Source organism: Galendromus occidentalis, unplaced genomic scaffold, assembly GCF_000255335.2.
Source record: "Galendromus occidentalis unplaced genomic scaffold, Mocc_1.1 scf7180000077524, whole genome shotgun sequence".
NCBI lineage: Eukaryota > Metazoa > Arthropoda > Arachnida > Mesostigmata > Phytoseiidae > Galendromus > Galendromus occidentalis.
This window is the reverse complement of record NW_003805512.1, coordinates 1,070,036-1,139,086: the sequence shown is the minus strand read 5'-3', so window position 1 is coordinate 1,139,086 and position 69,051 is coordinate 1,070,036. Positions and strand designations below refer to the sequence as shown.

At 51.5% G+C, this 69,051-nt stretch overlaps 6 protein-coding genes across 6 annotated transcripts in view; 5 read left to right on the top strand and 1 right to left on the bottom strand.

Moving 5' to 3' along the window:
• Positions 1-4,227, top strand: part of LOC100899580 (uncharacterized) — a 4,608-nt gene extending 381 nt beyond the window's left edge. The window contains exons 2-11 of the mRNA XM_003747552.2: positions 870-1,106; positions 1,233-1,402; positions 1,504-1,717; positions 1,823-1,991; positions 2,118-2,193; positions 2,303-2,470; positions 2,557-2,734; positions 2,843-3,004; positions 3,437-3,584; positions 3,708-4,227. Coding sequence (XP_003747600.1) covers positions 878-1,106; positions 1,233-1,402; positions 1,504-1,717; positions 1,823-1,991; positions 2,118-2,193; positions 2,303-2,470; positions 2,557-2,734; positions 2,843-3,004; positions 3,437-3,584; positions 3,708-4,137 — 1,944 coding nt within the window. The 5' untranslated portion in view covers positions 870-877 and the 3' untranslated portion in view covers positions 4,138-4,227. The remainder of the gene's footprint in view (positions 1-869; positions 1,107-1,232; positions 1,403-1,503; positions 1,718-1,822; positions 1,992-2,117; positions 2,194-2,302; positions 2,471-2,556; positions 2,735-2,842; positions 3,005-3,436; positions 3,585-3,707) is intronic.
• A 9,549-nt stretch (positions 4,228-13,776) lies between these two features.
• Positions 13,777-16,367, top strand: LOC100899093 (gastrula zinc finger protein XlCGF52.1-like). The gene is made up of 2 exons (XM_003747711.2): positions 13,777-14,474; positions 15,842-16,367. The coding sequence occupies exons 1-2, from the start codon at positions 13,777-13,779 to the stop codon at positions 16,365-16,367; spliced, it is 1,224 nt and encodes a 407-aa protein (XP_003747759.2).
• Positions 16,368-18,725: 2,358 nt separating this feature from the next.
• Positions 18,726-22,488, top strand: LOC100898949 (uncharacterized). Its single transcript, XM_003747710.2, has 11 exons — positions 18,726-18,771; positions 18,845-19,078; positions 19,213-19,370; positions 19,457-19,670; positions 19,761-19,935; positions 20,575-20,653; positions 20,803-20,970; positions 21,095-21,263; positions 21,392-21,550; positions 21,635-21,782; positions 21,872-22,488. Exons 2-11 carry the CDS (start codon positions 18,853-18,855, stop codon positions 22,248-22,250), a joined length of 1,875 nt encoding a protein of 624 aa, XP_003747758.1. The 5' UTR covers positions 18,726-18,771; positions 18,845-18,852; the 3' UTR covers positions 22,251-22,488.
• Positions 22,489-31,037: 8,549 nt separating this feature from the next.
• On the top strand, positions 31,038-32,916 carry LOC100898661 (zinc finger protein OZF). Its single transcript, XM_018641183.1, has 4 exons — positions 31,038-31,231; positions 31,358-31,558; positions 31,648-31,872; positions 32,057-32,916. The coding sequence occupies exons 1-4, from the start codon at positions 31,150-31,152 to the stop codon at positions 32,788-32,790; spliced, it is 1,242 nt and encodes a 413-aa protein (XP_018496699.1). The 5' UTR covers positions 31,038-31,149; the 3' UTR covers positions 32,791-32,916.
• Positions 32,917-34,209: 1,293 nt separating this feature from the next.
• sel (canopy family protein seele) lies at positions 34,210-36,980 on the top strand. Its single transcript, XM_003747550.2, has 7 exons — positions 34,210-34,332; positions 34,709-34,868; positions 35,086-35,209; positions 35,295-35,410; positions 35,502-35,702; positions 36,252-36,366; positions 36,740-36,980. Exons 2-7 carry the CDS (start codon positions 34,863-34,865, stop codon positions 36,868-36,870), a joined length of 693 nt encoding a protein of 230 aa, XP_003747598.2. The 5' UTR covers positions 34,210-34,332; positions 34,709-34,862; the 3' UTR covers positions 36,871-36,980.
• Positions 36,981-47,919: 10,939 nt separating this feature from the next.
• On the bottom strand, positions 47,920-68,253 carry LOC100898520 (serine/threonine-protein kinase D3-like). Its single transcript, XM_003747707.2, has 4 exons — positions 68,170-68,253; positions 52,821-53,065; positions 49,148-51,182; positions 47,920-48,282 (listed from the first exon to the last, which is right to left on the bottom strand). Exons 1-4 carry the CDS (start codon positions 68,251-68,253, stop codon positions 47,920-47,922), a joined length of 2,727 nt encoding a protein of 908 aa, XP_003747755.2.
• Between the last annotated feature and the right edge of the window lie 798 nt (positions 68,254-69,051).

Below are 69,051 nucleotides of genomic sequence, written 5' to 3'. Positions count from 1 at the left end.
GATACTATGGATCATGTTCGGAAGGAGTCAAAAGTCAACGTTCATTCCCTTCATCAACGGCAGAGCCCGAGGAACCTCATCTCGCGAACGGAATAACACCGAGTGCAGGGAGTCATGATGAACATCGCCTGAGCTCTACCCTAGAATCTTTGAGGACTTGATGTCTGAGCAGCTTATTTGCACCAATCGTCCCAAAGCACCATGTTTGGTGGAAATCCGGTGACCTCGGCCGATGGTTTGCCCTTGGAGCTCCATACTCAGAATGTTCCAGTTGTTCAGTACCAAATGCCACGTGTGATCCGGGAGCTCCCGAGGCCCTCGAAGGCTCCTATCCTTGTCGACGCGAGCTCGATATGACCGCAGGCGTGCTCACCATGCTCCGAGTGTTTGATGTGCCGCGTAGCCGCAAAGGACGGACGTGCCTGATGGAGAGCTTCCAAGGGGACTGGGAACAAGGTCTTCTCTAATTGGCTGGGAGTCTAGGAGGGATTGATATGATCACGGATGAGGATTCGTGAATTCGGAATGATTCATGCGCTTCTGCCCTCCTCGTGGTTCCATTTCGCGGAGCCTCGCTGGCGTTCATTGGATTACATCGAAATATTGCCCTGGTAGCTTGTTGCAACGTTGGTCAAGCTTGATTGCCGACCCGAAGTTCCTTCAAGAATCTTAGGTGAATCCCCGCAGCCCCTCTGGCGCACGTATCTCCTTAGACTTCCGCATTGCCTCGACGTGACGCTGCGCGGAGACGCGAGGGGATGCAGGAATGTAGATCCGTGGCTTCCGCGATCGAACTTACCAATCATCAGATGAAGCTACCTGAGCGGTCGGTGATATCAATATAACAATTCAGGAACTCTTTCCCGCAGCTTCGGCGATGGCGGGCCTCATCAACATTTTCGGAACCAACGAGCACCTCTCAAGCTTGGTGGAGTTTTCGAACTGTCATGTCGTCGTAGATGGCTCGAATCTCCAGCACTTAATAGGCACCCAGAACAGTGCGCTTTCGAATCTTCCTGCCTACGAAGAGTCGGTGGCGAACTTCTTCAAACACTTTCTCAATGCGGGGATTACACCCCACGTGTTTTTTGACGGACCTTCGAGAAGTAAGGTTTTATAAGTATCTCCTATATCCAGATTATTCTTCTTCGATATAATCAAGCGAATGGATGAGTCCATGATTCGTTGGAGAAGGAGAATTCCTACGTCTCGGCTCTTTTCTCTGCGCGCAGGTGATTCGTATAAGTGGGGACGAGCTAGGGAGCGTCGAGAAGAACGTTTAGAGAGACTGAGCAACGCACCCCGCGAAACCAAGCGGTCTGTCTTCGAAATCCCGGCTCCGACGGCCGTACAGGACATATTCCGAGACGTTATATACTCTCTGGGTATCCGGTCAGTTCAGGTGAGATCTTGTCGTTCTCATCGGCGCGGCGCAAAACCTCATGAGGCTCCTCTAGCGGGTGCCTGAAGAAACATTCCGCTACAACGGGCGACTCCTTCCAGGTGTCTGCCAAGCGTGACTATACTCTCGAAATGATTTCACACGCCAAATACCATAAAGCTTTCCTGGTGTCTGGGAATACGAAGTTCTTCGTGGAAGACATACCGAAAGGTTTCGTTTGTATCATCGCGGGGAGGCACCAATATTTCGAGTCGCGATCGCAGTGCATTATGAAGACGTTTCATTACAAGAAGCTCACAGAGCTCATCGGTTTGGGTCGGTTTCACGGATTTACTCAGCGATACACATCGTTTCCGTTCTGATCGCTGATGACGCCGATACACAAGGGATGCTCTGGTTCAAGACTCCGTTGTTCCGCAGACAAATCGCCAAATCCTTACGCGCTCACAATGTGGAGGACTGCCCTATACCACAGGGATGTATTCGGGAAATTCACCGAGCAGTTCGGCAAACAAGCCCACCCGCCACAGTTTTATCCGAGGTCCAGGTGCTTCTGGATGCAGAGCTTGTTGTCTCAGAAATGTCGGAAGTAGGTTGGAAATTCATAATATTGGGACTCCGCGACGGCGAAAAGCGGGAGAAACGATATACCGGAGTCTTTTGTGGGGAATCCGCTCAAATAGGCTCCAACCCATGAATCGATGTTAATTCGCAGAGTTACACACTTGAAGCTCCTCCAGTTCTTCCTCGAAAATAAGTGTGCGGACGCTGAGCGAATCGTCTGTGGACAGGTGAGTAATTGGTCGGTACTCGCTGTGCATGTGAAGGACTCGTCTAGGCGCGATATGAATGCCGTCGAAAAGTCGTCCTCCCGGAGCATCAGATCGGTACTCTTCCCAGTTGAGTCCCGGAGACCGTGGAATCGCGAAGCTCTTCTTCCAACAAAACATCGCTGCTCAGCTCACCACGCCAGATGACGTTTTTGAGCGCATCGCGAACCAAATTGAGTCTGGAAGTTTTTGCGACGATGATCTTCCCCAGTGGTTCCTCCGTTACCTCACGATCGAGGTGAGTGTGCAGCGTGTGATGAATCGACCCCCGGAACCAATACCCCGGAAACACCCCGAGCTGACTCCGAAGCGCTCCAATTCTAGTGTAAGGTGGTTCCTGGATTGATGGATACACTGACAGATCGTCGCCATTACCTGATGGCACTCACAGAAGACTTCAACAGAGAGTCCGTGAATAAGACTACAGTTCGCCTTCGTCGCATCATCTACGGAATTCTGTTCTCTGATCGCAAAGACTCGGGAGGGCCCGTAGAGGTCTTAGGTGAGGGAAAATCGAGGCCAAAAGACGGACAGTGCGTTGTATTTGCAGACCCGAAGCAATACGCGGACATTACTTCTGATCCTACGTAATGCTGGATTTCCTCCGCAGAGCTCGACCGAGAAGGTATGGAACTCCGAGAGGCTTCGCTCAAGCCCATACGGAAGCTGTGGAACCCGAATGAGCAGTACGAAGGCCACGATGTTCCGGGCTTGAAAGAAATGGAGTGCCTTCCGGAGCCTGAGCGCATTAAGCTATTTCTGTTGAGTTTGGGTGAGTACAACCATGTATGAGCTGCTCTTTGTCTCCGTGCGTACCACGCTTGTTGGAGCAGCATGACACCGAAAGCTTGCCGAGAAGAGGCTCGGGCCTCTGCCCGATGAGCCACAGAGGACCCTATCTCTTGGAACTTCCCCGAGGATTCCTCCTCTCAAAGCACCGATTCGACCGAGAGGAGAACCTTTTCTATGTACTCGGGAAGATAAAATTATCCGAGACGAGCGACCGGTGTTTTTGGCGGTCGGAACTCGGTCGTCCAAGCGCTCGTGCAGATCGTCAAACGGAATTGTCTCGAATGTGAGCTCGCGAACGGCTGCAAGGGTGTCTGGCATGGCCCTGAGCACCTTCTGCCGAGGCGCACCGGAGGCTACTACGGAGAGAAGACAATGTTTCCTTGAGGAAAGCGTCATGCTACTACGTTTGCAGGAGTTGAGGAAAGCCTACGCCAAAAGATCGACTCCAAAGAAGTGCTGTATGTCATAGCTGTGCTGAGGTACTGGTCTGTCGCCGCCAAGGGAGTACGCAAGCAAGATCTGCTGCGCATACTGCTGACGGCTCTGCTCGTCGAAAAAAAGTGAGTTGCAATCAGGTGCCCCATTTACATACATATTCCTCATCCAGCGGGGCTCGCGAAAGCGAGGCGCACAGCGGCTTATTCTCACGGAATACTCGATGCCCCCGCTCTCCGATATTGCAGGTACTCGAAAGTGAGCAATGTATTCAGAAAACCGGTGCGTCTCAGGGAGCAAGAATACATTAATCTTGGCATTGACTTCGAACCAAGCAGCGTCTCGATGCTCCTCCTTGGAACGTTCGCCCATATGCACCCACTTGCGCAGCTGCAAAACTCCACGCTGTTTGGGCGAACTCTGCATCGACTCCTCATGCAACCACTGGGCGCGACGTCCGATTGTATAGAAACCATCACGAGCGAGGTAGCCTTCCATCATATCTACAACCTGACGAACAGAATGACTGAAGCCGAGTTGGAGGAATTCGTCTTAGACTTGGTCCATGAAGACAGCAGGGGAAACTTCATCGACACCTTAAATCTGATTTGGGACGAGGAGGCACGAAGTTTGGGGGAAATCATTCTCAGCGGTTTCCGCGGAGACGATGAGTTGTAAAGCACATGGAGTCCATGAAACTCCGTTTGTCGAAGCTCCGTTACGGGTAGCCGTATCATATCATGGCGGCCAATGATACCTCATGAATGCCGACGATCTTCCCCCATTTCCAATGCATGGGCGGTGAAGAGAGCTTCATCAGCTGTTTTTCCCCACTAAAGAATATGAAATAGACCTGATAGATACCGGACAAGAGACCGTGATCGATCTCTTTTTAAGTCATTAATAAAGAGAAATGCGCACCGGTGCTAAAAGCCCGTCTCATTGTCACCTGACTAGATTTCAGTACTTTCATCCCAGTAGGTTTTCTTGTGCCGAGACACATGATACGATAGGCCGGCATGAGAGACATACGATCACGCAATTTTTCACGATACATCAACAACATCAATGATACAACAACATTCTAGACGGAAGGTTGGAGGATCCTCAGCGTTTCGCTTCAGCAGATTCGGGGAAGGCTCACCACCATCTCGCGCCAGAATGCCCATTAGGGGCAAAGATAGGGCTCTATTCCTCTCGGCTTTCGGCCGTCCGAAAACCTAAGAATGAGCCAGATGGAAGTGGAGACTGTATTCTTTGCGTTCGTGCGATCACTCTCAGATCAGAGAAGAAAGTTTCCGTCGCTGACATCTGACCATGAACCCGGCATCATGCGGAGGTTCGGACTGGGACTACCCGAAACCTCCGGCTGATGTCTGGATTCCAAACACGACGAGGTTCCGGGGAGCGCCTGATTGCTCAGACGTCGATACAATACACTTCCAGGCATAGAGAACTTTGGCTGGCGGCGGCTTCGGGGTTGTCCTCGTGGGGAGTCTCGCAATTGAAGTTCGATTGGCGGCGTGAATCTCGTAGACGGGGTCTACCCAGGAGTCTTGCGGCAGAACTATCTGCCTGGGCATCGGTCTAGACGCTCGTCGTCTATTTGTTCCGGGGATGAGCTGTTCGCGATGATGTAGCTGCCCGCATATGGTAATTTGAGCAGACGTCTCATCGGAAACTCCACGAGGAAGGTGTGACACGACTCGGTGGGACCGTACTAGCGAGGAACCAAGAGATGAAGGGACCAATGCGGTTTGAAGACTTCGGTTTCGAACGGATGTGCCGAGCTCTCCGAAACCATCGTCGAATGTATCATGAGTAGGGCTCGACTTCCGTCGCGGCTTTTTAGCCGGATTGAGCTCTTCAGGCTCCCATAGACTTTCTTTAGGGAAACGCCTCGCAAGGCAACGAAAATCGCGGTCACGGTCACGGACCGCGACGAAAGTCGAGCCCTGAATCATGAGTCATGAGGGGCCGAGAGTGAGCAGGTTTTCACACGAGAAATCGGTCGAGGAGTGAATCTCTTGCAGCTGCGAAAGATTCTGATCCAGACGAGGTTATAGAGCTTCAATATTCAGTGCCAAGATGCAAATGATGACAGCGAGTTTATCTTGTTGCTGCCTGATATCGAGGCGGGACCAGAGCCGCGAACAGCGAAATGTGCACAGTTGTGAATCTTCCCCGTTCGTTTTAAGTCCGCGTCGAAGTTCCTTCGGAAGGCATGAGAGGAAACATCCAAAGACAGTGGATCGATAATCAGATCTTCAGTCTCCAGAGCGAGACCAGATGATGATAACGACTTCGATGACAATTTTTCGAGCTCGCTCTGCAGGGTGAAGCGCTGAGTCCACCCAGGACGCGGTCCAACCTTGATTGAGTACGCGTCAAGCGTCAACCACCAAGGAAATCTGAAGCCCCGACCGGCGAACGCGGGCATCAGCGGAATGGTTCCAAGAAAAAAAACGGTCGTGGATCGCGCATATGCCCGGGCTCTGAGTTTGGGGGCATCCGGCAATCGAGTGTTTCGTTTTCTATTCGAATTGCGGTCTCCCCACGTGCCCTAGCGGAATGTTCCCCGTAGTTGGGGGACTATAACACTCCATCCATCACCAATCACCAGTCACGAGGAACTCGTAGGGCCGATGAAGACGAAGTTATCCATAACATGGGTACATCTTCCAGCTTCCAGCACTTGCTGGCTGACTTGCTGAGGTTTCATTCGAGAGTCGGCCAAGTGCAACGAGCTCGCGAGATACGTGCTCTAAGATCCAAATACCCGTAGACAGTGGTGGCATCAGACTTCAGACCAGAGGTCCGCTTGGGGTATGAGCGAAATCGTGAGGCCTTTCGGCATTTAGACTAGTCCTTCGAAAAGGTGGAATGTAGCGGACTAGGGACGAATATCGATTTGTCTACGTCCCGAAGACTAGACCCCGCTGGTCCACCCACTTAGTTTGATCAGTAAGTAGGGAGCTCACTCATTGTCAGTCTCTGGATTTCCTGCCGTATTATATGGAATCTATTAGAGACGGCAAAAGTCTGATGTTCGATGGACTCCGATCACGACAGGGATGCGCCGTGAATTCTATTCCCCGCCGTCATGCTCTTCGAGAGTCCGGGGGGAATCGGCGTTGTTTAATGCTTCAAATGGTTCCTCTTTGCAGTTGCAGTCATGACGGGCCTGTGCAACATTTTCGCTCCCAACGGCTTCCTGACGTGCCTTGAAGAGTTTTCCAACTGTCACGTTGTTATCGATGGTTCGAACCTCCAACATTATTTCTCAAGCCGGAGAAATGCACTCTCGAATCTCCCGGACTACGAGATGTCAGTGAGGAATTTCTTCCAACACCTTCTGGATGCCGAAATCTCACCCCATGTATTCTTCGACGGTCCTTCGAAACGTAATTACTCGGTTTCCATTTCCGCGAAGCTTTCCGTTGATAGTGTAGCATCTCCATTCGATGCAGCGCAGGCTCCCGAATGACCCCTTCCTCGTTCTCCGGCCAAGCAGATGATCCAGTCAAATGGGAACGGTCCAAGACACGTCGTCAGGAGCGTCTTGAGAGTTTGATTACGGGGAGGCATTCATTCGGCAGAGGTCCCCTCGAGTTCCCGCTCCCAGTAGCCGTCCAGAATATATTCCGAGATGTGATCCATTCACTGGGTGTTAACTCAATCCAAGTAGGTGGATTTCGCTGGAATGGAGCCCGTACACGCGATTCGGCGAAGTCGCATGGGAGCGACCTCCGCTTCGACTCGAATTCATCATCCTTCCAGGTATCCGCAACACGTGACTACTTCGTAGAGATGGTTGCTCACGCAAAATACTTTAATACTTTCCTGATCTCGGGGAATGCGAAATTCTACCTGGAAGACATTCCTCGAGGTTTCGTTTGCTATAATGAGAGAGGCGTCGATAAGTTCGCGCCTAGGACGAAGTGCATAATGAAGGTCTTCCATCTCGAAAAGCTCGGCAAACTACTCGGCTTGGGTAAGTTCTTGGAGGCTCGCGGGATCTGCGAATCTTCCAGGCCCCATCTACGGCCATTCTATATATTCTTCAGATGCTTCACCAAATCCTCACGCGCTCTCCATGTGGAGAACCGTTCTCTATCACAGAGACACATTCAAGAACTTCACGGAGTCTTTCTTCGGGAAATCCGCCACCCGTCCAGATTTTTACCCGACATCGAAGCCCTTTTGGATGCAGAGCTTGCTGACGGACAGATGCCGGAAGTGGGTTGTTGTGAGACAGCCGTGAAGCTCTCTAAAAGCTTTCCATTCTTGCATCCATCGATTCCAATAATTTATGTTCGCCTGTAATGCAGAGAGGTCTGTGTTCCTATAGGGTCAGTCATCTCAAATTGCTCCAATTTTTCCTCGAAAAGAGCTCGGCGGACGCGACGAAGGTAATCTGCAGCCAGGTGAGCGAGCCATAGCTGGGGGAGGGGGTCTCTATGCCGAATCGTCCGGGAACAAAAATCCGGGAAACTGAAATCGCTCGTAAACAAGAATCTCTCAAAGTGAATATTTCGAAGAGACAACATTGGAGGAGAAATGTTTATTTTCCAAACTCTCCGCAGTTGTACCTCGCAGAGCGCAAAGAGGCAGCCCTCCTATTCGAACAGGAGATCGCGGCTCGATCGATAGAACCTCACAATGTCTTCGAGCGGATCAAGAGCCAGATCGAATGCGGAGACTACTCCGATGAAGACCTCCCGCAATGGTTCCTTCGCTATCTAACGGTCGAGTGTAAAGTGATTCCGGGTCTGATGGATTTCATGACCGATCGACGACATTACCTGATGACGCTCCCGGAAGATTTCGATAGAGAATCCGTGAATGAATCTACGGTCCGTCTCCGTCGGATCATCTACGGGATCCTTTTTTCGGAATCGAAGACCGGCCACGAGGCCGTTCTTATCACAGGTTAGTGAGCGTCATTTCGGGGAGAGAATCCACCGCAGGGTTTGACGGTTCTCACCGAGGTGAGGAGGGAGCTTCTCACCCACCCCCTCATTCTGCTCGATCCATTACCTCCTCTATCCGATTGTGTCCCAGAGCTCGATCGGAAGGGAGATAAGCTTCAAGAAAGGAAACAAACACCGATTTGGAAATTGTGGGACCCTGATGCGCACCGCGAGCCTTTCGACGTCCCGGGTCTGAAGAAGGTGGAGCTCCTATCCGAGGCTGAACGAATCAAGTTATTCCTTTCAAGCATGGGTGAGGATGGGGTCCATGCTCCGACCAAGACGAATGCCACTGTCTGGGGTGTGCCGCTGATCATTCCCTAGATAGGAATCGAGCTTTTTTGCAGGGGTTTCGGGGGAGTTAAGGCGGCAAACGGACTCGGGCGAAGTCTTGTACGTGCTCTCTGTTCTGAGGTATTGGACGCTGGCTGCGGAAGGCATTCGGAAGGTCGACCTCTGGAGGGTCCTGCTGACAGCTCTCATGGTGCGAGAGAGGTCAGTTTGACTGGTGTGGAACCATTCGGTGGCAGGAGTACCTAATCTTCTCATCCTCGCGCAGACGATGTAGCTCAATAGCCTCTCGGTATTCCAGATACTCCAGACCGAGCAATATATTCAAGAAATACCCTGTACGCTCTAACGAGGCGGCTCTTGAGGGTCTCGGTATAGACTTCGACCCGCGGACCGTGCCGAACTTCCCCGGATCGTTTGCTCGTATGCATCCTCTCTCGCAGCTGCAGAATGTCACGTTCTTCGCGCGAATCTTGCACCGGCTTCTCATGCAGCCCCTTGGTCCGAGCTCTGATTGTATCGAGACCTTCACGAGTGAATCGGCATTTTATCACATTTGTCAGCTCACCGACAAGATGAAAGAGGAAGAGCTGGAGAGTTTCGTCTTGGATCTCGTGGAGAAAAATAGCAGGGACAATTTCGTTCGAACCGTGGACTTGATCTGGGACAGTGAAGCCAGAGATCTCGGTCGAATAATTGTCAGCGGTTTCCGCGGCGACGACGAGCGAGCCTAATTCTTATGGGGTACCTTATCGGCAGATAAAAAGGAGAGGCACCTGAATTTTTAGAAGTTCCGAGATAATTCGGAGGTTTTTCAGGCCTCGAAAGTAATTGGTTGCGACAGCCCATCGGAAGGAACTTGGTCCTCCGTGTTTTAAACAAATAAACCTGATCGACTCATAGTCGGAGTTTCACGCTTGACGTAGCGTTTTATCCGCTTGAAGGCGTTGAAGCCAGAACCCGCCGCTCTGCGAGGGGGAAAACGAGGAGCAGAAGGGCGACGGGGATTCCCGAAGAGAATTTCTTGAGCTACTCCCCGAATGGTGGAAGATTTCTCTTCTTCTCTTCATACCGTCGGAACAGCCGGGACCGTAAAAAACTGGCTCGCGGCGCTGATCATCGGAGCTTTCGCCCGGAGAATAATACATCATATGTACTTGGGGCGACAAGGTTCACGCTATGGATGACGTCATGAATTTTTCGGCAAGCCAGAGCAGATATCCATGAGCGTGTATTCCAGCGTTTCCATTCCTCAATCGCTCCTCCGGCATTGTGAGATTCTCCTCCTCGAATCAATCGTCAAGATTCTCAAACGCACGTGGAACACTCTCGGTCGCGATCGCTTGAGCTTCTAGAGTACATCGATTTCTACTAGGGGTTTGCAGATGAAACCGGAAAATCCGTTAGTTGGCGCTCGCTCCGGCTTTGGTTCATATTTTCGCGCCAACCACAATGCGTTGTTTACATCGCCTCCCAGGCTCTACGAAACGATAGCGCGCGTTCGAAAATCAACTTGTGGAATTTTCGATAAATACGACCGAAAATGTCGACTTTTGTGCCAGATAAGGAAGTTTGCCGGAGCTCCCTCATTTTCTGCTACCACTTGGACAAAACGGCGAGTGAGGCACATTCTCTGCTCGTTCAGGCTTTTGGTGATCGCGCACTATGCAAGAGTCAATGTTACGCCTGGTACGAAAAGTTTAAAGCCGGGAATTTCGATAAAGAAAATGAACCGCGTGGAAGACCGGTCAGGAAGTTTTCTGTGCTCAAACCCGGTGAAACGGTCAACGCGGATCGCTACAAAGAGCAACTCATGAAATTGAACAGCGCTATCACCCAGAAACGTCCAAAAAGCGACCGAGATCGAAGTCGTGTCATCTTGTTGCATGACAATGCTTCGAGTCACCAAGCGAAAGCCGTCCGGGAAAAGCTTGCTGTTTTGAATTTTGAAGTCCTCGACCACCCGGCACATTCACCAGACCTAGCTCCTTCAGATTACTACCCATTTGGATTGATGGCCACCGAACTCAGAAATCAGCGCTTCTCGACATATGAAGACGTTCGAAAATGGCTATATGAATGGCTCGGCAGTAAACAGGAAGACTTCTACCGTAAAGGAATCCGGGCTCTCCCGGAAAGATGGGAGAGGTGCATAGCCTCCTTGGGAGAATACTTTGAATAAAGTCAGCCTTTTAGTTTTTCCGGAAAAATATTTTCATTTCTGAAAAAAAATTCCGGTTTCATCTGCAAACCCCTAGTATTCCCACTCCCCGGGACGAGACACCCGCTAAGAAATCTGGCGGGGCGCCACGGCAGCCCCTCCGGTGTTCTCTGCTTATCGGTGTTGACCACTGCGATTAGGGGCGAGGATTCTTTAGCTTCTTGACGCGATGACGGGAGATGCAATGGAGGAGAATTTCAGCTGCAAAGCCGATCATTGACACGGATGAGGCACTCACGAAAAGTTTAAGCGGGAACTCGCTCTCCATCTCTCCCCGGTTACGGTCTTCCGGCGCGAAAGAAGTGAGGAACCTCAAAAAAACGTTTTTCACTTTGCTTCTGTTAGCGCAGCAATTGTACTTCTTCCTGAAAAACCTTTTCCACAACATCGTTCCCTCCCGCTGTAGCTTCCGGAACGGCGCATTCAGAAGATCATATTTCAACATTTCGAGCGCGTATTGGTTCCACTCGTCATTACTCAAATGGGAAATTATCATCCTTGCCGTGTGCGGGCCCGACTTTGTACGGAAGACATAGCGTTGGGACGGATTGGGAAGGAGCAACCATTTCCGATCGCTTTTCTCCACTGAGAGCCGGTACATGTTACCGAAGCCGAAGAAGGAGCGGATTTGATGTACTTCAAAGCTTGAGCCACAGACGATCACCTCCTTCCGTCGTGGAGTGGACGACGGGCCCTGGAGAAGACGCCAGAAGACGTTCGTCGGTTGAATACTGTATTCCTGTCGCTGATGCAAACTCCTCGTATCAGATATTGAGCAATCCCGGTGTCCCGCGAGGCGTGGCCCGCTCGGTACGCTGATCGTTGAAGTCATATCGTCGACCAGGATCAGTGTGAAGAAAACATTCGCCGAAATCCATATGAACAGTGCGATCGGCACGCGTCGCTTCAGTTTCCTGGAACACATTTCAGATGTCGAGAGTCCACAGAGGAGCGCGAGGAAAGATTCGGTGAACGATGTACCACTCAACAGCCAGATTGACGCTCCCAGGAAAGTCATGATGCTCAAGTTGAGTGTGTTCAGCACGTTTCCACGAATTTCGGACACGGGAACATATTTGTCAAAAGCAAATGAGACAATGTCATTGTCCATAAAAGATGGGAGCCTCTGGAGATCGTCCATGAGGAAGTCAGAGAGTCCGAATTGGAGACTTATGTTCAGGCATGGTTCGAAATCTGTATGAACAGACAGAATATTCTGTCCGTCGTGAAGTCCCTCGTATTTCATTCGGCGAAGATTTTCCATTCTCGTGGGCAAGTGAGGACACGCTTTCCTGATATCGCGAGACATCCAGTCAGATATGCATTTCTGCATCGATGACGTCCGCTCCATCTTCTCCATATTCATCTTGTTGCCGAAAGGTAGGCCGAACACCGACCTTCTGCCGCAGACCACGATTCGAGGTGTTCTAGCGTAACGGAAGGTGTTTACGTAGATAACCTCTTTAAAATCGTTCGGTGCGTTCTCCAATTGAGTCTCGATGTCCAAAGTTGAGTGAAAGTCTTTGGTTATCACGATCAACAAGTCGGTTGCGTCTTTCCTCCGGAAAACCTTCGAGTAGGTGTGTACCCAGCTCAACATACGGTCTCCCCAATGTTGTAGACCCGTGTAATTGTAGCAGAAGAACACCACCCTGTTCGCGCCTCGGCTCCTCGCACCGTGAGAGAAGCTATCGTCCAGGATGAAGTTCTCGAGGTTTCTCGTCAAAACCAGGCGTGGTGAAACTTTGAACCAGGTCCTGAGGTGGCACTCCACGAGCTCAATGAGGATGTTGCCCTCGTGAGCGACCTGTTCGACTGCATTCATGGCGAGAGCGACGATCTTCTCCTCAGCCTCAGAGGCTTCGTACGACGATCTGAGATCGCCATGCATGGAGGTTTTCTCTACCTCGTTTCCGAGACTGTCCAGCTTCGGACTTTCTCGATTGAGATTTGTCCGAGTCAGGATGATCGCTGCCAAACAACAAGCTCCGCAGCCGAGGTATCTCTTCTTGCGCCACAACTTTCTGATCGGTTCCATTGTGCGACGTTGCGCACGGGGGAAACGAAAGTCGAGAGCCGCTTCGGAATACTGAACCCCAGTTGTGACTTGGAGAACGGGCCTGAGTCGACAGCCATGGAAACGCAAAGACTCCACTTGAAAAATTCATCAGAGGAATCAATGAGTCTTCGACTGAACGAATAGAAGAGTCCATGTCTCGGAAGCAGAATCCAGAGGAACGATTTCGTTTCGCGTGGGCGTCCACCGTCATGCAGCTGTATGTTTCCGCTCGGCAGGACTCGCCGGTCAACGTTGCATCGTCAACGAGGACCAGGGCAAGGACGTTGGGATGCAGCTCCATTCTATTGATGATACCTCGCGTGTGCTAGTCACGGGAGTCCGGGCCGGTGCGATAGGCCGGCACCGTCTCTCCGAGAGTCGGTAAGATGACTCGAATGTCTCCTCCAACGTCGTCGACCTCGAACAGGACAGAAGTTGGCGGGCGCTCGTGAAGAGCAGTTGAGGTCGAGCGGTGAGCGAAGCGCCCGCTTCGCATCAGACAGTCTGCTCGGATCATTCTAGTCATCATTGGCGCCTTCACAGCCGTAGACTTCATCTTCGTGGGGTGTCCTCCCCCGTCACTCAAGCAGGATCCCCTCGGACGCTTCCCGTGGGACGAAACTCCAAGAAAAGGGTTCGCCTGCTCCAACATCGATCCCCTCCAGCTTCAGAGTTTGCCCCAGTCCCCGTCTGGCTAGAGACTCAATTTGACAGCGTCAATCTCCAAAACGTCGTGTGACATCTCTGCCAGAAGAGGTCTCAGAAAGTCGGCAATGAGCAAGAGTAGACAAACGACTGTGTGTCCCCGTCAACTGTGTGGGAAAGTTGTCTTGAAGGCTAACTTGAAACTCCACCTGCAGCGGCATGACGGGGAAAAGTCTCTTGCTTGTGAGCTATGCGCCAGAAAATTCTTCTCGACAAAAGAACTGCGACAACACGGCTTAGCTCACATCGGAGAGAAACCACATAAATGCTCAAAGTGCCCGGCGCGGTATACCGCCTTAACAAATCTCATCGAACACGAACGTTCCCATAGCGGCGAAAAGCCGCATTCCTGTCTCGAGTGCTCCGCAAGTTTCCCGACCTCATCGAGGCTCGCCATACACCGACGTATTCACACCGGCGAAAAACCCTTCGTTTGCGACGAGTGCGGTAGAAGATTCGTGCAGAGCGGTGAACTCGCCATTCATCGGAGATCTCACACTGGGGAAAAGCCCTACGAATGCTATGAATGCGGCCAACGCTTCTCGCGTTCTAATGTGCTCAAGATACACGAACGGGTGCACACTGGAGAGAAACCTTTCGAGTGTCGAACTTGTGGCAAGAATTTCGCGCACGCCGCCAGTTTGAAGAGCCACGAACTCGCGCACACCGGAGTGAAGCCCTTCTCGTGCAGTTTCTGTCCTAAGACTTATGTGAGAAGAGAAGTGATGCGGGCTCACGAGAAGAAGCACAAGGACGGAAATCGCTCGTGAGTTCGTCTAGCCGAACGAAACGGACGATTCCATAGGGATGCCTTCCTGTCTGAACGATTCAAGACGCCGGAACTCGATTCACGATGCGGATAAACGTTTTCGGTCTCGTCTGCTGGTGGGGGCGGCGTCGTGGGAAGGTCGGTAGAGGGAATGTTCAACGACATGAAATTCAAGCACTTCAAGAAAGAAGCTCGACCATACAGTAAAAGCTCGATATGACGACCCCCATTACAACGAATTTCTCGGTACAACGAACAAGGAATTTCTCCTGCTTTGGCCAGCTCGTCATACGGATAGTGTTGAGCGGCATTCGTTACAGCGCAAACTCGGTACAACGAACCAGTTTCGTCGGTCCCTTCGTGTTCGTAGTAAGAGCTTTTACTGTAATAGGATTATGACGATAGAATAAAAGATTTCGGGGAAAGCTCGCTTCTTTCCCTCCTTCCTGAAATCGAGCACCGACGGCACTTTTCTCCGCGGGAAGACGCGGTGCGAGCAGGGGTCGGGGCTGGCAGGCGAAGGCGTAGCGAGAGAGGGGCGGTGGTGGCGGGACGGTCCGCTCCGGGCATCAAGGCTCCGGCAACAGTCTCCGTAGAGGCTAGCGATGCCCAGCCTCCTTTTGGATTAAACGTTCTCTTGATCTCTCGCTGAATCGGCTTGGAAAAATTTTACATGTCGGAAATATGGCCTTGATGAATCGCATAATTTCATCCGAGAACGACTGTCCCCGTACACCGTGGCTCCGTAAGAAATCTTCGAATGAGATGAAACGTTTTTCTGTCAAACGTGGGAAGCGCCCGGCACTTCAGTGCCAGTTTTCTCCAGGCCTCCGAGAGCTCGCTTACGATGATTCAATAAGGCTAAAGCGTCATCGGGAATCCTGCCACAGACCCTCAGCTCATCAGGGAATCTCCGCCGACGTACGAACACATTTTCTCCGCGTCTTGCCTGTCGTAATCTCTTCAGGGAAACGAAATTTGTGGGACGGATCCTCGGTCACGATCCGGTGGCCTAACCTTACCCAACCTGCGGCCGCACGCATCAAGATTTTTTCAAAATCAGCGCGCCGTCGCCGTGGTGCTCGGAAGAGAATGGGAGACGTTGCGCGGTTCTGATTTCCATCCATATCAACACATACAGTAGAACGCGCTCCAGACCGTGTAAGGAACCTTCGAATGTGTATTATTGGAAGCGTCCAAACATGAGTCCTAAGAAGGAGAAGATCAAGTGCCCCATCAATCACTGTGAGAAAATTTTGCTGAAGAGAACCTTGAAGATCCACTTACTCCGACACGAAGGAGTGAAAGCACACGCTTGCGGGAGCTGTGAGAAACAATTTTGCACTGTGAACGAACTCCGGCAGCATGCTCGCGTGCACAGCGGAGCAAGACCCTTCTTGCTATGCATGTCCTGCTCGTTTCACCGCACTTTGCAATCGCCTAGAGCATGAGCGTTCCCACACAGGCGAAAGACCTTTCGCCTGTTCTGAATGCTCCTCGAAGTTCGCGACCTCGTCCAAACTGGCGATACATAGACGTATCCACACTGGGGAGAAGCCATTCGCGTGCGATGAGTGCGGGAGATCGTTCATTCAGAGGGGACAGCTCATCGGACATCTGAGATCACACACCGGAGAAAAACCATACAAATGTTCTCGGTGCGGTGATTCTTTCAGGCACCCTTCCACGTTGTCTCGGCACGAGAGAGTACACACAGGAGTGAAGCCTTACGAGTGTGCTCTTTGCGGACGACGTTTCGGTCACTCCAGCAGCTTGAGAACTCATGAGCGTGCGCATGCCGGTTTGAAGCCATACAAATGTGGGATTTGCTCGAAGCCTTTCGCAAGCAAATATAATATGAGAGCTCACGAGAAGAAGCAACACAGCTAAGTTTGGGGCCCATGAAAGGAAGCGAGTCGACGAAGATGATGGAGTTGAACCCCTGTCTGCTCAGATTTTGTCTTTCGAACCATTATGAATTATAATTTTGTGACGAGAGCGGAGCGGTGATTACCTACTGGCGAATGCCTGGATTGGATGTATAGGCTACGAATCAAATGAATAAATAAATGGAATAAATGGAACCGATACCCAGACCGCTCATGCAAAGTCTCGATTCATTCATGTGATCGAAGCTCGATGCTGTATAATTTTCGCGACAGTGCTACCGTCGCATTACTCAGGCATTCATAGTCCGGCCGTGGGAATCCTCCTTCCTTGATTTTTTCGGCCGGTGTGCTCAAGCTTAGGCGAATTCGAAAGCTTCCTCTTGGATGCGCAGAACCTATTCCTCCCAGCCTGGGCTTCTTGGAGTGTTCCACCGCAGATGGTCGTTGATTTGCGTTGCGATGTCGTCGTCCACAAGTGCTACATAAGTCTTAGGCGAGTTTCGTTTGCTCGATGCCCATCTAAACTCGATGGCCCGTGAATCAGCTCTGTCGCGATGACATAATTTCTCTTCCATTCGGGTTGTTTCTAGCCACCTCCATTCCCATCTGGTGTATCGGCGGATGCTCAACTAGCCCGAAGGCTCTCCGAGACCCACGCGATGCCGAGTCAACTGGTCCGCTTGTACGCCACAGTCTGGGAGATCCTATGTAGGCGGCGCGGCGCGAGCTTCAATCGAATGGTTTCTCACTAAGGACCTCCGAATCGGAATCGAATTCCCTGTGCAACATGTGATGTGAGGTGTGACCTCAAAAGAGGACGATGTTTCGTATCCATATTCAAAGCTCGAGGCTAGATACGGAGATGGGGAGGATCAAGATCCTTATCTGTCTTATGATGCATCAGGGCTGCTGGGGCTGAGAAGCCTCATGAAGATGAGACCGAGGATTCGATGAGGCAGCATTTTTTCGGAACTTGAGGAACACAAGGAGTCCGCGATGAATCCGAGTTGCGATATGTGGGACGTTCCTTCATTTGCGATTGAAGCCAGGAAGCTTCCAGAAGAGAACTCATCACCATAGAGCGCCACCGGTCCTCGAGGGCATAGAGCACTCCCCGTTCGCTCGATACGAATCTTCTATATTTGCATATCATTCATCATCCTTGACAATCGAAATTTCCAGAACAGATTAGGTGAACAGACCATGCGGGCGGTACATGTAATCTTTCCGTCAATCAACAATCACCATCGGTGAATTCGCGATGCTTAGGAGAGAGCCGAAATCGTATCATTGGGCGGCTTCGACCAATTTCGAAATCATAAAGATTCCCGCCTTCCCAGGAGTTCACCAATTCTGGTACGAGTCTCCATTCCGTTAACCGCAGACAATCGCTCGAAAGGCAGACACCTTCTCGCCACCACGGAGGGAACAGCCAAGCCTCTGGACCTTGTCTCGATCGCGCCGCCAGTTTCTCTGTTAGCCTACGTGTACTTACCGGACGGAGATATCTCATCAACACTCGGCGCTGTGAGGTGTAGTTGAAGAGTTCAAGCTCGCCTGCCATCCCGCTGAACTATCCTCCGTAGGTTTAATTTAGAAGCTCGGGGGGCACATCGAGTGCCTCCTCCTGCCCGCCGAATATCCATCCTGACTCGAGTATCTTCAGGAGCTCGCCATGTTCAACGCTGCTGATCTATTCGAAGTCTCGTGCCGTAAATCTGATCCGACTCCTTTTCACGCTAGGGCTCCCATCTGACGATTTAATGGTGGGTCAGCCCGAGAGTTTCGGCAATCGTATCCCCAGCTGTCGAACTTTCCTGACCGCCACAGGGAAACTCTGGACGCGGAGCGGCACCTCAGCACGGTACGCCCCCGCTGCATTTCGACGACGTGTCGTGAAAATCGAATCGCGCCCGCCCGACAGCTCAGCAAGAGGCTCAGATGGTCGATCACCGAAAATCAGATCTGATTGCCGATAGCCGGAATCGGCTCCGGAGAATCGCAGAAAGTCAAAGCTGAAAATCAAATTGACAGAGCGACTCTTACTAATGTCTAGTGGGGTCCCGGATAACGAAAGCCTCGGGAAACGGACGTTACGGATAATGAACCTTCCCGGATTGACCCCGCTGACCCGCATTACGAACCAATTAAGAACCTAACGAACTTTCTCTGCAGACAATCGAAGCGGATCTCACAGGTCCAGGGACTTACGGATTCTCTGGTTTTCTCTGCTAGCGCGTCGACCTAGAAGCACGGTGCAATCTAGATGCCTGTTTTCCCATTGAGGCCAATTCCAATTGTGGCTCCGCCTAACGAACTTTCCGCACAACGAACCTTTCCACGGAACCGAGCGAGGTCCTTAACCAGGACCCCACTGTACCGAGATTCTTAGCCTAAGATCTCAGGTACAGCCTCTCTCGAGGGAGGTGATTGCGGGAAATCGATGGAATCGAGGAATTTAGAGTCTTCTCCTTGCAGCCATAGGCATGGCCGGTCTGTACATTCTGATGGCCGAGAACGATTGCCTGTGCAGGCTCGAAGAACTATCGGATCGCCATGTGGTCGTCGATGGATCGAACCTCCAGTACTACTTCCTGCATAGGAATCATAAACTGTCGAATCTTCCTGGCTATGAAGAATCCGTCAGGAAGTATTTCCGCTATTTACTCAACTCTAGGATCGTTCCACATGTTTTCTTCAAGGGGCCTCTGAGTAAGTTTCACATCTCGTAGGGTCTTTCGCTGTCCCCCGGATCTCGTAGGGTCTTTCGCTGTCCCCCGGATCTCGTTGCTTGATCTGTGCTTCCACCATTCGAGCTGTCTCCGATACTTCTCTTTCGACTTCAGACGATCGACGCAAACAGGAGCGGCTCTTGCGAAGCCAGATCAAAAATTTTCATCGCTTGCTCTATACGCCATGTGCTGAATTTGATCAAGCATCTCCGATTGGTACCGGGGAGGTTTTCCGCGGGGTACTCAACTCATTGGGCATTCGTTCAATACAGGTGAGCGAACGAGATTTGTCACGGAGCTCAGTCGCTGGAGCGACCCGGTTTCGAGAATGTCTGACGATTGAGGATTCCTTCCCTAGGTCCCAGCTGGCCGCGATTACTTGGATGAAATCACGTCCCACGCAAAGTTCATGAACGCCTTCGTGATCTCAGGAAACACGAGACTGTTTCTGAAGGACATACCGATGGGTGTCGTCTGTCCTTCTGCAACAGCGCTCGTAGATTTCGCGCCGATGCTGAGATGTACGATGAGGGTCTTTCACTATGATTCTTTATGTGCTGGAGTCGAACTCGGTCAGTGGCGGAATATTTCCATAAGCTCCGAAACTGCTTCCATATTGAGACGGATCGAATGGATCTTCACGTACTCGAACTTGCTTACAGATTCGTCGAGGAATCCTCACGCAATAACTATGTGGGGAACCGTCTTGTTCAATCGAGATATCTTCGAACCCTTCACGATACACTTTTTCAAGAGATTTCCAAGAGGACTCCCGAAATTCTATCCGAAATCAAGTAGTTCTTTACGACGAAGTTTCCCTGAGGAAATATTCCAAAGGTTTGTCTCCCATCTTTCTCGGATTTCTCCGGCGGCTTCGCTTCAGCAGCAGGAGTCGGAGGGTGCAATACTTATCATGATGAGCAGAATCACTAAACGTACTGGCCTTGTCTGAATAGCGCAGCGTCTAAGGCTTCGGTGTACGAAAAGAGAATCGACGAAGGCTGGATCGATATGTTTCAATATTCGGCGACCACATTGGCATCGGTTCAATGCCAGCTGCGGTGACCTCGTTTTGAGAAGTTTTGCTCTCCTCGAACCATGGACTGACGAGAAATGTCACGGGCTATCCTCTGCATGTTCTCGCACTGTCCTGGCCACGGGTCCGGGCCACCGATGTCAGAACCCAAGATGCCATCACTCTCCTGTGGACTCCCTCCCAGCGAATCCTCAAGAATTCTTCCGAACTCTCTCTCGATTCCCCCAATACGGCGATCGTGTCACGCCCATAAAAAATCTCTTTCCTTCCGCTATTTGAAATTCGAGTTCTGATCGGAATCCTACCAACGGATATGATTCTGAGGCTCGAGGTTGATCTCAGCCGGGAGCAAAATGCGGAATGATCCGAGACCACGTCATTCCTCGATGTTCGATATCCGATTCGATATTCAAACAACGGAGATGTATTATTCCCGACAGGAAGCGGTCTCACATAGACCTCCTTCAATTCTTCCTCGAGAATACGGCAGAAAACGCACAGAGTATTGTCCTGTCACAGGTCAGTCTAGAGGCGGATGTAAGAGCATCGTGACCGATTTTTTTCCACATCATTCTCCAGAATTCTTCCTGGGAGAATCATGTCGGCTCTCCATGTCGTCTGAGCCTCCCGCTTTGAATCTCAGCCTCGTTCATTTTCATGTACCTCAGTTATCCCCGGCTTGCCACGAGATGGCGATCCTCCTTCTGCATCAGGACATACAAAGTCAAAGCATCGAAGCCTGTAACGTACTCGAACGACTCGAAGAGCAGATAGAGCAGGGAACCCACTGCGACAAGCACCTACCCCGATGGTTGCTCCGCCGCGAATTAGCTGGCGTGAGTTACAAGAATCATTAAATTCGGACGAATCGCCAGGGTCCCGCCGCGGCTCATGGCCGATCTCGTTTTCTATTCCCGAGCTGCTAGGACATTGCTGATCGTTGGCAGTCTCTGTCCTCAGTGCGGAATTCTCCCAGATACCCTGACTGATCGAACGCTCTACCTCATGTGTCAAGTGGAAGACTTCGAAAGGGAATCTGCCCATAACAGTTCGCTCCTCCTGCGACGGATCATTTACGGACTTTTGTACCCGGCATGTGACCACGGCGATAGAGGCATAGCGATATCCGGTAGGTCGAACACCGAATTCTCAGCGCGAGGCCATAGAATAGGAAGCTTGTGTGTTCTCCCATGGCTTCAGGGCCTCCGTCGCGCCGATGACTGACAGCATTGGAAAATTCGTTGGGAATCATTCCAGAAATCGATAGATCGGAGCTGCGGATTCAAGAGACGCAACGAACTCCACTATGGACCCTATGGGACGCAGAGCGATCCGTATGTCATGCCCTGCCTCGTTTGGACGAGATGGAGAACCTCCCCGGATCGGAGCGCCTACGACTCTTTCTGATGAGCATGGGTAGGGATAGTGATGAATTGCTCGTTCCCTCTAGAACTTCTCATAAGAATGCATTTCGCTACTCTCGAACGACCCCCGTTCCAGGACTCGGGGAGAGATGGCCTCGCTCGGATCAAACGCACGCATCTGTCTACGTGACGGCTGTTCTGAAGTTCTGGATTGCGTACGGGGCCGATATCACGAAAACGGATCTCTTGAGAGTTCTACTGACGGTTCTCCTTATTGAGTGGAAGTGGGTTCAGACAACGCTTGTCATCATTCCCGTCGATGGTACTTATTCCTCAACGCGAGAGATGTTAATAAAGCTCTCGAATGTTTCAGATACAGAAAATCGAGCGAGGTATTCCAAGATCCGGTCGAGCTGAACAATGAAGCTATGCTCCACCTAGGCATGGAGTTCCATCCTGGGTGTTCAATCAGCCAATATGGATCCTTCGCTTGTATGCATCCGTTAGCTCAATTGCAGAGCGTCACGCTCTTTGCGGCAATCTTACACAAGCTTTTCATGCAGCCTCTCGGCGCTGAATCCGATAGCATCCAGAGAATAACTAGTGAAGTGGTCTTCTATCATATCTGCCAGCGGACAAAAGATTTCGGAGCCGCCAAATTAGAACGATTCGTCCTAGCTATGGTGGAAAAGAGCTGCCACAAAATATTTGAGAGAAGCCTGGAAATGATCTGGAATCGGGACCATCGATAGGATTATCGAGGGCCGAGCCAATCGAGGCCGCTTGCTCCGGCATTCGGAAGACGTTGTCCCAACTAGATTCATTGTATAGATGCCTTCGAGCACGCTCGCGATGACTCGATATATCCGAGACAATAAAATTACCACACGGTGAATTGAGAGAGTCCGCTCCGAGATCCGTCCGGTTCTCACCCACGCGATCGGCTCCCTTGGTCATTTCGCTCCGGGCCTGCCTCGCGAACGAGAGTCACGATCATTGGTAGTGAGAAACTCCATAATTTCCAGCAGCACTCCCGCATATTCTCTCTCCAAACTCGTTGTATTTTAAAATGTTGAATAACGCCCAGAATAAAAACATAGGTATTGACTCAGCTCTTATTGTTCCCCGTCGGATCTTGTGGACCCGAGTGATCCTCTCAGACTGCTCGGGTGAAGTCATTAACACTCACAACAGTATCTCCCTTTGCCTGCGAGCCTGCGAGCATGTACATCGCCGATTGGAGAGCCCAGTCGGTACAGCTTGAATCTTCCAATGGGACCTTTTCTTCGATAGGAGCCTCGGAGGAATCACAGACCGTCTTCGAATCATAATGGCCTCTCCTCCTACGCTGCCCCAGGAGCCTCATGCTCTGAAGCTCGCCTTTACTGACTGAGTGATTTACCCGTGGCGAATGCTCACAACCACCGGAATACAATCATCGCAAGCCGGAATACCGCCTGTCATCTGCCTAGCGCATCGAGGGATGGTCACGCGAGAAAACCCTCTACTCCTGAGCGCCCGCCGATAGGAGCTCTCCGCTTGGGGCGTTTGAAGATGTGTGCTTACATATGAGCCGGTTTGGTGGCCTCTAGGACCCGCTTGTTCGAGGCAGACGTATAATGAAAGAATTCGGTCCATGTTCTTGGGATATCAGGGTTTTCCTCCCCATCCATTCCTTCGGATGGGTGCTTCCGTGTTATGCAGCGATTCGGTATCTATAAGGACATGCGCTGCGGGAGCGAAGGCACTCTACGCTTACACGATAATTGAAATCGAGGGTGGTGAATGGTGAAATCATTATCTGCTCATGCTCTGCCGCTGGTGGTTGAGCGAAGAATCTTCCGGAGCTCCTCGACCTTAGCGAATCCGAAAATTGAATTTTTTATCGACGGAGAGTCTTTGTCTCTGACTTCCCTCTCATATACAGTAGCGAACAAAAATTTCCGGACAGACCGCGATTTCGCTGCGGACGCGACTTCCAACTTGCACATAGAGAGAGAGAGACCGTACATGGGAATTGGGAATCGTCTGAGTGAGCGGTGACTTATTTACGAGTTAAAGATTCAAAAATTGTTTTGTCTGGAGAAGTAAACGTAGGTGCTGACCGTTAACGGTAACGATGACTTGTGACTTATGAGACGAGTAATGAGAGGGAGTGAGCGCGGCTATCGTCAGTAATTCAATGGCGGGCTCTGCTGTTTTGAACCAACCAATCGGCTTCGTCACCGCTCAGACGATTCCCTAGTACGGTCTCTCTCTTTGTGCACGTTGGAAGTCGCGTCCGCAGCGTAGTCGCGGTCTGTCCGGAAATTTTTGTTCGCTACTGTAAGTCAGTCTGGCACGGTGACCAGTTCGCCACGACAGCTCTGAGAGCACGTCCCACCTTTCGCGCTGATGAACCAAAGCTCCGTATGCGACTTTCCTTCTCGGAAAGCACATGACTACCTTTTTCGAGAGACCTCAGCCGAAGGTTCAGCGCCGTATCGATAGCGTCGGCGGAGTTCCGCTCCGAGCAGGTTCGTGAACCGTGCGAACTTCTTATCTCCAAGAGGGAACTTGAGCACGGGAGTCCCTCGATCATTCTGGAATTCGGAGAATAATCAGAGAAGTGATGCGAATTGGTCGATCAGATCTCAATCGACGGCAAGGAGCACCGCTCTCCCGTGGAGGGCAGTTGCTCGGCTTCTCCGTCTCTCCCCCGATTCCTAGACGGGACTCTTCTGGACGATACTGCAGAGAGCGGCGGGCGGCTGCAGAGCGCCAATAGAAGTGGGAGCAGATGGGATGGCTCAAGAAGATAGGGAATCGGGAGTGGGAGCATCAATATCATAGCAGATTGGGGGAAGCAGAGAGAATATTGGTGACGATTCGATATCAACGTTCTCTCCCAGTCGCCCGTCCCTTGGAGAAGACGCTGCATCGCGGTGTGGAGAGCCGACGACAGCATAGTGAACGTGGACTTCCTCAGTCTACCGTTCCAGGCGAGCGCCAGATCGGAAACTCCACCGAGTGGATCGTATTGTGGTGGAACCGTGAGTGGCTGCTCCAGGAAGTAGGTGTTAATCTTTTCGGGGGCCTTGGAACTCTCCGACTCATCGAATAGTCTGATGACACGGTGCAGGTACCTTGTCCGACAGTATTTCCCACGAATTTCACGAGTATTTGCAATTTCAGAGACGTTTTCCGGACAACCAGGCTCCCGAACCCAGGGAACATCCTCTCAGGAATCGGATAGAGAGCTTCGACTCTAGGGTACAGTATGAGCTCGATATGATAATCCGATTCTTGACATGAAATGCACTTATTATAATCTAGAGTGGCATATAACTGACCTCCGAGAGATATTTATCGATTTTTGTATCACGATTATCGTATCACGTCACCAACTCGATCGTATCCCCACGAACTGACTCTGATCAGTGGAAACTGGGAAGTGCCGATTCAATCGAGATGCACTGTGGGAGCGGAGTCGTAAACTCTCATGCGTGAATGTCGAAGAAAGTCGGATCAGAGGTTGGATAATTAAGCGGGAGACTGCTTGCGATCGGTCGAGAAGTCGGCGAGGGGAATATGCGTCTGCCGTTAAGAGGTCATCCTTCGGAATTACAGGTGGAGAACCACCGTCCGCAGCAGCGTGTTTGGACGCGGGTCGAGATGGCAGGCCTCTACCCGATTTTCGCGACGAACGATTTCCTGTCGAGTTGCGAACAGCTCTCGAATTGCCATGTGGTCATCGACGGTTCAAACATTCAATACTTCTTCGCGGACCGCCGCAACGCCCTCTCGAGCCTCCAATCGTACGCACAAGCTGTGAGGGATTACTTCCATGAATTACTTGAGGCGAAGATCACCCCCCATGTCTTCTTCGACGGACCTTCGAGTGGTGAGTTTTGTGGGATACGATTCCCCTCTGGCCTCCCACTTTGCTCCATTCACACAAAGGATCCGTATGTTTCATGCGCAGATGCGTCCGAAAAATGGGAGCGTGCCCGCAGACATCGACAGGACCGCTTGGAAATGTTGGCCGGTCAACATCCGTGGCATGAATTCTCGGCGTCCCCTGCTATCTCAGATATATTCCATCGCGTGTTGGATTCGATGGCGATCCGCAAGATTCAGGTCGATCCCGTCTCCACAGAATCATGGCAAGGGATGATTGATTAGCTGGTGAATGCTTGCGTCTCATTCGGATTCGTTCCAGGTTTCTGCGAAGCGTGACTACACCGACGAGATGATTTCACATGCAAAGTATTTCAATGCTACTCTGATCTCGGGGAATCTCAAATTCTACGTGGAGGATCTACCGTGCGGTTTTTCTCCTCCCTCTTCTCTCTCTCTGAGAGCGATGGGAGGCTGTCGACCGCGATCGAGTTGCGTCATTAGAATCTACCGTTTCCAGAGATTTCGCGATCTCATTAATCTCGGTCAGTTTTCTGAATCGATTCCTGTGTTCCAACCGTCCGACGCAAGAGGGCATGAATAATTATGACCATATCTCCCAGGCGAGTCGCCTAATCCTCACGCTCTCAGGATGTGGATAACCGTTCTGTACAACAAAGACGTTTTCGGGGAGTTTTCAAAACATTTCCTCCCAGAAGCTGATCGATCTGCTCCCTTCTACCCGACGGGGAGAAGGGAGTGGATTCATGCGTTACTCTCTTCGAAGAATAGAAGGTACGTGATTGTCATAATTCCAAGCGATCTGCAAATAATACGGAGGGCCTTCGATACGCCGAACGATTGGCTCACGTTTGAAGATCGGATTATTCCTCCAAAACACATTTTGCCGCAGATCCGGCCCGCTAAAATTACTTCAGTTCTTCCTCGAGAACACTTACGATGATGCTTCGCATATAATATACCGACAGGTGATCGAGATTGTTCGATATCGTAAACCTAAAAATGCTGATCCTATATAGAATTGAGTGACCTTCAACCACGAACATTTCTCGCAGCTGTATCCGAACCATCGTACCCAAGCGAAGCGTCTTTTCCGTCGAGACCCCCCCATCGAAGCCCACGACGTGTTCGAAAAAATCCGAAATGAAGTGGAAACCGGAGAATTCTGTCACCAGCATCTTCCACAATGGTTCTTGAGCTTCATAACAGTCGAGGTTGTACGAGGGTTGCCTTCTGCTCCGACATATCACACTGAGGCACTCAGAAGCCGCGTGACCTTTTCTGACATCTGAATATCATCGCGAATAAAATCAATAACGACACCTACCCTGCTTCCGCAGTGTAAGCTTGTTCCGGACTTGCTTGATACGCTCACCAATAGACGTCACTATCTGAAGTCGCTGGTGGAGGACTTTGAGAAGAAGTCCGCCCACGACTGCACGATATCCATTCGACGGCTGATTTACGGAGTTCTCCTCGCGGACTGTGAGGAGAGCGATGAGGATATATTTGTCGAAGGTAATTAATAGTCTCTCGATATTGAGGGACTTCCCGGCTGTGGCTAGGGATCCTTGCACCTGCATCGTCGGGCCATTCCTCATGATGCCTGGCGCGAAATTCAGTCGGAAAATCCCTCCTCAGAGCTTGATCGTAGAGCAGAGGATCTGCAAGAGGTCAAGCGACGGCCGAGGTGGAAAATGTGGAGCCCCGGTGAAGAATCTGAAGATTTCTTGGTGCCCGGGCTGAAATCGATGGATTCTCTGTCTGAATCTGAGCGTAGGGACCTCTTCCTGCTGGGCATGGGTGAGCAGAAGTCCTTTTTCCGTCGGATCTCTTGGCCAAATTATCGTGATTCGTGGTGTGACTGATATGGGTCATCCTGTGGTGTCTTCAGGTGTTGAAAGAAAACGAAGGAAGGGCATCGATTCGGATGAGCGTTTGTATATCACAGCCATCTTGATTAACTGGCTTGCTGCCGGGAACGATATACGGCGGGCAGATCTGCTGAGAGTTCTTCTTACAGCCCTCATTGTGGAATGGAAGTGAGTGTGAAATACCGTTAGCATAGGACGCGATCGAGTCGCATCTGATTCTGAAACGAATTCGTCCGCATTCAGGTACGGGAAGCCAAGCAATATCTTCGACGACAGAGTGCGATTGGACGCGGAACTTTGTGCAAGGCTGGCCGTAGACTTCCGGCCGGAGAGCGTGAAGAATTTACCCGGATCTTTTGCCTGTATGCACCCCCTTGCGCAGCTGCACAGCGTCATGTTCTTTGGAAGATGTCTGCACAGACTCTTCATGCAGCCGTTGGGCCCGAATTCGGATAGTGTCGAGACCGTGGTGAACGAGGTTGTCTTCTATCACATTTGTCAGCTCACGCAGAATATGGACGATGTGTCTCTGGAGGAATTCATAATCGAAATGGTGACTGAGAGTGGTCGAGGGTCGTTCGAGAACGCACTAGACGCGCTCTGGGACAGAGACTCCAAAGAAATTGCGGAGACAATCATCGAAGGCTTTGTAGGCGATGATAAAAGGTCCTGAGCTTGGTACTCAGCTTCTTGTATAATTTCATAAGTTCATAAGATTTCATAAGCTATGCGAGTAAGTGGTTTGATCGATTCGAGCTCTTAAATAAAAGTTTTTCTCCGAGAGCCGCCGAGAGACGGTCCGTCGATTATTCGGGGTGACCCCATGACCAGACATAAGTTGTTTTTGGATCTCATCCATAGGTTCTCTGCTCGGATACGCATCCCGAACCGAAGGACAATGTGACACTGAGCGTGTCCTCGAAAATCGTAACCCGAATCCGAGTTCTCGAGAAATGCTGCTTTTCTTCCTTGGGCGAGGTAGGACAGACCTCCGGAAGACCTGCTCAGCTCGAGTCACTGCGGAGGGTCCGGGGCTTCGCCTGTTTCCGTTTTTCACCCAAGGAATGATGTCCGGCTGCGGCTTACCTCATCTCCGGCGAGCCGTCCCTCCGCCGCACGTCACGCGGGCTCCAAGTCTCGATCATCAATCGGCCTGGTGTCGGCTCAGAAATTCGTGGCTCATTTCCGAAGAATCGACGAAGGGTTTGGGACGAAGAGGGAGATCGAGAATCGAAGCAGAGCAGGACGATGATCTGCAGGCACAATTGACAGCGTTTGGCTGGACAATGCTGCTCCACAGTTCCTCAGTCCATGAGCAGTGTCGATGGTCGTGTATGGTCATGTAGACTCGAGTCGCGACGACTACCTCATTGAGCTCTTCCATGTGGGAGAGCGAGGCATGTACCGCAACCATTGTCCTCCGCCTAAATCGGTTCCGGACCATGGAAATATCGCGGCTCATCTCGGATTGCTCTACCTATTCCTTCCTTCCTGCATTCATCGTTTGGACTTAATCTAGTGCTCGAATGATTCTCCAGAACAGCTCCGGGATTGAGTCCCTAGCTGAGCCTTGGTCCGATGTTACCAAATTCCGATGTCGGACGCTTGAAGAATCGTCCCTTACGATCTCGTCGCTGCTATGGCTAATCATGAGAAGAGGTGTTAATTTTTTGCGGCGATTGCTCCCCGAATTCGCGGCATTGACTCTCTCCGGGTAGTCACCTCAGAATTGCTGGGGTATCACTATCCGTGATTTTCTTCCACCTCTACTGCTCATGAGTGACGAGAGAGACGCACGCAGAGCTCGTCCGCAGCGCGGCATAGAAGGTCTCGATTCAATAACGCTATGACCTCAATTGCCCGTGCAGCAAAGATCATCCAATTTTCGTCGATGCATAAGCATGAGCCAGAGTGAACAGAATAATGAGGATCGCGACATTCTCATCGCTCCGCTCCGGTCCGACGCTACGGAGCCGGAGGCAGCCGTACGTCGGAGCGAAGCTTCTATGGTCGCTCTCGAGTGGAGCCCTCGCAGTAAACCCAGAGTGCTATAGAGGAGCGACGCCGTGCACGAAACTTATTCGAACGGAAATTCACTTTGAAACATCGGCGTGTTACCCCTCCGAAAATCCCGAGACGGAGCTTCTCGAGCTCATCCATGAGCGGATCAAGGAATCGTTCCGAGGATCGAATAATCGAGGCGCTGTAGCCCTCACGGCTCACGGTGTGTGAGGTAAGCTCCTTAGTAGAGAGGAGAGTCACACGGCCAATGTTCGGCCGCAGAAAACAAACTACCGCGCTCCAGTAGCCCGCAACGTGAAGTTTACGCGCACTTCAGTGGCACGGGAATAATGCGGGTTTGTCAGCTTCGGACTCGGACATCTCCGGGGTCGAAGAGGCGGAAATCAGTGAAATCGGCCCGGGCATAGATCGACCGCAGCAGAATGGGCTGAAAAATCTCGAAACCTTTTTTTTCACATCCATTGGAAGCCAGCAGCTCGTCCTGAATGCGGAGGCTAATCCAGACTCTTTGAGCTTGTTCACCGGAGGGAAAGCTGCTCATCGCCCTGATCATTCCGGAGATCGCGAGCTATGGAGCTATGAATTTATCTTTCAACGAAATAGCCGATGCATTGCCATATGAGCGAAATCTACCGGATCTATCTCATTCGCTGCTCAATATCGTCGAGCCCGAAGCTCCAACTGAAATATGCGAAAGGACGAACTCCGAAACCAAACCCTTATATCGGCGGATTTTCGGACAATATCTCACGAAGAATGCATTTACAGGATGTCAAACTTGGATCAGACTACATGCTCGTCATTCTCTTCCCTCGAGATACCGGTGACCCACGCCGGTCAAATGTCTTTCCCGCCTGACAAAGCAACGCCGGAGCAGTCACTGCCCGAATATCGCCAACAGAACTTCAACTTTCATTTCGGCGCCCAAAATGGAACTGAGGTTTTCGGCCAGAGCTCATTCGAGGGCCAACTTTTCCAGGCCAGCAAGAATGAGGATTTCCAATTTGCATCACAGACCGATCTCGAAACGAGCGACAACTTGGAATTCGAGCTCCACAAGAGAGGGGAGAAGCCGACTCCCGGCCAGCCGATTGGTAACGTCATGGTTTTCATACAAGAGGACTCCACGCCCATGTGTGCTCAGTCGCGAGGCGAGACGAACTTCGGTCAGCAGGCGTTCGTCAACGATTCAAATGTGGTTGATTTGGTCGACCGCTTATCCACGGAGAAGAGCCGCACATTGTCGAGTCCGGACAAAATCGAGGCGCTTCCGAAGCCCGTCCGCACGGAAAAACGAGCAGGATCCGTTGACCCGAAACGAGCCCCTGATGCGGTTGAGGCGGAGACTTTTTTCAAGAAATTCTCCTCCATAAAAAAATACGATGGCGTAATCAGTGAATTGAAAGGTTTTCATGTTCCCGACTTTGTCGGAGAATACGTAGCGCAGCCAAAACTCAATGACGCGCTCCGGGAACGACTTCAACGGGACACGAAGTCCCGCCAGGAGAAACAACTCACGTCCGCGATCCTGACGCTCAGCTTCGATGAGCGAGTGTCGAAATATCAATCGGAGCTCATTCAGTTGCTGAAACCCGTCCTCAAGATGCTCGAGCTCGCTAATAATAAATCCATAGACGCGAATCGCCTGCGCGAAACTCTAGGATCGCTCTTAACCCTGATCGCGGCACTGAATGGTACGTGTTCGTCCGACCGGCGGCAAAGTGTCATGAATCACTACGGTATCCTCGGAGAAACAACGAACGATGTCGGCAAAGAGAAAGAACTTTTCACCGAGGAATTCCTAACCGTCCACGGTTTCGCGCTGAAGAAAGATGGACAAAAGAAACTAGTGCCTATGAAAAATCTCAGACCCGCGAAACGAAAACGCAAGGGCAAACAGACGACGAGCGTCGTGGCTGCCAGCGAACCGGAAACCGGTAAGTGAGATGCGCTCAGTCTGTCCGGGCTCCGTCCTGGGTAACTCAGAGAGTTCTGCGGGAATATTTTCTCGAATACTCGGGCACGCTCCTTGAAAAGCTCAAATTAACGGATTCAATTTCTAGATTTCGACGGATCTATCGCTCAAATCATTATTTCCGACAACCTGGACGAAATCACCATGGCTAAGGGAAACTGTATAACGCGACCCGACATTCTGGTGATCCATGAGAATGAAAAAGTTCATCTTGTATGCGAGGAGATCCTCCCCGACCTCAAGGGACAAGCAGGCGTGGAGTCGAAAGAAGTCAATGAAGTCAAATCCGGTTGGTTTCAAGCCCATTTCGAGCATTGGTACTCGCCATACATATGTAGATCAATCTGCTTCATTAGCATCTTCTGAATCCTCCTTCAGGACGGAGCCTCAAGTGCAGTTTCTGCGAGGAAGAATTCGTCGAGGGCTCTCTCCTGACCCAACACGTCAAGGAGAATCACGATGACCTCTTATACGATAGCTCCCCGGCAAAGATTCAACACAAAGGCAACAAGTCGACGAACGTGTCGAAAATAGAGTGTAATGAGTGCGGGAAGCAGTTTTCTGAGCAGGACAAACTCCAAGCGCACATGTTCGTACACACCGGTAAGCCTCAGCCTCCGGATGGAGAATCCGTTCATCTCACAGTTTCGCTGGTTCATCAATTCGAATTGAGTATTGAAATCCGGGGCTACCCGCGAAACTGCCACGGGAATCCGATTGTCGAATTCTAGATTGCTATTGAGATCGCTCGCTTTCTTTATTTCGATTTTCATATCTTTCATTTCAGGAACCAAGCAGTTCGAATGCGAAGTATGCAAAAGACGCTGTCTCACAAAAGCTCATCTGGACCAACACATGAGTTCGCACGAGCGCGACGGAGAACGTTATTATTGTGATCAGTGTGATAAAATGTTCGCCAAGAAAACGAATTACAAGCACCATCTGAAATTGCACTCGGGTGTTAAGCCGTACGCATGCGATGTATGCCACAAAAAATTCGCTACGAAACAGTACCTCCAAATACATCATCGATCTCACTCAACCGACAAGCCATTCGTATGTGATATTTGCGGACGCGGTTTCCAGTTCAATCACGTCCTTGTAGACCATGTCAGAACTCACACCGGAGAGACTCCGTACGTTTGCGAAGTGTGCGGAATGAGCTTCAAAGTGAAACGCACGCTCAAACGACACATGAAAACCCATCTCGATGAGCGGCCGCATACATGCGATGTGTGCAACCGTGGTTTCAAAGTCAGAGCAACGCTTAGAGAGCACATGAAGACCCACAGCAACGAAAAGCCCTACCAGTGTCATCTGTGCGGTTTAGCTTATAAAAGGAATGTGGAGTTGAGGAAGCACGCTTGTTTGAGTAAGCTCAATCAAGATCGGACAATCGAAGAAACTCAGGAAGCCGTCCCGATAATTCCGTTGACGGGAACGGCGGAGAACGCGACCATAATTCTTCAGCCAATGACTAGTCAAACGACAGGCCATTTCGGAATGTTCATTAATTTGTAAATACGGAAAACTGCGGATCACGATACAACGTTCCATGTCTTAGGGTTTACATCATTTTCGGACGGACGGACACGAAAAAAAAGTTGCCTTCTCGAGTAGACAAGCGTAGGATGTAAATAAATTGTTACAACCTTGTTCTTCCGCGACGACTTCTCCCTCCTCCAATGGGGAAGCCAAGGAACTCATGAGGGAAACTCCGGGGACTCCACTCGCGCGATGTCTGTTGAGGTCGGAGGGTCCCTTATAGTGAAAAGTTAATCGTTGTGTCGATTCCGCGGACATCGACATGGGGTGGGTCGCCCCGAGCTCTCAAGGGAAGGATGAACTCAGTCTGGGATACGGGATCGCGTTTGAGGAAAACTCCGGTGAGGTCATTATTACCAGGAGCACTACGCAGCCCTGTGGTAGCACGCGACTGAGTTTCCCTCATTTGAACCGGATCCTCTCAAGGTAAGGGGTTCGGAGATCATCCGGGGTCACCCCCACAGGGAAACGTCTATTGCAATCAGTCCGCGGCAAAAGCGGCAACGCTACGGGGGAGCTCAAGGAAAAAGTCGGAATTCTTCACGAGAAGAATTTACGATCTTGACACCGCGGCCTCCGACCGCTCGAAATCTCCATGTCTAGGTTTTATTTCATAAATCATAGCCAGTATCTTCTCGCGCCCTAGCTTGAGTCCGCATCGTGAGCGCATAGCCTCAAGCCATCTCTCAAGTTGGAGACCTCGAGTCAAAAAGGAAGGAAGAAAGGAGAGATAGCAAGCTACACAGGAGAAATCAGTGTATGCAGCAGCGGGGCTCAGAAACAGCTCGCTCGATATATTGAGGCTCGTTTTGCAAATCGAGAGACAACGGGAGCGATTCTCACTAGTTCTCACTCACACAGTGGCCGTTTCGTTCTTGTCATACAGCGTATACGGGAAAACTCTTTCTGTATGGAGGATGATGATGGAGGAATCAGCCGCTGCAAACGTGACGGCCACGGGATTCGCCAATGCCGACCAAGCTAGTCTCTATAACTTGGTCTTCTTCTATCAATGGAGCTCCGAAATAGAGGGACGAGCAGCGGTTTCGAATTCGCCATCGAGACCGAACACCTCTCAGGGATACAAGTTGTGACTTCGACGTCGGTGATTGTCGGATTCGGAGTTCCAGGAGCGCCGAGGTAAGCTCTCGATATGAGAGAGATTCACACTCGAGACTTGGCATGGATTGATGAGGGTAGGTCCATCAACAACGTTTCCTCTATCAAGCCGACAGAGAAACTCAGAGGCTCGCTGGCTTTCCAGCGCGGTTTTGAGAAAGGAGCGAGCAGACGACTAACACGAAATTCTGACGGCATCTTTTGATTGGCTGGGACCGCTCACACTTTCACGTCACGATACGCTCTCCGACTGTTGTGGCATTCGAGTTTCTTGTCATAGCTACGTAACTACAGGTGGCATTCGGTGTTTCGGGTCTGGCGGCTACGAGTTTCTTCCGACGGAAGCTTTTTCGTAACTGGAGTGCGACAAATTAGCCAGCAAAGTCTTGCAATCGAATTGTGAGGACCCTCGTTGAAACTCGTGTATCTAGATAGAGTCGCTCTGAGTGATCACTCGATATGGCTGTCTCTCTGTCTCATCAATGCTCCGAGCTTACTCTACGGACCCCGCACTAGCAGTGCGTAAATAGGGGGTCGCTCACCCACTAGGAAATCGAGAACCCATGTCGGGTGCTCCTCTCACCCCTAGCCTCAGTACCGGATCAGATCCGTATATAAGCACCCTACATGCGCTCAATAAAATACAGAAGACTACTGACGCTTGTCCGTAAAGGCTATCCTTGCGTTTCCTGACCTATCCTCGGAAGCTCTTTACTCGTTGCCCCAATTAGATCGGAATCTAGTTCTATCAAGCCTAATCATAAATCATAACCAGATCGGAGAAGCCGCGGTGTGGCGCGCCGGACGGGTGCTTGTCGAGAGCAACCAAGGTGCGCGCGGATCGGTGACACTCCGATAAGCCACAGAGGAGCGTCTCGATCTAAGTTGACTTGCACGGAATCCCGAGCGGAAGGAATCCCCCACCAAAGATGAAGGTATTATCATAGCTTGCTTTGTTTTCGGCCTCCCGGGAAACTTCGGACGTTTCCCGGTATGCAGGCTTTTCCATCTCAATCGTCTCATTCCTCAGCTTACCACGGGATTCTTTCGGGATATTTGTGCGCACTCAGTTCCTTGGAATCGCCTGCCGCGATCATGGCTCCTGAAATTCATGCTAAAGCGTGCTACCTTACATAAGAATTCTCGCCTCAGATGGAGTTGTGCTTACGTGTCGCCATCGGAGCTGTCCTAGTATCGATCTGTACATTGGACGCCGCTTTCGCTCAGGCGGACTTCACGGACGAAGATATGGACATGATGGAGGCTAAATGCGAACGTGAGCTCATAGTCCCAGACAATCAGAGAATCGAAATCGACTCGATTATTCCCGGTTTAAATTGCGGAATTCGTTTGTCTTTCAGTGTGTAAATCTGCCGTCAAGATTCTGCACAGGGAAATTGAGCAGACAGATCCTAGCAAGAAAATTACCGTGGGTTCCTTCCGCATGAAAGCGGATGGATCTTCTTCTCAGAGACAGGTTCGATATTTTGCGAAGAACTCCGACGCCGCATGAACGATATTGCGATATCGATTGACGTCGATTCTCAGAAGTTTGTTGCGATCCGTAGGTTCCCTACAAAGGCTCGGAGCTCCACCTGCAAGATCTCCTAGATGACAACTTGGTCTGTGGGAAAATGAGAGACATCGTTCCGGTGACTGACAAGGAAACGGGATCCCTATCGATGCTGAACATGGTAGAGGACATGGACAAAATGAGCGGAGTCAAGTTTTTCCCAAATCCTGATATGAACTCTAGGATGAACAATCTCGTTAGTATTTTGTTGCTTCAGTTTTGTCTTCTCAATTTCGTCTCGGAGAATTGTCCGCTTTTCGTTTAACGATTGTGGATCAGTTCTCGGATTTTTCAATCAACCCCATACCATTAGGATTCCAGGAGGGGGGGGGGAGAGATCGCCTGCGATTACGTTTCCGTTTATGGTTACGCTAGACCGCTAGACTTGTATTAGAGAGGTCACCTCTTATGACTTCACTTCATGGGACTGAATTGGGATCGTTCCAAGCTCATAGAATCGGGCTGATTGCTGTCCTATGGGCGTCGATGATCATGCTTCTCTAAATCCCATGTAGCATATATATCGCCCGGGAGAGCCGGACCCCGAGGAGAAGCGGGAGCGGGAAGAACGAGATGAACGCCAGGTAGTATCCATGAATGGGCTGAGAGCGCTTCGCTTTTGCACTCTGGGCATCGCAGAGGCTGCGACGACTCGCACTGTGCTGCGCGAAATTCTGCCGGAAGTCATTCATGAGCACACAATCAAACCCAGAGGCTAAAGCACTGACGATAACGTTCCCCGCAGTGTCAGGAAATGTTCGGCGACCACGAGGAGGATCTTTTGGAGATTTTCAAGAAAAGCTCGGAGAGGACGAGAACTGCGTACAGACTAGGTCAGGCCTTCTGCCACGAGACCATAAGTGAGTTACCTCTTGTCATTTTTCGCTCAATCCCCTCAATGTGCGCGTAAAGTCTAGGAAGCGACGGACTGTTGTGAGCAAGAACTTTTTCGGAGAGCGTACCGTCATGATGAGCTTTTCGTGCGAACAACTCGCTCGTTGCGATTCGTCGAGTTGGGGAATGGTCTTCCTTTTCGAGTTCTCGCTCCATTGATCGGAAGAGACTCATCACCTCGAGGGGCTCCTTGTATACATCACGTGATAAAGCAGGAACGCTTCCATCCGTGGTAGATATCCCTCACTCACGGCAAGGTTCCCCGGCGAGGAGAGAGCTCGAATCCCGTCGGAAATATCTTGAATTGTTCTATGATCTTGCATATTCTTCATTCCATAGATTACTGTCCGATGGCTGAGAAGCTGGAAAGTTTGAAAACTCCCGAGGACGACGAGGATTTGCCACAGGAAGAGGAAGAAGAATACGAATCTCCCTCGCTCAACGCATTTGATCCACGCGACGAGCTTTGAATCTCTAGATTATCAACTGCCGGATTGTTTCGCAGATCAGTGCAATTTTAAATTGAGGGTTTCCTGTGTAGCGAAACCTCAATGCCGTGTGTTCTATAAACTCTGTATGTCAAAAAGAAATTCCTCTCTGTCTACCTAGAATATCAGAAAAGGATGTCGTCTATGGTACCAACATCTCACGATCAATGGCGGTAAGTCGTCTCGATGGAGCAAGCGCTTCATCGGGTTCCTGCTCCATCACGCACAGCACCATGAACCTACAGTACAGAGCGCTGTTTCTTCCGATCATCCGGCTGGTTCATTAGAATATTTCCTCATAGGTTTCCCTTTGTCGGAGCAGCCAGTTATGCCTTCGTTCCGAAGGTCTGACTACTTTTCTTCCTAATTGGACATCTTACGGATGAGACCCGAGTCGTCTGGATGTGTAGGAAGCCCCGGCGAGTTCATGCTCTCCAGCCAGTGAGGAATGCATCGCTGATCGGAGTAGACGAAGAGCTATTTGCCTTGTCACACTTCAATAAATAAAGCCAGACTTACCTTGGTATTCTGATAAGAATGAGGTGCCGACGTGGAGACTCGGTGTCTCTACCGTGTATGGGTTCGTAGTTGGGGCCCATCAAGCGGAGCGCGAGAAAGATTCCTCCTTCCCCGGCTCCTTGACGAGGCTCGTGGTGCCATCCTGGGCCTTGAGAACCATTTCCTCCTTCTCCTCGATAATGTCAGAACAGGCTTTTCCTCTTCTTTGGGGGTAGTCCTAGGCATGCGGGGGAATCACCGGACGGCTACCATAGGGAAATGCCTCGCTGGACTAAACGCGACGCGGTTCTCCTCAAAACAAACTTAAAGATGATGCAAAACACATATACGCTGAGTTGACTCCGAGCGGTGTCGTATGTCAACACTTTGGACGCGATTGCCCAATGCCCATTGGCGGTTTCACTGGAGTCCCACGTGGTAGCTAGTTCCGTGTGCTGTGTCGTTGGAGTCGTTCTGAATTCGATTCCGCCCACAGTTCGCCCGTCAAGTCAGAATACTCAACGATCCACACTCTCGCAACGTTTCCCTCATTCCAGAATCTCGCTCCCGTCGGAACTTCCAGAGAAAACTCCCGGACTCAGGGATGCAACTCTCGGGGGAAGCCTTTACCGTGATTTCGCAACCTCCAAAAGTTGAAATATCTAGGACAAGCTTCTCCGAAATGGGTGAGGATACCGCTCTTCGAAGCATTCCGCTTCCAGCAGATGTACTTGCGGGAGAGAGAAATCCGATCATCAAAGCGGTAAGAGGATCGTTCCCGAATTCTCGGAGGAGCTCGGCAAGCGGCGGGTATCGAAGTTGGAAGTCTCTTTGCGGGAGGTGTTGTTCTCGATTGTTTGTTTCTCAACCAGAGGGCGGCTCTACGGCGGCCTGTCACAGTTCTCCTCCGGCGGGGCTCCCACTCCATGGAACAAGCACAAAGGGAAGCATAGCGAGCTTATCGCAGCTACTGGTGCGAGGCTGTGCTCGCCACCCTAGAGTCAAGGGCTACGTAGCTTGACAGCAATCGTGGTTATTCCCTAGCCCTCAGCACCATCAAGTTGAGGGATTTGTCGCCGTTGAGCTCAACTGACGAAGATAGAGCGCCGACAGTAGGGGGACAAATTCCTCTCTCCTTCTCCCAGTAGCAGATTCCTCCTCCTGAGGACTCAGTCTGTCCTCAATGTAACCAGGGAGCAAGGAGGAGCGCGGTCCGCCGCGCGGAAACGACTTTGTCTACGGATGTACCCGAGGAAAATTATTTCGGGAGCTTTTTTGAAGCGTCCGATATCACACGACAGCCGAGACGCGGACGAGCCTCGATGTCTAGCCGGGCTCCAGCGGGACATGAGCCCTGTTTTGTTTTCCGTCACCGACGGACCCAGTCTTTGAGGTTCGGAGTTTCATGTGGCAGGCGCCGAGCCAGCGATGTCTAGGGACGACAGAAACGCAGTGACGACGTTTCCCAGGCATGCATCCGCGCACAATCGAAATGCAAATCACACCCCCCATACACTCCCTACGGAACCTTCTCGCTTCCTGTGCAGTCTACAATGTTCCGACTCGATAACAATGATCATGCATGATGTTTCCGCCCGGAATCAACAGATCCGGGATGATATCATCTTGAGAGCACGTCGCGCGTCGCGATTCGCCTCGCGCCTCAAGTCAGCTTGTACGAGTCTGGGTTGAGTATCTCTACATCTTCGTTCGAACGGAGCCTGCATATGCAATCCTTCGGTCCATAGCACCCCGGCGTCACACACTGTAGAGGTAATACGGTAATAAACCAGCCGGGTCACTCAGCAGGTGCAGCCGCGGTTCGCTTGTCGTCTGTGACTGCATTCTTCCGCATCGATTGCCCACACAATAATTCTCCTCACGGACCTTTCTCGTGCATCGCTATGAACCTCGCGAAAACCGAGACTCGGTGATTTCCGCTGATGTGTTTCCCGAGCTGCCCTTCAAACTTGGGTTTCGGGACGAAAAGAAATGTATTTCAGTCTCTCGTCGACGACTTAAAAAATATCTTGTCGCCTCATGCGCATGGGGAACTCAAGAGCGAACGGCGGAGTAAATCGAACTTCGTAGCTAAAAGTCTTCCGAGGGAGACCAGCAATAATCAAGACTTGGTTCCCCGACATTGAGTACCCAAGCTAGAAACTTCACGAAGGGAGCTCGGGGGGTCTCAACCCGATCTTCCTCGCTCCAAAGAGCTCAGTGACCAGGGATTACACTAGACAAGAACTTGAGCGCCGCATAAAGTCCAGTTTGCCTCTTCCTCAATATTTGACTGTCTTCGCGCGCCAATCTAATAGCGAGCTCAATGAGCAGTGGATTTGAATTAGTCCGCTTTTTCCATAGAGTCTATAGGGGAACTTCCGATGGCAACTAAACGACCCATGCCGATGACCGTTTTCCACCCTGTGAATCCACCAAGTCCCCACGGCGTCGAACGATTGGCAATCCTCCACGATCGGCTCCACCGACTCACGCAGCCCGCCTAGATACGGTTTGTCCGAGCGGACTCCGTGAAAGCCTTCATTTATTTAAGATATCTTGCGCGGAGTAATCCCGAAACTCATCCAACACACTAGTTATTGCTCTCATCCTAGAGAAAATCCGAATTCTAGCGTCGTAGTTATTCCGGCGTGGTATATCCGGGCCGCTTAGCCATAGAAAGGATTCATAGCACCATCGAAATGCTCCCTCAGTTAGGCGTCGGGATCCGTGAGGTCGTTCGGAATCCACAGGGGGCGACGAGGTGAGGGAGGGAATTCTGCAACTCCTTAGTTGACTCCCGAAGCTCCGAAAAATGTCCTAAGACTTGGGCGCCTGAAGTCTGGGGACATTCCCGGATCCGAAACTCCGAAGAGTCGAGAATGAGAGAACGCGAGCTTCTCTGAGGCCGAAGAGGGCCTACTCTGAAAATTTAGCAATCCGCCTAATGGCGGTCGCAGCTCTGAAGACCGTGAGTTTCGAAATTGATGATCCTTGGCAGTTGCAGAGGGAACAAACACGGATGCCATCTGTGAGAAACGTGAAGGTCAAGACAGCAAGCTTCCTCCAAATTCTGGACAGCATCGTCTCTTCGAGAATCATTCACAATATTTCTCCTAAATTACAGCTCATTGAAGACAACCTGTAATGTTTGTAAGCTCGCGCCACCGGGCAGCGCCCTCTTTAGGGACAATCGAAATCTCAGGATAAATCACCAGCGAACACTCGTTCCCTGGACCCAGCGCTGTCATTACACAACCCCCATAATTCCATAATTCCGATCCATAATTTGTGGGTGGCTAAGAAGAGGGAGAAAAATAATCGTTTGTGTGAATCGCCTTTAACAATTCCGTACATGATTCAGTCAGATTCCCATGTCGATATAGCGGAGCCGTTTCCTCTCCAGCCGGTCTGAGGTGTTCGCGTAGTTTCCCGCTGATCCAATACTTGGATTCGAAGAGATTAATGAAAACAAGCCCTATTGTGGTTTGGGCAGCGAGGGCTTGAGCTTTGATCAATCTACCGACGAACATCCCTTCGCGGAGCGAAGTGCCTGCCTTCGTTAAGTTCGGATCCCGAGCTCTCGCCACTCGACGAGGCCGATCAAAGCTTGAGCGTCACGGATTGCGACTCCATTCCAATTATGCAAATGAATCCGGCTTGTAAATCCGATGCTTCTTACCTACGGAACAAAACTCAGTTCGAAAAACCAGAGGTTTCTCCCCGCCTTTCATGCAGCAAGTTCGTACATACAGGAAACCCTTAGCGAGAGAAGCCTTCCCTGACGGAAAAAATGGAACATTTTTTTTCGGCATCGGTCATTTCAAGACCCTCCGAAATCGGTCATTCATTGAGCTGTATCAGTGATATATTCCTCCCCGTGGGTCTCGCCTTGGGTCTCATTGCGCCCGTCCGCGACAACGAGGAGAAAATGCTGGAGTCATCAGGGCTTTCAACGCCACAAGGACGTTCTCGCGAAAATATGACGCCGGCGCCGCCTGCAAGTAACGCGTGCCCGTAGGTCGGCGGCTGCTTAGATTCAAGATGGAAACAATCTCTTTCCCAGAAAACGAGGGTGCTCCCGCCCTCCGTGCCGTCCTTTTGCGAGAGCCAGCTTCTCCCCAAACGGGCGCGATGAGTGAGAACTCGGCCTTCTGTGCGAAACACGCCAGCCACGAACTCTGCACTGAACAACGGCACACGCCAAATGGTCTCCAGGCCTCGGCGCGCTCGCCTAGTTCCCAAGGTACTTCAGTGTTGGCCTATAATAGTAAATAGCGTTCCGTCAATCATGCACGCGGCCGTGCCGCCGCAAAAGTTTCGTTGACGTTACTCCTCCTTGTTCCCTTCCAGCCATGCTCCGAAATCTCTGCAAGCCTCCACAGGTTTTCGGCATGCATCGGTTCCACGAATCGAACCTACGACCGATCCACCGCTCGATCGGGGCGAATAAGAACAACAAGACTGAGATCTTTCGGTAGCCTTCGCGACCGTGGTTCCAGAGCACAATTTTTTTTTTGATTTTTTGATCCGTGAAACCGCTTGACAGTCGAGGGGAGCCGGAAAAACGTCCTGACCGCGGTTCAAGTGATGAGCCTCTTGCAAAAGGACTCCCCGTGTCTGTTCTCCGCCGCTACCTGATATTATATACTTGCTCTACCCTCAATTACGACTTAGATCTTAGAAGCGCAGAGCTCCCCGGAGCGGAGCTCAGCAACCGCAAGAATTCAATGAGCAGCCTGACAGCCGCCGTCTTCCTGGCAGCCGTCTCTTAGCGGAGCTCCCCGTTTTCTTCATATGAGCCCCACGTTCTTTTTGAGCGCAGGCTGACGGTAGACACAATTATTTGAACGGTTCCCACCGGAACAGTGAGCGAACTCAACGTCGAACTCAAGTCGACCTTCCGCGTGAGCGTTTCCGCGCTTTATCATAATCTATCCGCGCTTCGAAGCTCTCGCTCCACTGATCGATTTGCGATTGAGTATATCTTCTCGTGCCGTGGGATCCCGACCAGAGATGTTGAATATTCCAGGTTTGATACCAAGACCGTGAATTATTGCTCAAGGATATTCGGGCTTCCCATCGGAATGATGAGGCTGCGGCGGGACAATGATTTTCTAACTCGCTCCCGCAAACTGGAGACGCGTATGTGTTCTGCTTCAGATGCTGATGCGTGTAGGTGATTCCCGGGTCAGAACGCTCAACGCGCAATCAGGCGAGTCTGCCCTGGTCCCGGACATCTCCTGTGGTTTCGGGCTCGTGATGATAAAAAGGTCCATAATGGATGTGGAATGCCCTCCGTTGGACATGACTGGAGCTACTCTCGTGGCTTTTGGACCAGGGATGAGGATCCCCGTCGGTGAGGCGGATGTTCCTTTTCGTCCTTTCCCATAATGAACCATTGGGGTTAATATTCATGCACAAAAAGACCGTCAAGCTGTTCTTTCACGAGCGCCGCTGATGCGAGGTTTCCGATTGAAGTTCTGCGGAGTTGACCCTCCAGATCCGCATGCTGAGGCGAAGTTTCAGGGGAGATCGTGAGCTCATCGGCTAGTTTATCCTCTCATTCAGAGATCGTATCGGTAAGACCCACGTCGTGAAGACCCCGCGCACGTTACAGTTCAATTGGAAGCCCTGATATAGCGAAGTGTGCCGATCGGGGCACATCGGGATCCGCCGTCAGAGCCATTGGAATAGGCGGAGCCCACTGTTGGTCGTGTCGCTTCAGCCGATGTTTTCGCTAATTTGGAACCTCGAGACATAAATCTGCCGTTGCAAACCCTTAGAGAGCTGAATCAATCGAAAAACTCCTCGATAAGCCGATTCATCGCGAAGCACCTCGTCCTCTGCGTCGGACACGGGTGTTTTTTTTTGGCGAATGGTCGCCCGACGTCACTGTGGTCGGCGCTACCGTAAAGGGATGACGCCCGGAGAGAGATTCCGCAAGTTGCGATGCAGGCCGCTGGAATCATAGTCAGGTCCTGTCAATGATCCTTCCGAGAACATTTGCGTCCTCGATTCTTGCGGGTGGCAGTCTCTCCACAATGGTCCAATCTTCCCATGCTTGCTTACCATGTAGAGAACGCACGCGACGCACGAACCGGGAGTCTCTTAGGAGATTTCTCTCCGCCGATGAGCTGCAAGAGCGGTGACCCCCGACCAGAAGGAGGTGACACGCCTGAGAGACAGAACTTCCATCCGAGCTCCGTGCCTCACTCGATTTCCGAATCCAGTCGACTCCGACCCGAACGGAGAGATGCTCGAAACGAGAAGCCAGGATGGTCCAGACAGTTCCCCCGAGATTTTGAGCCTGTCTCCTATTCCAATTAGGTATTCTCGTCTGAAGGACTGGAAGTTATTACGGGCCTTCAAGAACAGCTCGAATGAAACTTGCATGAGTCCTCTCAGAGCGTTCCGTCGTTTCCACCGGAGGGCGGACATCTCCGCTGAGCAGCGGAACGTTACATAAATTAAACATGAGGCAGAGAATGTGTGCCCTTCTTCGAAACACTTCTTCATTCGCTCTTCAGGAATGATGCGTCACTCGTCATACGCCTTTCCAGCTGTCAACTCACAGCCGGGCGGGGACGGGAGCCCACAGTGTTCCGCGGGAAGTTTTCTAGACTCTAGAGTTTGTTTTCTTTTCGAAGGGGAAGTTTGTCCAAAGGAGAAGCGGTTGTTTCCGCACGCCTTCATTCCGAGCGTCGAATTGTGCTCGAGGCCTCCGCACAAAAAGCATTCGGTGTATGGTACTCCGGGAAACCAATAATTGCGAAACATATCCACTCCGAATTCGAGCCGTCGGTCTATCGATCATTAGGACTTGCGTGAACGAGTCCTTCCGATGTAGGAATTTCTTTGCGCATCTAAAGATTCCGCTCCTGGGTCGCATGAAGTCGCGTCCACGTCATTCATTGTCGCAAAAGAGCTTCTCGGAGCGGAATGCTCAGAGTGAACGAGACTCGTTTCGCTTCGTGCTCATCGGAGCGAAACCGAAGCGATGCGTGAAGAGTTCAGGAGCATTTTATCCGAGTCCATGCTCACGAATACCAACATCGTGATTCCGAAGTAGTTGACGCGACGCGCATTATCTCTCGGAGGGAGCTCGTAGAAGACTTCGAGTGAAATTATTGTCCAGGAAACTCATTGCGAACGGCAGCGCCCTAGAAATCGTTCCATGAGCGAATTGAACTCATCCAGACAGCGTGCCGTGAGCGGATTCGACCAATCTTCTGCTGCAGACAGTCTCGGTCGGAAACGAGCGCTCGAGATTCTTAAGGCGAGCCGAATCATTCTCGGAACACCGCTCTGTGGTGTGGAGCGAGCCTAATCATGAAGAGCTCGTCTACCAATATAGCGCGACGCAACGAGCTCAGGATGAGCACGTCTGCATGTCAGCCTTCCGTGCGCGGAAATTCTTTCGGGTCAATTAGGGGCGCGGGAGCAACCATTCATCTGGATAAACTCGCTACCGCGGATATCCGCCGCGTCGTCACCAAGGAGCTCATTCTGTCCCGTCCGCTAGGAGATGCCCGCTCTCCGTCCACAGAAGTTCATCCGTCAGGCTTTCCCCGAACCATGACGACAAATTAATCAGTCGTCTCTTGGCTCCAATCTTCGAAGATCGAAGTGGTCTTCGTACAGCCTACGGATGCGAGTGTCGATGAGGTCTATCGATGATGGCGACACTCGACCTTGCAGGCTGTGTAATATTCAGTGGGAAAAGTCTCAACATCAAATGAGGAGCTTCTGTGTGCTCCGCATCGTCTAAAGGAGAGTCCAGCATAAAATAATCACGAGCTTGCCTCCGATGTTGAACCGATCCTGAGCTTCGTCGGCACCCGGGCACGCACCGTGCCTCTTTTCAAACCTGCTCGCAAACTATGCAAATCCTCGAGAAGAAAATACCGGGGTCGTTTGCAAAACCCTGGATTTCACGCGGGAAACAGATTGGGGAGTCAGGAGTCGCAGTCGGATCTTCACTCCCTGAAATCTCTCGGATTCTATGAGAGGTATTTTATCGGATGTAGAGGAAGAACACTTGACTTGAGGGGCAGGGGAGCGGTTCTTGCCGGAACAGATCAGACACGGAATTCCCTCAGTTTCAATTTCATCTCTCACCGGTTCGCTGCGGAGGCGTTCAAACTAGGTGCCCGGATCGGCGATCGTGAGATGGCCCGAGGATCGCTCTCCTTACGATTTGTCTCCCGATCGTCCCCGATTTCCCGGCTGAGCCTAGAGACGCTGCAGGATGCTCGTTGACTTGAGGCCGGATCCGTCAGTACGTCAGAGGGCTGCGCTTCATAAGGTCAAAATGAGGAGTGCGCTGCGATTTTGGGCCACATTGAATCCTCACGCTCGCGGAGAAAAACGAATTGGAAGGGTATTCTGATTCTCGAGAGTTTTCCGCGATTTCCCGCTCTGTGGCGGGCTTCTGTGGAAGAAACACCAAACAAAATTGAATGAAGAGTTCGCATTCTTCGATGGAGGTTTTTTATTCCGCAGAATTCCGGTAACAAATCCTGTGATATTAGGGCCATATTCCTGGTTGAACAAGAAAGATGGAATGATGAACTTTACAGATAGGAAGGCGAGATCGAATGGATGTGGAAATAGTGATTTAGAGATTACGAGGGACGAACTGTACAGGTTTGAACTGACCAGGTATCTGGTGCCGTGCAACTTCCATGCGTCGCTTCGAACGGCAACTCACAAACTCTGGTTTCATGACTTTCCCCGATGTTTCCGATCAAGATCCTTCGATGATATCGATGCGGTTAAAGATACACATGAGGTTCTGATTTTAGTATCCTCGTTTTGCCTAGACAACTTGATCTTTGCATTCGAGATAGACTGCGGGATTCGAAACTCATTCATACCGTGATTCGTATGACGGGAGCAGCTCCCCCGGCAATTGAACGTAATATTCAGTGAAATTTCCCCACCGGTGCCGGGATTTTCCAGACGCGATTCTGTAAATTATCTAATAACTAATAAGCTATAAGATCTCAACAGTCCTTAGTAAAATGGTCCATTTGTGAAGGTCAACTGTATGTATAAACATCGAGCATCGCTCAGGCGTGTCTCAGTGAATCACGCGAGACGTATGTTTTTCACGGTGGTGTCTAGCCGTATTTCCTAACAATGCGTATCACACTTCTTGTCGACCGATCTCGTAATTCCCCACAGAAGGAAATTTCCCAATTCCCTGTCAATTTCATCAGCTGCTCCATTCCGAAATCTTCAATGCGACGCACGCGATCCGTCACGCTCATTTCGATCTAAATGGGCGTGCCGCGGATCCACCCCGTATGCATGCTTTCAGGTGTTCCCACTGCTGCCGAGAGAACGGGAAGCTTGATATGAATAAGTTACTTGATGAGCCCCGGTCGCGCGGTTTCTCAATTTTTAGCACGTCTCAGCCACACGATATCTTCGCTCTAGTCTCAACTTACAGACTCTCACTCACTCAGATGAGCCCGCTGACGACGGCCTATGGGAAGTTTTGAAAATTGATCCTTGTAACCTTTAAAAACTGACTTTGTGGGCTCGAAGGTGGTTCGTAGACCGCATGAGCTCGTCTCTAAGTCGCGTCGATTCGGCCAGTCAGCTAGATTGTCCAATGAGCATGTCCTTTCACAATCAGGTAATAACATAGGCTGTCGAATCGTACCGACGAGATCCGCCAGACGACCGTCCCGCCAGCCGATATCCATCGTCGCCAGCGACACGCGCTGAATATAATACTTATCGTAGTCATCAGAACTGCTTCGTAATCATTAATCATATAGGCTCCGTGAGAGCTACCCGGAAGATACTTCGGAGCCTTCGGATGAAACGAGTGTCTTAGGAAAGAGATTGAGAGTTCAAAAGAGAAGAATATGGGCTTTCCAGCCATGCAGAATCTCAGAATGGAAGGTTTCGATGGATCGATGTTTCGTCCTCGGCTAACTGGAGTTCGCTGATACCGTCGGGGGTGCTCCCTTTTACCCGTCATCCTTCTAGGATTGAGCGAGAAGAGAATCTACAAACATCGTAGAATTCGAAAGGACAACAACAACTGACTAGAAAAGACTTTTGCCCTCTCCGGAGATTCAGGAACTGCACTCCAGGACTCCGATCCGAGAACTATGGAAAACATTTTCGGTTCCGGAGCTGAAACGATCGATGCATGGCCACAAATTTTCATGCGTAGATTGAGTTTCGTGAGAAAATGGAACCTGCGACAATGGTAGAGAGTAAAAAGTTCTTCCTTCTGCGCTGCTCGCCTCCGAGTGTACAGCGGAGCACCTGTATCCGTCGGCTCCTAATCGATGAGCCGGACCGAACAGAAGCTAGAGCCTCCTGCGTGAAAGAACGCACTCCGCCACCGGGCCATCATAGATGTGCGCACATGATTGTCCACATTGGTTACCTGCACACGACGGACGCAACGATCCCCGGGAACATTGTGGCTTTGTTGTCTTCCTTGTTCCCTTGTAGCTGTCCCGTTTCGTTGCATGCCCAGCCGTAACAGCCTTCTTGGGGAAAACTTTAGATGTTCCGAAGCTTGTTGCAGCTGAGACTCGCCGTGACGCCCGACTGAGGTGCAGGTTCCGTTAGCTCCGGCTGGATAGACAGCATCTGCCTCAGGTTCTGATGAGATGAAGTTCTATGGGGCTGTAGGAGTCCTCGACCCGAATCGGAATCCTCCGCGAAGGCAGGAGGTGGAGGAGGCGGCTCCTCCAGATTGTAGACCTGCCGATGTTTCTCCCATCGAGGATCGTCGGACTCGTGGGTCAAGTACCTGATTCCCACCTCCGCCTCAAGACGGCGGAGGTCCAGCCATGTCTGGTAGTCCTGCAACCAAGAGTGGGCCAACGATTTGTCGACCGTATAGCGTTTTGCGACTTTTACCTGAAACGGACAGAGAGGTACGATTATTATCGATCGTCCGAATCCCCCCACCCTCCACCCCCTTTTCCCCTCTTTGCATTCGAGGTGAGGACGTCCGATGATTCCCGGCAACGCAATTCTTTCCGAGAATTCTCTACGGAGAAGAATAGAAGACGAAGAGGGCAAGACAAGCCTCCGAAACCAACAAGCGGCGAGAAATCTCGTCTCCAATCGTTCTAATGGCCAGGGAACCAGTTCCAGAGGATATTCCGTCTACTTGAGAGAATCCATCCGGTATAAGAACATGCCCAACTCCTAATAGATAGCAGCGCGAATAGACCTTGGAGGCCGGACGAAGCTCCGATAGGAATAAGGATAATGTCGATTCCTTCTTTCCGCATGTGGACTGACGTTCGAACGAGTTTCGGTGACAAGTGCGGGGCGTCCAATCGAGATCGGAAAAGGTCAGACGCCGCTCGAGGCGCGGGACCTATGTAGCCCGGGTGTCATCGGGGCGATTGCTATTGATCCCAAATACTATACAGAGCGTAGACTCCATGAGCGAGCCGCTCCCTCTGCGTCTTGCCCAGGAGTTCCGAGTCAGGCGGATCAAGGAGCGCGAGTCATTATGAATGAGCGATGAATGAAAGATTCATCGGATCCCCGTACTGCACAGAGGAGCCTAATCCAACGTCAGAATAATCTCGGAGATTCTCTATGTCTCTGCAGTCTCAAGGTCTGAATCGAGATTCTAGTCTGTGTAGCGGACGAGTCTCACCTAAGCTGCAAACATATCTTGCCGGAATTGGAAAGTTTCTGGCGGATCCGGAAAGCTCGAGGCCATGAATCCCATCCGGCAGAGAGACATGTCATCGACTCGACTCACCTGCAGGAGACTGTTGATAAGATGAATGGCCTCGTTGGAAATCTCTCTCCAGGGCAGAGGCGGATACATGAAGTCGGCGTTCTGGATCTGATCGTTGATATCTTCGTCCTCGTTGAAAGGAAACGTTCCCGAAAGGGTCACGTAAATGATGACTCCCACTGACCACATATCCAAAAGACGGTTGTAGCCCTTGTTGCGGAGAACTTCCGGGGCGAGGTAGGCTGGCGTGCCCACAACGGACCGACGGAATGACTTCTCGCCAATAATTCGCGCAAAGCCGAAATCGCAGAGTTTCAGCTGCGGGAACTGCGAGTCGGTCGAGAGCAGAACGTTCTCCGGTTTCAGGTCACAATGAACAATGTTTTTCGCGTGCAGATGGCGCAGCGCGACCAGGATTTGATAGATGAGGAACTTGGCCGTTCGCTCCGGCAATCGTCCCTTCGACGAGTTCAAAATCATCTCGAGCATATCGCCCTTGAGTTTTTCCATCACGACGAAAACGCGTTCGGGCGTCTCGAACATTCTCTCGAGGTTCACCACGGCTGGGTGTTGGATATTATGCAGGATTTGAACTTCGTTCTTGAGTGCCGCCTCTTCTTTATGCGGGAAACGCAGCTTGTCTATCACTTTTATGGCGACCTGTTGGCCTTTCTTACGATGCACTCCGCCGTAAACGATGCCGAATTGTCCCGAGCCGAGGACTTCCTCGGGGAATATTTGATAATGTAAACTAATGTCCTGTGAGGGATCGTCGTCCCCGTCGTCTGCGGGGCTCTCGGCGTCGGCACCGTCCTCGGCCTTGACGTTCTCCTTTGTGGCCATGAGCGGCAGTAACGCCTGACGGATCGCCACTTCCCAGCTGATGTCCTTCTCCGACCCGAAAAAATAGGTACAGTTTTTCGTTTTGAGCTCGAGACAGTAGGCGCCTCGACCCTCCTTGTCTTTACAGGGCTCGACGGCTAAAACTTCGTCGAGAGGTATTTCTTTGAAGAATTTTGTGCTTCCCTCGTTCTGGTACAACGTCAACGTCTTGGTATCCAAACGCCAGAAATGCTTGCGTTTGAAGGAGTCTTTGTTCGTGAAGTGCATGAGCCAGCCTTCCTTGACGATGCTCTGGCCGCCCTTTTTCGTGTGCTTTACCGATTGCACGATTCGCATCAGAGGTATATTGCTTGAATTCGAGTTTTCGTTATTGGCTTTCGGTTCGTCCTGCTCCGAGCCGGAATCTTGAGATCCCGTCGCTTGGAGGACTTTCGTAACCACTTTAGGTACGGCGCACGGCGGCGGCGTGATGTCGACTGTCGGCGGTGCCGTGAAGCTTTCCGGCTCGTCGTCGGTGTCGTCGCCTTGCATGTATTCGGCGTTTTCGGCCTCGCACGGCTCTTCGTTCGCCCATTCGGCCTCGCCGGGACAGTCCATCGGAATCCGATCGAGGCATTTGCGATGAACGTTGAACTTGCAGTCCTTGCACTGTAGTCCCTGGCGGAAGAGTCCTTTAAGGAGCTTCCGACAGTGTTGACAGACTGTCGGCTTTCCGTACGAATGAACGAGAAACGTATGCGGAATGCGGATTTTGTTCGCGAGCTCCTTCTCGACCCAGACGGGTCGTCCCATGTTGAGCGAGGGACGTTTCTCTTTGAGGTTCGGAGTACAGAGCAAGGCATTGTGGTCGTCGATGAACGGCGCCGCGGACGCGGTTCGATGCACTGCGCTTTTTTCTTTGAAAAAGTCGCCGCCCGAAGACTTCGTCGGCGAGAAGAGCAATGAACTAAACGACGATCGTCGCCGCTTGATATGAGTGCAGTTATTCGGGATTTTGTAGGCGCAGCGCTTGTGATAGTTTTGACCGCAGCCCTCGCATTTGAGACCTTGGCGTACGAGGCCGAAAAGCATCTCTCCACAAAAGTCGCAAAATGTAGGTGATTTGTAGCTGTGTACGTTCAGAGCATGGGGCCGGATGTCGACGTTGTCCTCCGGTAGATCTCTCGAGGAGAGAACGATTTCGACAACTGTGCCCTCGGATATGTCGGAGATGCTGGAAAAAAAAGTTCCGAATTATTCGAGTTTCGAACGCGTTTTTTTGTCCCGCCGCGCCGTCCTCGTCAGGTGATTCATCACGGCGCATTTTATTCTGATCGATGCCAGATTTGGCGTTTCCGCGGCTGCGGGAATCTGGAACGGGGGCGGGAAGGACGGCCAGAGCATCGTCCCGTTGGCGAGGATTCCGCGGTCGGGTCGACGACAGAGGGAGTCCATCCCCTAGCTCGACGATGATGGTATAGTGTTCTCAAGCGACCACCTAATTGGATTCATGGAATGCCTCTGCCCAACTCGGTTTGCTCGTCCGCTTTTTGCATGCGGCTGCTCTAGCCTCGCGGACGCTCTCGGCTCGCCGTCGTCGCCTCAGTTGCGGGTTGGTAAGTAGATCCTCTCTCAATAGATTATTATTAAAGGTGCGAGTGAGCCTCGCGTCTAACCGACGATTTCGGCCTTCGGGAGGGAAAGGATGGGAAGAGCAAACATCGAACCAAATTAAAGCATCGCCAAGCAAAACCCTCGTATATATCGCGTCCGTCTGCTCGCCATGGACCGTCTGCCTGTCAGTGCGGGGCCTGTTTGTCAACGTCCGTCTTTCAGTCTCCGGTCGTTTTCCTGTTTCCCCGGGATTGGATAGTTGATTGAATGCGCGGTAATTCGTTGCGGAGGCCGCTCCTGTGGAGGTGCTCAGGCCGCCGGCATTGTACTTGCCGTGTGCTCTGAATTTCCCTGGTACGCGATCTCGAATTCACAGTATAATCTGCATGAACAACTAGTGGGAGAGGTTTCTTGGACCTACCTAATTACTCGAGGAATGCGACTTGCTCGGTCCGTGAAGCCTATATAAGCAGGAGGGACTCACGCTACACCCACTAACGGATGCAGCCCGAATTCGAGGGCTCGGGATGAGGGGATTGAGGGACTCGCTCTTTCCGTCACGATCATCTTCCATTCCGTCGGAGGCATGTACGATGCAGCTTCCGACATGGAACTTTCTCAAGAACTCTCCCAACGAATCGGAGCAGAAGCTCGAAACTCTCTTCTCGAGATTTCCTCGTGGTGAATATTTTCGTTAGGAACCATGTTCTCTGCATTTTTGTCGTCCCTGGGTGCATTCATCTAGGGCCCGCACTCCCCCGCCGGGGACCCCATTCAAGCTCCTTCGCCTCGACTGGCGGCTTGTTTACACACATGTCTTCGGCGCTCTCCTGGTAATAAGGAGAACGTAGAGTTGAAACCGCGGTCGATGCCGCGCCTCGTTCGCCCAACCGACGCCGACGGCGGCGAGCGTCCTCTCCTCGTGGAAGAGTTCGTCATTCTCCGAACGCTGAGATGATTCCTTGACTGCGAAGCTCGATTCCGCTCTCGTCTCGAAAGTGTTTCTCTAATCTTAGAATCCTTCCCTTCAGAGAGCTAATTGCACTAACTGCCGTAAATGGATGTCACTCGCGTCACACGAGGGCCGACAGAAATCGTCGGCCTCCTTAAATCCCATGAGTAGAGTCGGCGCACTAGTCGATGCTTGCTCGAGAGCATTGGCAAAGACCGAAGCTACGACTGCGACGACAGGGGGAACGAAGGTTCTAGCTACTTGATGGCGGGACTCGGTGATTATTATGACAATAATTATCCGTACCAGTTAATTGGCAGGAGAATATTCTCCGAGGAGTAGTCATGTCGTAGGAGAATCAACCTCTCAGGGAGTCGATTCAGACCATGTTCAGGCACTTTACGATCGACGAAATTGCATGCGAGATCCTTCAGAGACTTCAAATTCAGTTCCGGGATCTCCATGCTCACGGAGTCTCGGGTGAGACCTAACTGCATCTGGAAATTGACCACTGACGGTATGTTGAGGAGCGGAAGGTCCGTCGTCTTCATCTGCAAGCAAATAAATCCCCTTTAGAGAAGGCCAGACATATTCGTAGGGACTCGTATCCGCTCCAGAATTCGTTCGTCGAGCGGGAAATACTCGTGATATTCCGTCTAGGTACCTAGCTGAGAGAAAGGAGGCTGGAGATTTCCCCCAACGCGTAACCTCGCGTGAAAGTGAAAAAAATCTAGTATTGAGAAGGAGAGATTCGTAGTTCCCGGGGAATCGAAACGAGAACATGTGCTGGGCGAAAAGAAACTTTGAATCGGTTAGCGAGGCTTCATTGAGGCCCGAGAGTCTGCCGTGAGAGGAGCGCAGCTGTTCGGAGCTCTCACGGAACCTTTTGACAATAATTCTCCCTTCGTCGGAGCTACTTATTGGGGCCGTCTCGTAGTCATCGACATTTCGACATCGAGCCAAGAGCAGGGACCGAAATAGGCTCACTCAGCGAGCTATTCGGGGCGTCGACCACGGCGCTGGTAGACAAGCTCCCGTTGGGATCAGAATTTTTCGTCGAGCTCTACGAAAACATAGAGATCTCCATCGGATCGAAATTTCGTGAGGATCCAGCCGGGGAAAATTTTTCTCTCTCCCGCTCAGACCCAGCGTTGGGGAGCACGGAAAGCGAGTCTCTGTTTGATTCCGTCCAGCCCGCTCCGATCAGCAAACACTTTTCGATTTACCTCTCACCGGCTAGTCCCTCAGTTTGCCTTCTACCTTGCTGGCTGAGTCCTTGGCCGAGTCTATGTCGGTCTTGGCAGAGCCCTCCTGTCGGACGTCGGACAGGCCTGACCCGTCCCTCGGCAGACGTCGTCGCCGACCGACGCCAAGCACTCAGTCAGAGGGGGGCTGGGGTGACGGGGGATCCCTTTTGTGGCTGCGAGCTCGGGAATCTCATCAGGAGGCTTTTCCTGATTCCGTCTTGAAGAGTTCAAGACGGACTGACAACTGGACGAGCGCACCGTTCGGTCGGCTTACGCACAGGCAGCCGAAGCAAAAAGGACGTGGGCGAGTCACCGATACGCGGAAACGCACCGGTAGGACGGGAAACTTATTAGACGCACCTTTCTACGCACTGCTCTGCACTGGCGCTCGAGTAAGCTTTGCGAGTCCTTTCTCAAGAGCCGACTTCGACTCGGTGAGTGCGGACGACTAGCATGGAATTACAGTGGTGTTGTTTTTGGTCGGGACAGTGTTGATGGCTCTCATTGAGCGTGACCCTCTGTAACGGCCTACTTCTTTATGACGCTGTTAACTATGGAATTATATATTTATTCGCGGTGCTGCCGCTCTTCTCGTTCCGCTAATGCTTTTTTTCATCATCATCAAGAAAACTGACTTCCCGATATCATGCTATTGTCCCAACATGACGTCGATTCGAATGATGTAGGCACGAACCGGGAAATCCCGCGCCCAGTGCGGCTCCCGTCCCCCTTCAATATTTCAATGACAGCGGGCGGTGTTTTTGCGCCTTAGCGAAACTCCGGCCGCAAGTCATGGGAGGAAATATGTGGCTATCGTCCTTAGAGGAGACGCTGTCTCTAGTCTTGTTTCTCCCCTCGTTAATGATTACTGACTCTAATGCGCTCTTCTGGGAGCTACCCCCGGCTAGGCTGAAAGTGCACATGTTGATATGATCCCTTCGTCTCCCGATGACTCTCGAGAGCGCCGTCTCTTCTTAATATCAAGTCCGGACTCAAACTTTATCCGGAGCTATTGATGGAAACTTCCGCTCCCAACGCCAGGAGCAAAGTTCCGCTCTCGAGGACCATGTTCGGGGATTCTGCCCCCCACCTGAACGCCGGAGTCCTCCTGCGACGGCGAGGGCGGTCGTCGGCGGCTCGAGTATTCTCCATGATCTGTTCCTCCCCGTCATGATCGAGCCTGCCCGCAAGGTAGAGAGCACTTCTAGCTTGAGCTAATCCGAAATTTCAAAAACCTGTCCGTCTCAGAGGGGCAACTGACGCGGAGTTCCGATTGCCCTCCATTTGTCTTTGGATGCAAACGCTCCCGTTTGTATCGAGCCTGGCCTCCCACTGACTGATGAGATTCGCTCGGCCCTCTCTCATCATGCCTCATCACCACAAATTCGAGTGGTGAGCAATCAGCTGATAGAGAATCATGTTCCATGAGTTTCGGGTGAATCAGCTGGTCCACAACTCCCCTCCCTAGCGGAAATCTAAGACTCTGACGAAGTTCTGCTGTCCTTCCGTCGTTTCAGAAACAGGAGATGAGGGACTTGAAGCGTGCTTGCAATTAGATACTAGCTCTCATCAAGGCCCGAGCCGGTCACCTCCGTGATGCTGTGCGCTCTCGATGTGACGAGTCCGGTAGACGCCAGACGACGACAATCATCCACAGAACGTATCTAAAGCATTCGATCAGATGTCCGAGGAGGAGTCTCTAATCGGGCGCTTCCTTGTCCCCACCCTGCTGATGACGGATACATGAAGGAAAGGTCACGCGGAATGGAATGGTCTGCGATATCGCAGCCTTGGCGTTGCGAATATGATCCACACAAAAACTTCCAGACAGAATAACGTTTCATTCCGCGCTCGAAGAACGATCAGCTGTGAACAGCATCGACCGATTTGTTCCCGATGCGTCGGAATGTTTTTTCTTCCGCATCCATTCCTGCGAGCGGACGTCTCGCTGCAGTCGCTATCGATTAGGTTCATGACTTGCTACGCTCGGATCAATATCCCGCGTGCCCGGGGGAGACCTTGCGCAACGTTCTCCCGCATATAGCGTTATTGACAAGTCGGAGAACGCGCGGTGGGGGATAGTTCGACGAGCTAGTGTCTGGGAGTCGGAGTCCTTGCGGATCATCTCACTCTTTTTGACGCCGCAGCGTTCGCTCGGGGGATCGGGTCCGGGCCGATGTCGTCTTCGGGAAGTTCTGCTGATTAACGTCAATAACGCGCCGCGTCGAAGTATCTAGCTTCGGCTCTCGCTGCGGCGAACACACAACCTGATGGCGACCCCTCAACAAGGAGTCGAAGGCCTAACCCGACTCGATGCGATCAGCGTCGCACCGCCATGCGTCCGATAGCGACGAAACAAAATAATATTCGAATCGATTTTCCCTTCTCGAGTCTAGACTCCTTTTTCGGATGGCTGCGTTCGGAGGTATAAAGCAAAGGAGAGAAATCGAATCGCTCTCTCGTTCTGTCGTTGGATTCGAGAAGGGAAGGAATGAGACAGTCGTTTGTTCAAGGACCGAGACAAGGGCAGACTCGAACCGACGCCAACGAGCGTCCTCGGTCGCTTCTGGCAGGAGACGTTCCTCTCGCAGCGTTCCCTCATGTCGCGGTAACTTCAGCTCAGAGGAGATCCCGCTCTCGGACGGCTGGCCGGGGGAACTCAGCTTATGGAGCCGGTCCCGAAAACGTCGATTGCGTGGTCACTGGAAACTAGCGAATCGCGCCTCATTGTACGAGAGCGAAATACGAGCTCCGGAGCAAATCAAAGCTTGGAACGAATACCCTCCCGGTGCCTCGGGCGTCGGCGTCGTTAGCCTCTGCAAGTGATACGTTCAACGAGTCAAACACGCGGACTCCAGCACGCCAAGCTCAAATTAAATGTTGAGAGATCTGATGGATCGCTCGTTTCAGGACGGTGGGATCGCTGATTCGCTCTTTCGGCGTTATCTGCCATGGGAGTATGTCATGAGATACGGATAGACACGTCGTGGAAGGCTCCTCCCGTTTGGAGTCGTAGACGACTTCGATTGAAGGAATGCTACCTGGTGTAGTCGTGATTACGATTGGATCTTCCCCAAGGAGATCAAGGAACTGATCGACACGAGCGATCTTGATATAGACTGCTCCGAAGCGTCCGACCCGGAACATCAAAGCCTCCCGGCTTCGATTCTAAGCGCTCCAGAAAGGAAGGCTCTCTACCTTACTCGCGATTCAGTCGATTCCGGACAAGGAACAAGCTCTCCGAGTTGTTTTCGTTACGCTCGGAACGACCGAAAGATTTCGTCAGAGACCGTAGGCGAAGCGATCAAGCGTTTCCGGTTCGACTTTCGGAATCATTATTCTCAATCGCGCGAAGATAATCCCGACGGCCGACTGAACTTCTCAAGACTGGTTGTTCTGCGAGGCGAGCAAATAACCCGAACTTCCGGAGCCGGAGCAATTGATCCAGGTATTCGTCGCCGTCGTCGTAGTGACATCTAAAGCCGCGCTCTGCACTCCAAGAGCTCCCTCTGGCAATCGGAAGCACAGACTGGGGAAGAGATTATTTTCCTTTCTCGGGATCTACATTGGAATTTTTCGCAGCTGCGAATTTCCCACTCCATAATCGAACGTGTTCCTCCGCTGATCCGTAGGGCAGTGCTCTGTCGGGACCGGGATGGCTGTTCAGTCTCGATGAGCGATTTTGATGGAGAGCTCACGAGAGGAAAAAATCCCATGACTCTTTCTCTGAGGCTTCGCCCAATTATGCACCATGCAAACACCTGCGTGGTCTTTAGGGACGGTGTTCCAAGATCTTCGGCGCCCATCATGGCTCCTTGATGAGTTTTCTCTGCTTTGATGGTGGCCGCAGAGGGGAAAAACGCCCTTGACAGATGTTCAAAGCGAGCACCAAGTCTTGCACGAAAGGATTCTGCCCCGGAGCTCGCTACGCATCCACTTCAGCCATCGTGAAGGAGGTCATCACTCCCGCGTCGCATAAGGACCGAGAGTCAGTGCCGAATCACTTACCAAGAGATCGTTGAGACATACTTGTCCTTGGCTGAAGTGCACCTAGATTTACAATCGATACTCTTATTCAGATCTTTGTGGGAGATTCGACTCCTTTCCTACTGTGAATCGTTCGTATCGCGGGATCCGAATTCTACATATGGCGGCGTCGGCGCAGCGTCAAGTGGACGGAAGCAGACGGATAGAACAACAGCGACAAGGATGACATATTGACGCTGTGAAGGGGATGCACTCTGCTTGATGCATAAGTGACCGAGGAACGAATGTGGACACGGTGATCTTCCTTTATTTTGCAACGGATCGAGCCGTTTGTGTCGCTTTCGCTCGTTCGCAACGTCGACTCCCTCTATCAACAATAGAGTTTTGCCAGCCCACGTAGTGAAGCGTATAATAATATCATTACTCCGGAAGCCATGCTGTTACTACGATTCGATCACGTCCACGCCCAGCAAGGAGCTCCAATTAGGCGGAAATTGCAGCTCCATGGCTGTAGCGCTCAAAAATCATCGTTGGCCCGAAGTCTCGGATCCCGACTTGGATCCGAACATTCAAAAGTCGTTCGAGACACAAGGTGATGAGATGAGCATCCTGAACTTGGTCGCATCCTTCGGTTGAAATTCGAGGGGGGTTGGAGGAAACCGTCGGAATTCCGATCAGCAGGAAAATGATACGGTGGGGATCGTCATTACCGCCGCGTGAGGAACTCGTAACTCATCTAATGCACAAAGGTCGTCGGTATAATGAAAACCTGACGCTGTTGCCCCTGGCAAATGGATAAATGATTTACAGTCGTTTTGCCAAAATATAATGGCAGCTTATTGCAGCGCAAGCGAGAACCTTCTCCCCTGCCACGGATATTATCTACAGCGGCGGCGAGTGCGGCGGCGGCGGCAGCGATGGCAGCAATATCTTCTACTCGACGGAAAAGCTCCTGTGTTGTCCATAATGAACAAAGGGGAACGCTGGCGTTGGGTTCAGTTTCCTGTGATGAAAAACGTCGAGGTGTGTTTCGGACTCGGGGAAATTCCACTCGTCGAGATGGGCTCCGTTGAGTTCAAATTCCAATCTTCCGCAAGACCGGCCGCACGGGAACAACCGAGAACAAGTCGACGGTCTACTGTCTTCTTGGTCATCGGTGGCGTAGTCCTCGATGGATCAGCTGATCCTTGAGAATCTATGTAGATTCGAAAGTCGGTCGACGGAACGAGAGTTCTGTGCTCTTTCATCGAAATCGAGGCTCACCGATAGGTAGGTATCCGACTCCAGTGAATAGTTTATTTTCCCATTCCAGAACTCCATACATGTGAGTCACATGTATGGAGTTCTGGTATGCTCACATGATGTGAGCATACCGATGGACTGTCCTTCATCCACCACCACAATTGCATCGAGGAGGAGAGGAGTAGCTTGTTCACGTTCGGCCAAGCTCGGGCTTGTTCTGAACTCACAGTCGAGCAAGCACCTAGAGAGACAGGAGCATTGTTCCGGACACAATCGTGCGCCGAGTTGAACTTGCGGGCCAGAGGCGCTCGGAAAGATACAATATTCATGACGCAGCGACCTTGTCGAAGAAAACGCCCCTGCAAAGTATCTCTCGGTGAATCTTCGCATGACAAGGTGAGCGCACAACGGTCTTGCGAATCACCGAGTCGAGCTGTCAACGTAGAGTATCGGAGGAGGACGGGGGGTCGAGTACTATTCAGGCGTTCCTTCATTATGTGGGCCCTGAAGTTGTCAACCGAAAAATTCCATCGAACTCTCTTGGCGGACGAGATACCCCCGGGTCCTCGGGAGAGGAGGAGGGAGGGGGAAGCGAATGGTAAGGGAGGGATTCCTTCAGTGATTCGGATCGAGCTCCGTGAGATATCGTCGGCTGATGCTTCCGTTGGAGAATGTCTCAGATTCGGAAGAATGTCTTCGCGTGGACAATGTTGATTCCAAATCTCTCTCCCACCGTATTGACCGTGTCCTTCGAATTTCGCGAGAAGGAGGAATGATGTTCCAAAGTGACGCTACTTCTCTTCGAAGGGAAGCTTGCAAGGACTCCGTTTTCATCATATCCTAGGATCATGTCGGAATTATTCACAGATTCGGATTTCATTTTCAAGTATCTTCTCTCGTTTCGCTTCTGAAATCGGGGCTGGGTTTAATATGGGAAATAATTCCGTTGCAGCTCCGCTGCTTCTGCTCTCGGAGCACAAAACCAAATGTCGCGCTTCTGCCGAATAATTTATTGCTGCTGGCTGGGAAGGGGGCAGAAATTCTTTTCAGCGGGACCGATTGCGCCCCGCTACCAGCCATTGTATGGAATCCTTCGAAGAGATTCCAATTCGCGCTGATCTTTCGAACTCGTTTTACTAATCAGGCTAATCAATTCCCCAAAAAGGCTGTTTTTGAAAACGAGCCAGCCATTGGAAAATTACCTAATAATTCCTCCGTCTGGTATGTCTCATCGACTGCCGAATGCACGGACGAGCAGCGCGCTAGCATCTCGTAGCCTCGTAGCCTGCGACTGATACCGAACCGATTTGGTTCACGAGGGATATTTTCAAATGAATGCGAAGATCCGATTTCTCTACTCGTTCCATCTCACGGGAGGATCGGTCCCCGTCGATCATAATCCCCGTGTAACAACCGCTTTCCATACCAAATATCCCAAGGCCGATGAATTCTGGATTATTGATCACTGCGGCTAAGGAACAGAATAAAATCGGGACGACCTCCAGCACTCTCGATCTGAAGACTTGAAAATTATCCATGTGAAAAAACGTACCGTCTCCGGCCTGAGTTATTTCAGAACGAGCTGCCGTGTTCCTGATCCAGGGACGTGCGCCCTACAATCATGCTCGGACTTGTTGAGTGACTTGTTTCTCCGGCTTTTAAGTGAATTAGAACCCACGTTAACAATGCGTCCCTCTCGCTCTGAGCTCTTGGTCGTCCAGGAACTTTTTTTTATCTACATAAGAAGTCAGAGAAACGAAACGATGGCCGAGAGCTCGACTCTCAGATTCGAGGGTATGCTCATCGTTCCTATCGCGGATTGAGACTGCTTGAATCATTTTCTTCGTGGAAGCTTTGGCCGATGTTGGCCGATGCTCCGAAGTTTGCCGTCGGCTCGCGGGAGGAGGGACTCTCTCTTTTTTGTTTCAACTTCGCCGAACCCTTCCAGAAGCTTCCACAGTGCTCCGTTTACCGATCCGCCGAGCGAGAGTTTCCCTCTTCGGCTACAATATTCACGTCGCAATGTCGGGTAATCCGGAAAAATGGATGATATGCAGGACAGGCTCGATGGTTGCCTCGGCAGTCGATCAATCGTGAAAGCTAAGTGCGATCGACGATATTTGCTCGGCGGGGCGCATCCATCGAAGATGCCGATGCACGTTCTGCGGGAACGTTACATGCGAAACTTCGATTCGGTATTTCTACCGACTACGTGTTGCTCAAAGCTCCGCGCGAGGGAGCCGAAGATCATCGTCGGGATTCAGCACAAGTAGATCAGCGGCGGAGCATGCAGAGCTCCGCCAGGCCAAGGATTCATTCACTATCATGACGACTCGATAGTCGCAGAACACAGCGGATGAACTTGGTATCTTCATGAAGCTCCTCTGTATAAGCGACACGAGCCCCGGGATCCGAGCATCAGGAAAGGGGTTGTGGGGCACGATATCATGTGACTCCTGTCCTGTGTTTTCTGCCGCAGAAAATCATCGCCTCTGCGTGGGCTCCCCGAGAATCACTCTCGTGTCGAAGTACTCTCCCTTGGCGTCGTTCTATCAATCGTTATCAATTAGGTATCACATTTTCAGACCTTGATCCGAGTGATTCGTCTCGGACCATAAGCAAAATTCTGTCACCACCGCCACTCAAGATTCGAGATTCGATGCGAAAGGAAGATCCCCGATTGCGAATCCGTTGGCAGCGTCAGATCTGCTGAATCTATTGAAATCGCCAGGTTGCCGCGGCTGAAACGATTCTCCCGAATCGGCTGTGAACTCTTCCTCGGCCAGACATCTCGCAGTTGGTCTGGGAGTGACTCAGGAATTTCATACCTAATGCCGCCACGTTCAAAAACGCTGGAATCTCACTCAGCTCAAAGCTCGAGCGTGCACGACCATCCGGGTATTTCATTTTCCGAAGCGGCGCTGCATGCAGTCAGCGGCGATATCTCAAGGGAGCGAGCTCGGTGACAACACTTCCGACAGACAGTGGAGCATTCCGGGTGAAGCTCGCGTAATTAATCTGTCTCGATGCGAGGAAAGCTTTGCGCAAACAGGCCCTCACCTCATGTATGCTCGAAGGCGGTCATGTATTAAAACAAACGCTCACAGTTGTATTCTTAGTCTGTGAATCATCCTGCATAAGACTCCCAAAAGCCCTCGGTGAGCGGCCGATGCGTCTCTTGGTCGAAGTGAACTCATCCTTGAATTGTGCTGGTTGTGGTTCGATCTATGTACATATGTGGGATCGCGCGCCAACCGAATGCGGCTAATGATCTCGCGAGGCGACCAGCGACCTTTAGGCCGTCCGTGCTCTTGGAGGCAAGAGTCCTTTCGGATGCATTCGTCTTCTATGGCCATAAAGAGGGGAGCAAGCCTGAAATCGGGTGCTAGGTGTTTCCGGATCGAGCGCTCCCCACAAGAAACCGGAGAGTCTCCTTTCCCCGCCGTCCTCCGATATTTCTCTTTGAAATTTCACGCAGCAAGTGAGTAAATAGACAGCTGTTGATGAATCCTCGAGGTTGGAATGTCTCGGGGAGGAATCCCGTCGAAAAGGTCGAATTCCGGGAAGATGCGAGCATCAGGTGAAGTTCACGGTCGAGCCCATGATCTTGTCTATGGCGCGAGTCAGGAATAATATTCTCGAACATTCCCCGAGTCCCGATGTTGGGAGGGAGGTCCTCCTATTCCGAGTAGTGGCGTCGCGGCGTAGGGATCCCATCCCCGTGTTGCCTCGACTATAGCCCGAGCAAAACATTCGAGGTTTCTTGACCAGTGGCTCGCCGTACCCATTGCATCCGTCCGCGCTTCGTTTGAGAAATCGGGACGAAGACTCCACTTATTCATTCGCGAGATATCACGCCCTCCCCCCCCCTCCGAAATCCTCACGTGGCATAACCCCGCAGCGACACGTACTTTGAGAAAGGAACACTGACGCAGATACACGCGTATGTACCTGCTGTAGAATCCTCCGGAGATCGTTTGCTCTGTGTGATCCCACCGAAGCGTCGATCAACTCGACGTCGTCGGATCCTCCCGGGAAATGTCCCGGCCCGAGCGCACTCATGTTCGCGAAAAACCTCAAAGAGAAGTCAGGCCCGCTGGCGAGGTATCGAGGGGGATATCCGCAAATCGCAACCATTCCGATAGCGTGAACATTGACGCGACGGATCGATTGTCTTATATCGAGTCTCGATGTAGCCTTTTCGGCTCCCTCCTCCGAGTCGTGGCGGAGTCATCCTCGAATCTCGCTGTGATCCGAGAAGGATCGAGAGCGTTCCCTTGTGGGGAGCGGACAGAATGCCGCAGTTACACCGAACTATTTCCTCCTTTTAATTTTTCCATTTTACGCGAATACATCCCCGAGCCTCGTTCGGAACTGTGACATCTGTCTCTGACCGATCAAATCGTCCAACGAGTCCGATGTCTGACTTCTTCCTCCAATGTTCTCTCACAACATGGCCGTAAGAAGCCTCCGTGCTCGAGACGGCCGCTCCGCACGCCGCTCCGCACGCCGCTCCGCACGCCGCTCCGTAAACCGTTCGAGTGTTTTTCCGAATAGATCATTCCGACCGTCCGAAAACACAGTTGTAAGACTTCGGCACGAGAGAGAAGATATGATCATGCATGGCCGTGCCCAACTTCTGTGAGTGACGTGCGTGCGTCAATTACGGCGAGAAGGTTTTTCCTACTGTGCTCCGACCCCCGAGTTTTATGTTCTCCGAATCACTCGAGAACCCCAACGTTTTCGAGAAAGCGTATCTGGAGAGAGGGAGAGAACGGTTCCGACGCGGAAGCGTTCAGAAAACACAGTTTTCATGACGAGAACGAAGGCCACAATTGTTCTCCGAGAGACGCTTCTCTCAAAATCGCTCAACTTTCTCCTTTTCCGATGGCGCTCCGGGCTACTTTCCCATCTTGCGATTCGAAGAATAGTCGGAGTCCCAAGGAGTTGTCTGTTGCACTCTCATCAGCGTCGGGATCGAGCAGCCGATAACCATCAGTTCCCGCATACGCTGCACATCTCGTTCGAAGTACGTGCTCTCCGGGCTAGTTGCGCAGACCGGGAACGAGGGTCAAGGACTCAGAATTCGAGCTGAAGGTGTCGGCGTCGCGTCGTTAGCTCGTCGTTGTGCTCAGTGATGACAACGATGTGTCAAGTACATACGACTCGTATTACACACTCCTCATGACTCATGACATTTCATTTCGGCCATCGGACGACGCGGAAAGTTCATCATTTTCCCATTTGTTTCCATCATGTTCCGGGACCCGAAATTTGCATGGAGATAGAATCTACAGGGAAACGCGCCGCAATCAGCCGATCGAGCAGCCGACAGAGTATAGTTGCGGAACATTGCGGCTCATACCTCTTCCATGGGCGCCGACGATGCGGCGAAGGACGCGGCGAGCGGAAACACGTGGAACACTGTTTTTGTTCTCAGCCGAGTACTAGCTTTCCAGCGACAAAAATCACTCATGGATGGGACGGCCAGAGCTGCGGTGTCGTCTTAGCTCAACAGGTTTGCGCAGTCTTCCCGGCGCAGATAGGATTTTGTCCCTTGTCAGCCGCTTGTTGTGGCGAAATCCCTGAGGCTTAGAGGCAAATCAAACTGTCGGCTCGATCCAATCTTGAATTCTCCGTCCACGGCCGCGAGACCCATCTTCTGGCATTCCAATCAGGTAAAAATTGCTCGGCGGCAATGATTTATGAAGTCAGATCCCGAGCCTGTCCTCGGATGAGTCCAGGTAACTCCTCTCAAAAGGAGAATCCAAACTCCGCTCCGTCGCGCTTGGTCCAACTCATTGTCCCGAATCGAAGACTGGCGGAAATCATAAAACTTATGTGCTCGAACTTTAGCACGCGTAACTCACCGTGCCGAATCAGCGGGGCGTTGTTGGGATCGCGCCAAAATTTTGAGATGACGCGGCCACCACTTGCGAAGCACTGCAGTTGGAATGTTGCCCAAACGTCGCTCTATTCCCACAGCTGTAACGAGGCTTGTCGAATTCGCTTCGGACCTCAGATGATGCTCTGCGCTTTGCCAGGGTTCGAGGAGATCTGTTCGTTCATAGTTTGTACATGAGCTAGCTGGCTGTACGGAGACCGCCTTCGCTCCTTCCTCCGGACTCAACAGTGTGCCCGCGTGCCCTCGCTCAGCTGCGGCTCGAGCCGGGGCCCTCTCCAACGCCTTACCCTTTTGAACTGACGTTCAGCGAATGACGTTAGCGTTGCATCGACGATTTAGAGTGAGAAGGTGAGACCGTAACGACTACAGTAACAACGAGCACGCATTTCCCCGGTCAACAATCGATTTGTAATTCAATCGACTCATTTCGAGCTCTCGTCGAGGCGAGGAGCTCTCCCGCGCCCGTGAAGGTTCTCCCCAGACAGATTGAAGGCCCGACCTCTCTGAGACGCAGAACTCCAGGCGTTCGTTCGCGCGAAATTGAGCAGATGCAAAGCAAAGGCAAACATATACGTCTGATGCAAATGTGCGCTGGGCGGATTCTTGCGGCCTCCGAGTCCGAGAATCCGTATGGGGAAACTCTCGCGCCCTTTCTCCCAATGAGCTCCGGGACCGAAAAAAGAACCGGCTTCGGGACAGAATAATTTGCATTCCGAATTTCTCGACTCGGGAGTCTGCTTCCCCCCGCTGGTCATCTGGGAACTCTCTTGTCTCTGGCCCAGGAGGTGGGAGTAGGTGACACTCACAATAATTAGATGATCGGATTCGTTGCGGAAGCCCTCGAGCTGGCGGAGCGCATTCAAGCCACAGCGGAGTCCAATCTCAATTCCCGGCAGCAATTCGCGCAAGAAACCGCTCTATCCTTTGGTAGGAGAATTCGCCAGAGCTTGCAGATGGCGTACTGCCATGCTCGAAAATCCAAAAACACAGAGGGCAGCCCAGAAAACCTTGTTCCTTCAAATGGACTGGCTTTGTCGACCGAGGTCTCCCGTTCGCTTTCTGTCAAGCTCAGTCCTATAGGGAAGAAACACAACGCTGGAGAAGACAGCAATCCCCATCCGATTTTTGCTTTTCCACTCGTTATTTGTCTCAATGTTACGAGTCACCGAGTGCGATCGGACGTCGGAGGTAGACTTCTGCGGAATTTCGCGAGCACGAGAGGTTTTACTCCCCAGGCTCGAGAGAAGAATCGGAATCGCGGCAATGACGGCGACCAACCACGCGGAGAATGAGATTCTTGCGCCCGATCCCAGAATATTAGCCTAATGAAAACCTCTGACGCTATTCTAAAATATTACACTCCATATCTCCCGGCGGCTGATATTCCTCCTCGAGGACTATGACGTCGCAGTTTACTTGCCCGAGGCGAGTTGAATTTCACATGCAGGTTTGTCGTCTTTTGTTAGGCAAAATAAGTTTGCAGAGGTCTTTTCCCAAGGTGGTTTGAATATTCGATGCGGTCGGTGTTTTAATATGGAGCACCTCGCAAGTGGAAGTGCTTCTCCGCAACACCAAGAACATTCCAGTCGCCTTGCTCCTGTGATTTCCGCATGCAATCCTCTCGAAAACTTTCTGTCACCAGTTGATTCTTTGGATGGTGATTCGCGGTAGAGAAATAAGCACTGTCCGCTTCTGGTGGAGCGGCCGTCTCTTTTGTGGATTTTCCCGCCTTCGAGCTCGAACGACCGACGAGTGAGCGAGGAGAATAGTCGGTCGCGGCATTGGAGAAGTTCGGAACCGGCGAGATGCGAGAAGACTGCCATAACTTGGTCGAACTAGTCTGGTGTGGAATTATGGGGCCTTTTACTTCATCCTACCGCCAGGAACGACTGTCTTTTTCGGGAAATACTCGGCGGTCGATACAACCTCAGTCGTAATGAGGGTCCAGCGGAGTACGCTGGATGCATAACCCGATATCGAGGACCAAATGTTCCCACGAGTTCACAGAAGAAGAACATTGAAAGAGCAAAGTTGGAACACATTTTCAAATTATTCAGAAGAATGCCGAAGCTTCTGAAAGGTCCCTCGAAAAGGTTTCACATGGCATAGTGAACCATCTCCTATTGAATGCCAGCAGAAGCCTTCCCTCTTGCCGCCGGAGTACTTTGTAGCCTGGCCGTGTATTCTCTCCTTGTGATGAGAGAGGCCTCGGGAATCCAGACTCTTCGGGTGAATCCCTTCTCATATCACATCCACCTCCTCCATTTCATACCATGTCTGACACGACCCCAGGCTGAGAATATTTCCAACTGTCGCGTCGAATGCAGGGTAGTGCACAGGATTTTTTTCCAGAAGGGGGGGCGACGACCAAAAATGATGGCGAGGTTTCTCGGGGTCCATACTTCTGCATTGAAACCGAAGGATTTTGGGAGGGGCTATGGCCCCCTTGCCCCCCCATGTGAGCGCCTCTGGTCGAATGGTACGCTCTCCAGACTTCGGCACAATGCTCCGAGGTGGTTTACATCCTGTCAACATTTAGGAACCCTAGGACAATCACTTCAGAAGATCTCAAATCCGTATTGAAGAGCAGGCGATGGAGCAGTACGAACCGTAGCGAACTGTTTCTCTGGGTGGAGTCGTACCGTTCCACGTGCGGTGCGCTGCAGCACACCTGGTCACGTGCCATGCGGACGCGTTGTGGAGGCGATGTTAAGTTCGTTCACCCCATGCAATCACGTCATTTTTTTCAACTTCCCAATGATGTGCGAGAGATGGTGAAACAAGCCTGTGCATGACTGGATCGCACCCACATACCCGAGTTCCGGTTGCGTGAGATCCATGATTCCTCACGTTCTCGACTCAATAAGAGGGAATAATTTCATATTCCACATCCGCGAGGGAATAAGAGCGACAAAATTGTTGATCGACATTTTGGTCGATTATCCAGACCAACTGCTCGCAAGGCAGCACTATCGGGGTCAAGACTCGCGTTCAGGTACTCTTTCTTGGAGATCGCGCTGTCTGATCTCCTCTTCCGAAATCTACCGCGGGAGGGGTTTGATATTGACCGTGGGCCCCGCAGGAATTCCTCTCAAAATTATATCAAAATTATACTTCATTTATACCGATTCGGCGAGTCGTGAATGAACGAAGAGCTCATGTGGCATCCCTTCACCAATGCTTGAAATTTTGAATGAGAAGGACAATGTATGATAATTGTCGACCATCTCATATTTCTCCGTTCCGCGGAAGAGTAGCATCACCAATCACTAACTATAGATTCGATATATTCGACCATGCCCCCTCTGAACTCGGTGATCGGCTGCTGAAGAAATTTCTCCCACTTGTAGAAGCACATCTGGAACGAGCAGCAGGATCGCAGGCGAGACCCGATTGAACCCTATCTAAATCTTCACCCTGTCATCGTTACTCCATCCTTTCAGCGAACTCCCTGCTGGACGCCCCTTCAACTGCTAATCGGACCGCCTGTCTGCTCCTCCGCGGCCTCAGACTCCTCGGAAGACTCCAGGTCCTATTTGTGACGGGGGGACCGACCCGTTGCCCCAGCCAACGGCAATCTAGGCAAAACCTCGATGAATCATCGAGCTCACCGGAAGGAACGCTGAGAGATTCGGACTGATTTTCGGGCTGTCCGTCTGAGCGAAGTTCCCACTTGCTCCGCGAATCCATATTTCCAAAACTGCAGATAATTGGGAAGCGCGCTGCTCGTTGGTGGTGGCAGCCGGGGATCTCGCGGCTTCCCGATACTGGGGCATATCCAAGTATCGGTCCCCGGGACATTCTGTCACCTTGGAGCACAAGATCCGTGCATTGCACGTGCGCGCCAACATCTCCGGCGCTTTCCGTACACACGCGCCATAGCATGCCATTCCTCGAACTTGCGCTCCGTTTGAATGGAAACATGACGAAAGTTATCCAAGACTTCCGGTAAGAACAGATGTTCCTTCACAGGCCCCGATCGGAGGGAAATGTGCGAAACGCTGCTTCCAGAAACTTTTCTCTGCTAAGCTTTCGGATGATTTTCTCTTCTCGGGTGCTTCCCGATACCGCACAGCCGAACAGCGGGCTCGAAGGCCCATGGAAACTTATGAAAATGAGGGGAATAAACTTCCTGGAGCTCCGCACATCCGGCGGT

Excerpts from the sequence above, each read along its gene's own strand:
- LOC100898949 (XM_003747710.2), top strand. The coding sequence starts at position 18,853 with ATGGCCGGTCTGTACATTCTGATGGCCGAGAACGATTGCCTGTGCAGG. Across the intron at positions 19,371-19,456 it reads TGGGCATTCGTTCAATACAG|GTCCCAGCTGGCCGCGATTA; the intron begins GTGAGCGAACGA and ends TTCCTTCCCTAG. Across the intron at positions 20,971-21,094 it reads TCCGCCGCGAATTAGCTGGC|TGCGGAATTCTCCCAGATAC; the intron begins GTGAGTTACAAG and ends CTCTGTCCTCAG.
- LOC100899093 (XM_003747711.2), top strand. The coding sequence starts at position 13,777 with ATGAGCAAGAGTAGACAAACGACTGTGTGTCCCCGTCAACTGTGTGGG. Across the intron at positions 14,475-15,841 it reads CACAAGGACGGAAATCGCTC|CATGCTCGCGTGCACAGCGG; the intron begins GTGAGTTCGTCT and ends GAACTCCGGCAG.
- LOC100898520 (XM_003747707.2), bottom strand. The coding sequence starts at position 68,253 with ATGTGCTTCTACAAGTGGGAGAAATTTCTTCAGCAGCCGATCACCGAG. Across the intron at positions 53,066-68,169 it reads TCGAATATATCGAATCTATA|ATGAAGACGACGGACCTTCC; the intron begins GTTAGTGATTGG and ends ATTTGCTTGCAG. Across the intron at positions 48,283-49,147 it reads TTATCAACAGTCTCCTGCAG|GTAAAAGTCGCAAAACGCTA; the intron begins GTGAGTCGAGTC and ends TGTCCGTTTCAG.
- LOC100898661 (XM_018641183.1), top strand. The coding sequence starts at position 31,150 with ATGAAAAATCTCAGACCCGCGAAACGAAAACGCAAGGGCAAACAGACG. Across the intron at positions 31,232-31,357 it reads TGCCAGCGAACCGGAAACCG|ATTTCGACGGATCTATCGCT; the intron begins GTAAGTGAGATG and ends TTCAATTTCTAG. Across the intron at positions 31,873-32,056 it reads GCACATGTTCGTACACACCG|GAACCAAGCAGTTCGAATGC; the intron begins GTAAGCCTCAGC and ends CTTTCATTTCAG.
- sel (XM_003747550.2), top strand. Across the intron at positions 35,411-35,501 it reads GATCTTCTTCTCAGAGACAG|GTTCCCTACAAAGGCTCGGA; the intron begins GTTCGATATTTT and ends TGCGATCCGTAG. Across the intron at positions 36,367-36,739 it reads CTTCTGCCACGAGACCATAA|ATTACTGTCCGATGGCTGAG; the intron begins GTGAGTTACCTC and ends TTCATTCCATAG.